At 45.1% G+C, this 71,845-nt stretch overlaps 1 protein-coding gene across 3 annotated transcripts; it reads right to left on the bottom strand.

Moving 5' to 3' along the window:
- Positions 1-14,681: 14,681 nt before the first annotated feature.
- Positions 14,682-66,581, bottom strand: SLCO2B1 (solute carrier organic anion transporter family member 2B1). 3 transcript variants are annotated; one of them, XM_060273993.1, is made up of 16 exons: positions 66,417-66,581; positions 54,474-54,543; positions 53,205-53,297; positions 46,937-47,074; positions 46,664-46,826; positions 44,736-44,945; positions 43,114-43,212; positions 41,694-41,824; positions 31,830-31,938; positions 26,770-26,934; positions 25,634-25,826; positions 22,713-22,872; positions 21,683-21,852; positions 20,191-20,255; positions 17,814-17,934; positions 14,682-17,242 (listed from the first exon to the last, which is right to left on the bottom strand). In XM_060273993.1, the coding sequence occupies exons 3-16, from the start codon at positions 53,271-53,273 to the stop codon at positions 17,098-17,100; spliced, it is 1,938 nt and encodes a 645-aa protein (XP_060129976.1). In that variant the 5' UTR covers positions 53,274-53,297; positions 54,474-54,543; positions 66,417-66,581; the 3' UTR covers positions 14,682-17,097. The 3 variants fall into 3 exon arrangements, with proteins under 3 accessions (XP_060129976.1, XP_060129977.1, XP_060129978.1); XM_060273994.1 differs by lacking the exon at positions 54,474-54,543; XM_060273995.1 differs by lacking the exon at positions 14,682-17,242 and having other exon boundaries at positions 17,253-17,934.
- Positions 66,582-71,845: the final 5,264 nt, after the last annotated feature.

Here is a 71,845-nt window from a genome sequence, read left to right as displayed (position 1 = left end):
GCAAGCAGAAGTTCAGGTGGACACCAGAGGCGCAAGCAGCGTTCGAAAGCCTCAAGAGGGTGTTCGCCTCAGACCAGAACCTGTTCCACGTGGTTCAGGACGCGCCCCTACGCGTGGAGACAGATGCTTCTGATAAAGCTGTGGGCGCCATTTTGTTGCAACTGGACGCCAACAGAGAGTGGAGACCCTGTGCCTTCTTCTCCAGGAAGTTGACCCAGCCAGAGCGAAATTACACAGTGTTTGATCGGGAACTTCTTGCGATCCACGCTGCGTTCCAGCACTGGAGACACTTCCTGGTGGGCGCCAAGCACCCCATCCAGGTGTGCACAGACCACAAGAACCTGGAGTTCTGGAGAACTGCCAGGGTGCTCAACCAGCGGCAGATACGGTGGGCAGAGTTCTTCTCGAACTTCAACTTCTCCATACACTACATCCCGGGAGAGCAGAATGTCAGGGCGGATGCCCTCTCCCGCAAGCCAGAGTACATGGAGGAGGAGGCGCCACCGGCACCCAGGCACATTTTCCCCCCGTCAGCATGGTCCTGCGGAGCAGCAGTGGTGAGCGAGGCAGAACTCACAGCACTGACGGCAGCGGATGAATTTGCCAACCGCATCTTCAGAGAACTGAGAGGGGGGGGGAGCAGGCAAAAGACTTTGCAGAACGCAGGGGGCTGCTTTTCTACAAGGGTGCACTGTACCTGCCCACCACCCAGCTTAGACGTACGGTCCTCAAGCAGATGCACGACAACCCAACGGCGGGTCACTTCGGGAGGGACAAAACCACTCACCTAGTCATGAGACACTTCTGGTGGCCAGGGGTGCGGGAAGATGTTCGAGACTATGTAAGGGGCTGTGACACCTGCCAGCGGGCAAAGGTGGTCAGAGCAGCGCCACCGGGATTGCTGGAGCCCTTAGCCACGCCACACAGGCCGTGGGAAGTGGTGTCCATGGACTTCATCACAGATCTGCCTTCTTCCAGGGGCAAGACCGCAGTGTTGGTGGTGGTGGACCTCATGTCCAAAATGTGCCATTTTATACCGTGTGCCAGGGCGGTCTCTGCAGAAGAGACAGCCAAACTGTTTGTGGATCACGTATTCAGACTGCATGGATTACCCTTAAGGGTTATTTCGGATCGTGGCCGCCAATTTGTTTCCAGGTTCTGGCGGCGGCTCATGAACCTCCTGCAGGTGGAGGTCAGCTTGTCGACGGCTAGACACCCGCAGACCAATGGACAGGCGGAGAGGGTCAACGCCATTCTGCAGCAGTACCTGAGATGTTACGTCAGCCAGAGGCAAACGGACTGGGTGGATCGCCTGCCACTGGCAGAATTTGCCTACAACAATGCGGTGCACGTCTCCACAGGGGTGTCGCCCTTTAAGGCCAATTACGGGCGTGACCTCAGATCTTTCCCTGAGAGGGAGGGGGAGGAGGAGGAGGAGGGCCCACAGGCTGAGGATTGGGCAGAGGAACTGGAGACGGTGCACCAGCAGCTCAGAGAACACTTGGAGAGAGCCAAGGAAGCGTACAAGAGGGGGGCAGATCGCCACAGGCGACCGGGGGAGGTCATTAGGGTGGGGGACAAAGTTTGGTTGTCCTCGGAGGGCCTTCCCATCAGAGGGCGATGCAAAAAGCTGGCGCCCAGAAGGTTGGGCCCCTTCACGGTCACGCAACAGGTCAACCCGGTGGCATACAGGCTGGCACTGCCAGAGGACATGAGGGTGCACCCAGTGTTTCATAGATCGCTGCTGTCGCCGTACAGGGAAAGCAGCAGGCTCCGAGACAGCGAACAAACCCCTGAGGGAGGGGGGGAGAGGGAAGGCAGGGAGCAACTCAATGAGGCCACAGCCATCCTGGATTCAAGGTGGGGGGTGGGGGGACTGGAGTACCTCATGGCATGGGAGGATGCTCCACCGTCCCAGAATGAATGGGTCCCAGCCACTCAGATACAGGAGGAATTCCTGGTAGAAGAATTTCACGCCCTCTTTCCCCATAGACCCAAGCCCTGGCACATGGAAAGGGAGGGGGAGGGGGAGGAAGCACGGGAGAGCAGTTCACCATGGCGCTGGGAAGCGGAGTTTGAGGAACCAGAGGATGAGGTATGGGTGTCACCGAGATCCACCCAGTCAGAGGAAGGAGCAGATTGGCAGAACATTTTTACCCCCACCAGCTCTGACGCCACAGACTTTTTGGGATTCCCGTCCTCCCAGGCGGAAGGGGGGGGGCTTGCAGGACTGGGGGGAGGTGTTCACACCAACGGGCTCGGAAAGCACTGAGTTCTTAGGCTTCCAGTCGTCACCGACACCTGGGGGGGACCTGGGGAGGGGTGAAGGAGAGCTTGGGAGGGGGGTGGATGTGAGGGACAGGGGATATCGCGAAGTCCCTCCCCTCCTGAGTTCAAGCCAATCCCCGAGCACAGGGGGAAGCAGAGAGAGTTCCGATTCCAGTGGGGAAGCAGGAAGTCGTGTCCGAGGCTCAGGCAAGGTAGAGGAGCCAGGGTCCCAGGTGGGACAGGAAGGGGCGAATAAGGGCGGGAGACCCATCCCCCCAACTCCGGAATTACGCAGAAAGAGGAGGGGAAAGAGGATGGGTCTGCCAAAGCTTTTGTGTTGGAGAAAGACGCGCCAAAAGCCATTAGGAGGTTCTGAAACCGACTGACCACATCACTCCGTGTAAATAGCAATGACTTAAGCACTGTAAATACGCAGCACCAATAAAAGAATAAAATGCAGAGCTGCGTAGCGTCGTTACTCTGAAGTAGTCCACTCCGGCCACTGTGACAGTATGTTTTGGAGCCTTACACTGGGGCCAGTGTATGTACGGTAAGCATAGAACCGTATAACTGAGACAATGTATTTTTTTATTGTATTTTGCAACATTTAAACCAAGTAAAGTAAAATGTGTGTGTGTGCTTGCGCAGCATTGATTTCTACACAAGACAGCCCCTTATAGGCTTATAATCTTAAAAACCTCCCACGACACACGAGGGAAAAGGCGCGGGAAGGGAAGAGGAAAGCGAAAATCTAAACTCAGCTACAACTCCCAGCATGGCTGTGCTGCTGCCTCAATTCATATCTGGTGAGGTCGCAATTAGATTCAGGGTGGAATTCTTTCCCGGGCCACACCCCACCTGTGGAGCAGTATCTGGCCATACCTGGCCTAGGTCTTCTCTGCTGGTAGAGGGAAAGGTGCTGCCGATTCCCCTTGCTTTGCCTCCCTGAAGTCCCCGCGCAGCCCCTCCACCATAAAGCAGGGCTTCTTGTTCTGTGCTGTGCAGGTTTCTGGGTTTGTAGGGCGGCCCCTAGGTGCGGGGTATTTAAAATGCAGTCGAACCAACAATTCATGTCTTGCTAGATGGGCACGTGATGGCTGAAGCTGAGAGAGTTTTCCTATAAGTGTGCTAGAGAGAACTCTGTGAGAGACAGTACCAGTGTGTGTCCTAACAGAGCGAGGGAGTAGCTATATATCTTCCTGCCTGCCTGGGTACAGTCTCTTCTTTCCATCTCTCCACCAAGCCCTCTGTACTCTTGCAGCTGACAAGGAACAAGGCTGCTTCCTGCTTTGCAGTCCCTGTTTTCCCCTCATTTGGCACCAAAGGACAGAAAGGGCTGACAAATATATATCCTTTCTCCTTGGCTTTTTGAGTTGAAATGAAAGCTGCAGAGGGAGGCGTGAAGCGCAGAGTTGGGAGGTGGGAGCCCCGCCATGCCCGGTTATCCACCTTTTGCAGGATTCCCTCCTGCAAAATCCCTGCCCGTGAGCTCCAATTTAAATGCAGCTGGGTGGGGAATGTGCTGTTCCCACTGGACCTGCCCCGGTTGCCGCATTGCAGACAGGTAGGCTTAGCGTTGCCAGGTCAGGAGCATCCCAGAACTTGTGCAAGGCCCCCAATCCCTGCTAATGTCACATGAGGAGGCCCCTGGGGATGGAAGTTAATTGGGAGAGGGAAGCCAATGAACACAGACAGACCCCCCTCCCCCCAAAAGGGTATGTGTACTATAATTTGCAACCAGCTCTTGCCAGGCTGATGCACACAAGCTGTAGGCAGTCTTCTTAAATCATCATCATCATTAAAGACCTACCTGCAGATTCAAGCCGTCCACCTGCCCGCCGGAGGAGGCCAGGCAACCTGGAAACCTCAGGTCACACCTGGATGTCTGGCAACCCCAGACATGTTCCCTGCCTACTGGGGAAGGTTAGCTGTGATTCCTGCATTGCGGGAGGTTGGACTAGAGGCAGGGGCATAGCAAGAGGGGTGCGTTGGGGGCGGGCTGCCCTGGGTGCCACCCTGGAGGGGGGTGACACTCAGCGCCCCCCCTGCGACTCCCAAGCCGAGCTCTGCCGCCCAGTAGAAAGCCTTGCTCGGCGCAGCGGCTGGCTTACTCACTCACTCACCTGCTCAACGGGCGCGCGCTTTGCTTCTTCTTTCCTGTTGGGTGGTCCGTACGGGGTGCCACTCGTGCAGCAGCCTATATGGCCGCCGTGCGCAAGCAGCAGCCCATACAGAGTGCACATGCGCGGAATGCCGCACATGCACAGTCCGTACGGGGTGCCACACAGGCACCACACTGGGTACCATCTGGGCTTGCTATGCCACTAACTTTAGGTTACCTTCAACTCTACAAGTCTATGATTCTATGAAGAGGAGAGCCTGCTCTATGTACATAGGCTCCTTCTTCTCAAGCAGGCCAGGCAGGGACATGACGGAGCTGGTGAGGCCAGCAAGAATGGCTCTGCTCTCTCCCTTTGCATATTTTTTCCCTCACGTGGCTGCAGCGCAATTGTAAATGGGCAGCCCCCTCCCCTTGGCAGCATGCAAGGCTCAGACACTTCCATCATTCTGGCGCCAAGTAAAGATGTCTCGCTTTGCCTGGGCAATTTGCAGGTTATTAGAGTCCTCCTGTGCAATTTTAAATAGCTTTAGCACTGCATTTTTAGCATCTCTCACTATGTTTATAGTTTGGATGGCTTTTAAGGATCTGGGCTCATGTGCTATATTAACATGTGTTTTTCACCCCACCCTGTGATCGATGAAGGATGGGCTATAATTATGCCAAATGGGCAAGCAAATGGAGAGCAACCAAATGAGGTTTAAGGGAATTTCTATATCCATTCAAGAATAAATAAGATGTCTGCAGTACACTTGTTTCCCTTTGGTAGGTGTGCTCAGGGATAAAGGAGCACATAAAAGAAGATGTGTTGAGTCTGCAGGGACATCTGCACCAAGGTTTATTTTGTGCAGTTTCTCAACAGATGTACACATGTGAAGCTGTGGAACGCCATGCAAAAAATAATCTTGGTACAGTAACATCCCGTTATCTTGAGATTGCTTTATTTGAAGGATAAATCCAGCCTCATATAACCAACATGCTTAACTCTAGTTAATACATGGAGTTAAGATCATAGAGTAAGGGTTACCAAACTTTTTGTTCTCTCTTTTTCCACCATATTAACACTACTACCAGGGAGGTCTAGGCTGGATGCTCCATGCTTAGACCGCATGGCTTTAGCAAGCCATCTTTGTGTTTCTATGCAAATTATTTTGACATATTTACCATTTTGAAACTAAGTTAAACTTCCTGTCTTTTCTTGCTGTTTTTTAAAAGCAGTTTCCCCCACACATAATGGATTTTTGGATGTGCTTTTCACAAGTATTTTCATTTTTTGCAGGCACACTTTTTTCAGGGATTGCAGATTAGGTAAATTGATCTTTAAATGCAACCTATGTCAAAATCTCCCCTCATCCTTGCCTGGTAGTGAAATGTTTCATGCTGTGGTGTTACAGCAGTGAACAGCCTGGGGTGAAATCTACACACATATAAAAATGTTGTGAAAATGCTTTTTAGACTTTTCAAGGACATCTGAAGGCAGCCCTGTTTAGGGGAGCTTTTAATGTTTAATAAATTATTGTATTTTAATACTTCTGTTAGAAGCCGCCCAGAGTGGCTGGGGAAACCCAGCCAGATGGGCGGGGTATAAAGTATTATTATTATTATTATTATTATTATTATTATTATATTTTTTAAAAAAAGTTTTGAAAAATACATCAAATTTTGCGTAGCTCACTGTCGCCATCTAGTGTCTCATCTGTATATTGCACCTTACAACACATTTAAAATGTTTTATTTGCAGCTGTGTAGATGAGTCCTGACCACAGCAAACTGTGTCGACCACAGCAAACTATGGCAAGTTCTTAAAGAAATGGGAGTGCCTGATCACCTCATCTGTCTCCTGAGAAATCTCTATGTGGGACAAGAAGCTACAGTTAGAACTGGATATGGAACAACTGATTGGTTTAAAATTGGGAAAGGAGTACGACAAGGTTGTATATTGTCTCCCTGCTTATTTAACTTATATGCAGAATTCATCATGCAAAAGGCTGGACTAGATGAATCCCAAGCCGGAATTAAGATTGCCGGAAGAAATATCAACAACCTCAGATATGCAGATGACACAACCTTGATGGCAGAAAGCGAGGAGGAATTAAAGAACCTTTTAATGAGGGTGAAAGAGGAGAGCGCAAAATATGGTCTGAAGCTCAACATCAAAAAAACCAAGATCATGGCCACTGGTCCCATCACCTCCTGGCAAATAGAAGGGGAAGAAATGGAGGCAGTGAGAGATTTCACCTTCTTGGGCTCCTTGATCACTGCAGATGGTGACAGCAGTCACGAAATTAAAAGACGCCTGCTTCTTGGGAGAAAAGCAATGACAAACCTAGACAGCATCTTAAAAAGCAGAGACATCACCTTGCCTACAAAGGTCCGTATAGTTAAAGCTATGGTTTTCCCAGTAGTGATGTATGGAAGTGAGAGCTGGACCATAAAGAAGGCTGATCGCCGAAGAATTGATGCTTTTGAATTATGGTGCTGGAGGAGACTCTTGAGAGTCCCATGGACTGCAAGAAGATCAAACCTATCCATTCTTAAGGAAATCAGCCCTGAGTGCTCACTAGAAGGACAGATCGTGAAGCTGAGGCTCCAATACTTTGGCCACCTCATGAGAAGAGAAGAATCCTTGGAAAAGACCTTGATGTTGGGAAAAATGGAGGGCACTAGGAGAAGGGGACGACAGAGGACGAGATGGTTGGACAGTGTTCTTGAGGCTACGAACATGAGTTTGACCAAACTGCGGGAGGCAGTGGAAGACAGGAGTGCCTGGCGTGCTATGGTCCATGGGGTCACGAAGAGTCGGACACGACTAAACAACAACAAGATGAGTCCTGAAGGGACGAGGGTGGCGCTGTGGTCGAAATCACAGAGCCTAGGGCTTGCTGATCAGAAGGTTGGCGGTTCAAATCCCCGCGATGGGGTGAGCTCCTGTTGTTCAGTCCCAGCTCCTGCCCACCTAGCAGTTCGAAGGCATGTCAAAGTGCGAGTAGATAAATGGGTACCGGTCCAGCGGGAAGCTAAACGCGTTTCCATGCGCTGCTCTGGTTTCGCCAGAAGCGGCTTAGTCCTGCTGACCACATGACCCGGAAGCTGTATGCCGGCTCCCTCAGCCTATAAAGCGAGATGAGAGCACAACCCCAGAGTCGTCTGCCACTGGACCTAATGGTCAGGGGTACCTTTACCATTAGATGAGTCCTGGCAGTCCCCAAAATTCCCTCTTCTGCACTCAGGAAATGAATCCAGCTCCCCTCCCCTCTCCCAAATGCATCTGGTTTTCTCGCTACCTCTTTAATTTTTTTTAAAGAGGTAGCGGGGAAAACTAAAGGCTTGGAGGAAAACACTAAAAGAGTGCAGAAAGAGGTGAAAGAGATAAAGAAAGAAACTGAGGGTTTAAGGGAGGAGATAGCTAAACTAAAGAAGGAAAAAGAAGAAATGTTAGATAATATGGCTCTTATGGAACTTAGACAGAGGCAGCAAAATTTGAAATTTAGAGGCCTTCCTGAGGAGCAAGATGAGAATATAAAGGAAAAACTTTCAAATGGAATAGCGAACTGGTTGGGACGCACCAAAGAGGAGATAGAAGGGGCAATTCTAAATGCATTTAGAATCAAAGTCAAGTCAGTGAAGGCAAAGGCGAGAAAACTCCCGGGGGACTGCTTGGTAATATTTAATTCGATGTTTCTAAGGAATGAAATCCTTAGACAAAGCTTTATAAGTAAACTGGCAATCGATGGGAGGGAAATAACCATATTTAAAGAAGTGCCTACTAGACTGTTACGCAAAAGAGAAAAATTCCGAGAGTTCATTGAAGTATTAAGGAGAAATGATATTGGTTTTAGATGGGAAAACCCGGTTGGACTCACCTTCTATTATAAAGGCATAAGAACTACGGTCAAAAACCAGAACGATATAGGAAAGTTCAGAAGAAAGTACGGACAGGCCTTAGGAATGGAGAAAAGTAGTGAAGAAGGGGCAATAGGAGGGGAGGAAAACGATAATGAAGAAGACATGTTAGGGGAAAGAGAAGAGAAAAGCATTGATGAAGAAGAAAGAAATTCAGACGTAGATATTGATAAAGAGGAACAGTCATAGGACCAAAACCGGTATTTTCATAAACTTAATAAAAATCTATTTAAAGGAATAAACCATGGTATTGAAAATTAAATCTTGGAACGTGAATGGACTAAATAATAAAAGTAAAAGAAACAAATTCGAATATGTCCTGACAAAAGAAAAATTAGATCTAATATGCTTACAGGAGACACACATTTCAAAAAAACACGAAAGGGTCCTGGTGAATAAAAAATTAGGAAGGGAATTTACATCTTTAAGCGAAAAGAAAAAGAGAGGTGTGGTATTATATATCAAAGAGAAATTTAAACCGGAATTGGCTTTTAAGGATGAAGAGGGGAGAGTAATAGCAGCCCGAATCATGGTACAGGGGGAAAAGATTCTGGTAGTGGGAATATATGCTCCAAATCAGAGGAAAGCAATATTTTATAAAAAATTAGAGAAAAGGTTACTAGAGTATATAGAGGAAAAAATGCTCCTAATGGGAGATTTCAATGGGGTGGTGGACCCACTACTAGATAGAACGAAAAGGAAAAAAGTGAGTAAGGATGGTAAATTACCAAGTTCTTTTCTTAAAATGGTGGAAAGGCTGGACCTGATCGATGGCTGGAGACATAAAAATCCCACATCTAATCAATATACGTTCTTTTCCGAACCCAATCAAAGTGCGGGAAGAATAGACTACATTTGGCTATCGAGAGAACTAAGCACTAAAATTTTGAAAATAGATATTCCACCCAGGACACTTTCAGATCATAATCCAGTATATCTAGAAATGTCAGATGAGCAACCTTCCCCCTTTCGGTGGAAAATGAATGAAGGCCTGTTTCAGGACCAAAGAATTGTTGATAAAGCCCGGGAAGCATTCAAGGAATACCTTAAATTTAATCTAAAAGAGGGATCAGAACTTAACTGGGTCTGGGATGCAGGGAAAGCTTTTATGAGGGGTTTCCTAATAAAACAAAATAGTATAAAAAAAAGGGAAAGAGAAAAGAAGAAAGATCAAATAACAAAAGACTTGCTAGAAAATGAAAGACAACTGAGTTTGAACCCAGGGAATAAAGATATAAAACAAAAAATAAAGATGTTGCGGGCCCAATTTTCCACTCTGCTTAGTCAAGAAGTGGAATGGAAATTAAAATGGATTAAACAAAAGAATTTTGAACACGCAAATAAGTGTGGCAAACTTCTAGCCTGGCAACTGAAAAAAAGACAAAGACAAAACTATATTAGTCAAATACAAAAAGATGGTAAGGTGACAGGAAACCCTAAAAGTATAAGGAATGCATTCCAAAAATTTTATAAGGAATTATACCAGAAGGGGAAGGAAAAAGGAGAAGAAATAGACAGCTATTTAGAAATTTGCAGATTAAGGAGAATAACAGAAGAGCAAACTAACTTATTAAATGCCTATATAACAGAAGAAGAAGTACAGGAGGGAATAAAAAAAATGAAAATAGGAAAGGCGCCAGGCCCAGATGGGCTGACGGCCAAGTATTACAAAGAACTGAAAGATGAGGTGACGCCTATCTTGACTAAATTAATGAATGAAATTATGTTAAAAGGAAAGATTCCAAATTCCTGGGAAGAGGCCTATATTACCCTAATTCCGAAAGAAAATTCAGAATTGATGGATGTCAGAAATTATAGGCCGATTTCTCTTCTGAATTCAGATTACAAACTATTCGCCGATATCCTGGGAACTAGACTTAAAAAAGTGCTATCCGAACTTATACACAAAGACCAGACAGGATTTTTACCAGGCCGCCAAATGAAAAACAACGTGAGAACAGTGGTAGATATTATTGAATACCTGGAGTTAAGAATTGATAAAAAGGCAGCTTTGATATTTGTCGACGCCGAAAAGGCGTTTGACAATATATCCTGGGAGTTTATGAAAAAGATATTAGAAAAAAGAGACATGGGAAGGGAATTTAGACAAAGCATTGAAGCAATATACACCAAGCAGAGGGCCAAACTGATAATAAATAATACATTATCAGAGGAGATAAACATCAGGAAAGGAACAAGGCAAGGGTGCCCCTTATCCCCTTTGTTATTCATCTTAGTTTTAGAAGTATTGTTGGATAAAATAAGAGAGAACAAGGGGATAAGTGGGATAAAGATTGGAAAGAGAGAATACAAGCAGAAGGCCTTCGCCGACGACCTGGTGATAATCCTGGAAGATCCCGACGTTGGTCTAGCAGAATTAATGAAGGAAATGGGCGCATTTGGAGCAGTAGCAGGATTTAGACTAAATAAAAATAAAACCAAAATGATAGTTAAAAATCTGATGAAGAAGGAAAGAGAAGATCTGCAAAGGAATTATGGTATTGAAATAGTGAAAAAAGTAAAATACCTAGGAATATGGTTATCGGAAAGAAATATAAATCTGTTTAACGACAATTATATAAAAACTTGGAGTGATATCAAAAAAGACCTAGAAACATGGAAAAAACTATACCTGTCACTGTGGGGTAGGATCGCCACAGTGAAAATGAATATATTACCAAGGCTTTTATTTTTATTTCAAATGATTCCGGTAGTAAAAGGTGTCAGCATCTTTGAGGAATGGAGGAAGGAAATCTCTAGGTACATATGGCAGGGGAAACCCCCACGAATAAAGTATAAGATCTTAACAGATAGAAAAGAGAGGGGGGGGTTCTCATTGCCAGACCTTAAGATTTACTATGAGGCTTCATGCATGATATGGCTAAAAGAATGGGCAACTTTAAGTGATCCCGATCTCTTGGACCTTGAAGGTTTCAACAACAGGTTTACATGGCACAGCTACCTTTGGCATGAAAAAGTAAAATCGCACAGAGGCTTCCTATCACATGTGTTTAGGAGGCCACTGTATGAAGTTTGGAACAGAATTAAAAGCCTAATAGAAAGGAGAACCCCAAGGTGGCTGTCGCCAACAGAAATTTTAACAATCAAAAAAACGAACATGGAAACAAACTGGCTTTGTTATGAAGATCTCCTTATAGAAACTGAAGAGGGATGGAAAATCCTATCTTATGAACAATTGAAAGAAAAGGGTATAGGCTGGCTACAATATCACCAGATATATGATTTGTTCAAAAAAGACAATAAGAACCACGGTTTCGAGAGTAAAAAATCTAAATTTCAACTAGAAATACTGGAAGGTAAAGAAAAATTGTTAACTAAGATGTATGACCTCCTTCTAGACTGGAATACGAAAGATGAAGCTACTAAAGAGTGCATGATTAAATGGGCATTAGATCTAGGTCATAATATCAGTATTGATCAGTGGCAAAACCTTTGGAAGTACCAAATTAAATTTACAGCTTGCACTCTTTTAAAAGAAAACATCATGAAAATGATGTTTAGATGGCATCTTACGCCGGTCAAACTTGCAAAAATTAATAAGTCTAGTAATAAAAAATGTTGGAAGTGTAACATCAAAGAAGGAGACTATTACCACATGTGGTGGCTTTGTGAAAAGGTAAAAATCTATTGGGAACAAATATACAATGAACTTAAAAGACTGTTAAGATACACGTTCCCAAAAAGACCTGAAGAAATGCTACTAGGAATTTTAAGCAGAAGCATAAAGAAAGGAGATCACAAACTTTTCATGTACGCCACCACGGCCGCAAGGGTTATTCTAGCGCAAAAATGGAGAACAATGGAGGTGCCAACAATAGAAGACTGGAGAGAGAAGTTGATAGAATACTCAGAGCTAGCGAGGTTAACGGGGAGAATTAGAGACCAAAAACAACAAAAGTTTCAAAAAGAATGGGAAAAATTTATAATTTATAGGAAAGACTACTGTAAGATTTAGCAAAAGTAAGACCAAGGAGAAAACAAAATGGGGAAGGAAAAAAAAAATCGGTAAATGGCCATTACAAAATGCAACAAGAGGGTATGTAACCAGGACGTAAATATACAGCCAAGAATAAAATGGATAAGGGTATCTGGTAAAGCATATAGGGACGAAAATAATCGGATGGAAATAAAACCATAAGAGAGAGAGGGGGAAGTCAAATGGGGGAAGACGGGGTGAAGAAGGAAATGTGGATCAGGAAAGAAAATATTGCAATGTGAGATATAAACCCAGGTTGACGATTTGTATAAGATGATAACTTTATTTGAGGGATGTAAGCTGTAAAGGGATACCTGTGGATTACTTTTCCTTTTGGGTATGGTATTGCTTTTTCTTCCTTTTTAGGTGATTTGTTATTGTATATAAAATTAATAAAAAATTATATGGAAAAAAAAAAAAAAACAAATGCATCTGGTTTTCTTAATCACATCCATTTCTTCAACCCAACACAGCAGTATTTGAAGTCAGAAAGGCCATGATTGTGACTGGCAAAACACACACACACACACACACACACACACACACACACACACACACATTCCCCTTCACGAGGTCTAGTGAGATTGCCCATTGTTCTGGCTTGAATGGCTAGCAAATTGCTCCAGCCTTTCCTTGTCAGAAATGAGTTTCCCAATTTTAGGGTGGGTAATTGGTCCGGCTTTTTTATCATTGCATCATGCAGACTGCAGCAAAATTATTGCAAAAGACGCCTCTTACTTTTGGGGAGTGGGGTGGGGGCATGGAATCTTTGCAGACAATGCAGGCAGGCTTATTTCCTGCAACCACTAGGACTAAAGAACATCTGTGCCATTCAATACAATATTCAGCCCATGCCTATCCAACTGTCTCCTGCTTGAAGCTTCTTCTTGCTCCCTGATGGATTTGAGCTGCAGCATTTAACCAGGAGTTACCTGGTGGGTTTTTGAGGGAGCCTAAGCTCAGCCCTTGCACCAGAGTCACACAGTCTCTGTTCTGGCCGGGTATTTTCTACTTTATGCATAGTGGTCCTCAGATTCTCAGGGAGAGGGTCTTCCAGATCACTGGCGACAACCTGGACCTTTATAACACGGAGATGGAAAGGACAGATATCGAGACCTTCTGCATGCAAAATGGAGTAATAGAATTGCAGAGTTGGAAGGGACCACAAGGGTCATCCAGCCCACCCCCTGCGATGTAGGAATAAATAGCTTACCTTATTCCAGTGGTTCTCCAAGGCTGTGGCATGTCACACTGGTGTGTGGCAGGAGAGCATGTCAAGGGTGGCAGGAAGATTCAAGGACAGTCAAAGAAACATTTAAACATTTCAGTATACAGTGGAACCTCGGTTTATGAACACCTCGGTTTATGAATTTTCGATTTACGAACGCCGCGGACCCATCTGGAACGGATTAATTCACTTTCCATTACTTTCAATGGGAAAGTTCGCTTCAGTTTATGAACGCTTCAGTTTATGAACAGACTTCCGGAACCAATAACACCCATGCTTCGGGTTAAGTACGCTTCAGGTTGAGTAATCCGCGGACCGTCTGGAACAGATTAATCCACTTTCCATTACTTTCAATGGGAAAGTTCGCTTCAGTTTATGAACGCTTCAGTTTATGAACAGACTTCCGGAACCAATTGTGTTCATAAACCAAGGTACCACTGTAGTATAGTAAATTTGTTTGGATGTTCACCCAGAAACAGTATCCACACCTCTCTTCAAGAGCACTTTTATATTCTTCTACCATTCTCCATTGTTGTGAACAGGGATTTTCAACTCTGACAAATATCCAAGATCAGAAAAGAGCAAGGCTTCTATGCGCTGATGAGGTGGTGAGCATTTGTTTGTCCCGAATTAGACCTAATATACCATACCTTTTCCGTGTACAAGACGAGGTTTTTTTGTTACTCTAAAATTATGTTCAAAAACTTGCCTCGTCTTATACATGGATAGTGAATGGGGTGGACGGGTGATTGGCTGCCGCTGCCGCGATTGGCGTCTGCTGCTCTGGGACGCATACAGTTGCCAGCGGACAGCTTTTCTCGGTCAGGTATGATTTTTTTTTTTGCTGGGGAAGGGTCTGTTTGTGATTGGCTGTCGCTGTGGCAAGTGGCCGATTGTATGCTGCTGGTGATTGTCAGCGCTGATGGTGCATGTGAGCGATTTTTGGCAATTCCCTTCTCCCCCAAAGCTGTAAAACTCTGGACAATCCTCCACAAAAAGAAAAGAAAAGCTCAACAACTCCGAACCATCTTCCCCACCCCCATTTTCTTAAATTTGAGTGCCCCAAAATAGGGGGCATCTTATATATGTAGGTGTCTTATAGATGGAAAAGTTCAGTAAATCCAATTACCTGGCAAAAGTGAGCTCACACCTCTCAGTGACTTTGTATATGTGCAGCTTGAACGTGTGACGCAAGCATGCTCTGCAATGTGCCTGCATGGCTGCCACAGAACTTTGAGGACTCCCAGCCCCTTCACTGAATTTTTTTTGGGGAGGCGTCTGCTCTCTCCCCCCCCCCCCATTTGGCACACCTAACTTAAGGTACATACCGTGTTTCTCATATTATAAGACACGTCTTATATTTATTTTTTCCTCAAAAAAACACACTATGGCTTATTTTCAAGGGATGTCTTATTTTTTTCCTCCTCCTCCTCCTGCCGTGGCCGGCATTGCTGCTGCGCCTATCACTATGTCTTATTTTCGGGGTATGGCTTATATTCCTTGAATGCTTAAAAATCCTGCTATGGCTTATTTTATGGGTATGTCTTAAAATATGAGAAACAGGGTATGTAAGAGGTTCATTTATAATTATATTTCACAGAATCATAGAGTTGGAAGAGACCACAAGGGCCATCCAGTCCAACCCCCTGCCGAGCAGGAAACACCATCAAAGCATTCCTGACAGATGGCGTCAAGCCTCTGCTTAAAGACCTCCAAAGAAGGAGACTGCACCACACTCCTTGGCAGCAAGTTCCACTGCCGAACAGCTCTTACTGTCAGCTCTTACTGTTCTTATGTAGCTGCCCCATGATCACATTATAAAGTCGTGTCCTGTGTTATAAACTGAGCGCTGCAAGTTCTTCCTTATTGTTTTCCAGTGTATTTCTTATCAATACAAAATTCAGGCTAAGTTGAAGGTGCTGGTTTTGGTGTGCATAAAACCCTATACAGCTGGGGACTAGGAGATCTGAAAGATTGGATACTATCTTATCAGGAGGTCCAGTCCCTATGAGAGAGGAATCAGGTCTTTAGTGTGGTGGCACCGACCCTTTGTAATTTCATCCCCCTGAATATTAGTCAGGCACAGACTCTGTAGTCTTTTCAGCACCTGCTGAAGACTTTCCTCTTCCAGCAAGCTGTTGAAGTCAAGATCTTTTCTAGGTTGCATCTGTACTGTAATTGTTTTAATATGTTTGTATCCCTTGTTGTTCGCTGCTCTGAGGTCCTCTGGGAGGAAGGGCCGCCGGACAGAACTTAAAGAAAACAACGTTTTCATCAAGATAAGCGTTTTCACACACCTTATGGTTGGAGAACTGTGCCTCCAAATTTGGAGAAGTTTGAACTTTGAAGGTTAGGTGTTTCAGTTCGCTTATTGGTTTGGGAGATATGAATTGGGTAGGTTTGCCTACTAGCACATCTCTCTCCCATCCTTACCTGGGGAGGTGATGGCTCACTCACAAGAGCACCAGTTTTGCACTCAGAATTCCCCAGGTTTTTGACTCAAAAGGATTACAGGATTGAGATACCCTGATCAGCGACTACAAGATAGCTTCATATGCCTACCCCCAAACCTCAGCTTCTGGCCATCCCTCGACCCACACACTTCCGAGGCTTGCTTTTATTTTTTTGAAAGGACAGTTGGGATTCTCCAGAAGTTGAAGGAAGCACCCCGTACCCATTCCTGCACTTTCCTGACCCAAACGTGGACCAAGTGTGATGACTTCTGTAGACTCCCCATAACATGACATGTTCCAAACAACACTTCCCCTGGAGTCAGACTAACTTGCCCCAGCGTAACTGACACAAACCTTTAATAAATTCACAATGCCACAGGATATATTATTGCCAATATAAGCTTTCTTTTTATACAAAAGCGATTACTCCTGGAAGGAATTATTCCAGCCCTTACTGGTTCTCTTCTTTGAGAGTCCATGTAATCCAGTAGTGACAGCCTCGGGCTTTAGAACAGCCAGTCCACCCGACTCTCTTGGACGAGGTCATTATGTCAGTTCTCTGTCCGTAAAATGGGCACGTTACGGCGCCACTTCCCTGTGCTGTTACTATATGTAAAGGGGATATTGTGACGGGATTGTAGGGAGTCGCTGCTTCCTCCATGAGGATAAGAAGGGTTCAACCACAAGGATTCTCCTTCTCTCTGTAGCAGACAAAGGCAGCCTCCTCTTGCTGGTGCCGTTGCCCAATTTCCCACTGCTCTTCACCTTGAGCCACCAAAATGGAACCACAGGCCTCTCTCCAGGAAGGAAATATAAGACGTTGCACCCAAGGTGGTATGCAGCGTCTAATGATCAGCTTGGGGGTCCTGTTATGACTGACAGGTGGGGTTATATGTTTATGTAAAATATTTATATCTTGCCCTTTGCCAAATGGCACTTGGGCAGCTAACACCAAGTTGTATGTACAAAAGAAGGAACGGATAAAAGTGCCAGAATTGAACACGGCACGAGGAAGTCTGCTCTGTCTTCAGTCTCGTTCTGTTCGCATCGCAGCCGGGACACGTGCTTAACCTCTGCAGCTTGGCCTCTTCTTTTGGCAGAATAGAAATTGGAGGTCCTGGTGGGTTGGTCAAGCAGCTGTCTCCTGGGCCGGTGGCGGGGAGCTGGCGATGGATTCTCTGCGGGCCTCACTCTCCTTATTTTTTAACATGAAGTATATAATGCAAAGCAACAAAAAGCAGCTTGCTTCCAATAAAATCTGAAGGCCAACAAACCTGAGGGCCCAAAAAATTTAAAGGAGGAAATCAGTAAGGTCAAAGGGACCACAGTGCAGCATCTACCAGCCTGCCTAGCCATCCATCCATCTAAAAATGGATGCCAAGCCTCCTTCTCCACTCCCCAGGGAATCCAAATTCTGCCACATGCCCTGCCTTGGGCTTGAAAGGAGAACTGTGGTTAAAATCAAGATTCATACAACTAACCCTATCTTCTGACCTAGAGGAAACTTCTGAAAGTCATAGTTATCTGAAAAACAGTTGAAGGGCAAGTGTTATGCACCTGGCCACCTGAACAGATGGCCCGTCTTGTGGGACTTTACATCTGTTTTGCTTTGTCTTGTTTTCACATCGCCGTATTTTAAAATGGCTGTGCCATGAGATCACTTGCAATAAATTAAGCAAACTCCATCTTTTGCTGTTGCCTTTCAACCTGACCCTTATCTGTAAATAGTATTGATGCCACAAACACACACACACACACTCGCACACACACACACACACACACACACACACACCAAATTAGTGGCCTGTTATGAGGACAAAGAGAGGGGCTTGGTAGGAGACTTACCTGTGCCGGAATAAGACATTGTTATAGTATCTGCAGGCTGTTCTCTTTTGGCACTTGTATTGCCACAGGACACAGGAGGTGTCGATGAGGCTACCGTACACCACTGGGGCAGGCAACCAGGCTAGGAAAGCAAGCAAGAGGTTCATGCTAAATAAGAGTTGGCCTCCCCCAAACCTTTCCAACAGCAGCCCTGATATTGCCAGATTTCAGCCTGGACCACTTGGGCCATTTTGCAGGTTTTTGGAGAATTGAAAGGGGTTAAAGAAGCACTGCGTTGAAGTCACCCAAGCAGCTTGAAAAGTGCTCGCTGGCCTCGCAGTAAGAAATAGGGAATTAGCCAGGCAGTTTCATTGCAGGGCAGATGTCCCCATTGCACGGTCCCCCATGGTGCATGGGGCCCCAATAACTGGCATCCTCTTTTGGAGCAGCCTGAATAGGGAAGGCATTTCATTATTACCTACGTATGCCTGCAACTAACAGAAAGAGCAGCTTCAGCTCAGTTTGTTGCTGGCTGATCTAGATAAGAGAGACAGATTCCCCACCCCCACCCCTCATCTATGCATACTGCATACTTACTGTATTCCATTGTAGTAAGAGCAATGATTGTATTTCAGGTCCCCTGTCCCTCCGTGTGTGTCTTTTTTTAAAAAAAAATTATTTGGTTGCATGTGTCTTTAATTTGAGGGGCTCAGTAAAGGGTACTGGGGTAAGTTAAATTGCAATGGAAATGTATGTGCAGCAGGGGGGCCAGGGCCGGCTCTAAGGCAAGGCTGGGTGGCACAGGGCGCCAGGGTGCCGGGCTGCTGTGCGGCTGCGCCTGCCCGCCAGCCGCAGTGGGAAATGGGGCGATGGGGGCGCCAGAGCGATCTTCGCACCACGGCGCCCGGTATGCTTAAGACGGCCCTGAGGGGGACAACCACCTATCCAAGGCACTGGTGGGAGCGAAATGATACCAGCATGGTTAACACTTCCCTTTAACAGTGCAATAGCTACATTTCCACATTTGGGGATGAGGTGCAACCAGAAGTGATTCTAGACAAAGTTGGTGGAACTGCCCTGAAGCTAAAAGAAACAACAACCAATACAAGGTCAATTTTGAAACACCAGGTTCAGAAAAGACTTCTGAATATTTCTGTTTATGTAGTTGAAAAGTGCAACACCCAATGAAGAGGGAAATTTGTTATTTCCGGTGATAGTGGTAGCACCAATCCATATGCAAAATATTGCTGGAGAAAGGAAATTCTCCCGTTCGACGGAATGTCACATCAAATTGTGGGCAATGGCTGTTTTGAGTAAAATTACTTGTTTTTATTTCAGTTCCACAAGCAGAAAAAGAGGGTAAACAGATCTGAACAGAACTGGACACAACTTAGATAACTTTAGGGTAGTAAGCAGGTGGAGGTTATTATAATTCTCAATTTTATGAGATGTGATTATGATTGCTTTTAAGGCTTACATTTTCTCTTTCTACTCATTTGTTAATTTTACCACCTATTTCCCCCCTCTTTTTGTCTTTTTTATATTTAAGAGCTAGATGGACATTTCTATATTATTATTGATTACATACAGTATATTATAATCTCATAAAGTGTGTGTGTGTGTGTGTTACTATTTACTATGATTTATTTGTCATTAAGGAAACTGATGATAGCATATGTTTGATTTTAAAACAAAACAACAACACCTACTTTATGTTGATGTGGCAGATAAAAGAAGGCAGTGTTAGCTATTTCATATATTTTGGTTATTTTTCTCAAGGAGGGTTTGAGTTGAAGAAAAAACATTGCATTAGTAAGCAGGGGTCTGCCAGGCACAATGGGAATGACTGTATTTTTCTGTGTATAAGACTAGGTTTTTCTCCTAAAAAATAATGTCCAAAATTTGGGGGCATCTTATACACGGGTGCCACCCCCCCTAGTTTCTTAAACCGGAGTCCCCCAAAATAGGGGTCATCTTATACACAGGGGCATCTTATAGATGGAAAAATATGGTAATATTTTTTGGGGGATCATTACATTATCACCCCTGCATAATTGCACATCTGCACTATAAAAAGCTTATGTATCTTAAATTTGGAATAATTATTCAGCATAGTGTGTGTGTGTGTGTGTGTATGTATGTGTGTGTGTGCTGTGACTATGAATTTATTGGGGCCTATTGGACCCCAGTCAAATCTGTAAATGCTTCTTGCATGTGTTCCCAAGTTAAAATGCACAGAAAGCAACGATTGCTCTGGCTTCTGAGATTTCACCTGCACACTCAACAAATGTTCAGATTTTCTGTACAACCACCAAGGCTGGAAATTTCCTTTTCAGGATGCGAAATTCACCACCAAACAGCAAACTGACTGTGCTCCAAACACTTGCCTCTGACTTACCTAGAACTCTCTGCATGAGGAACTGTAGCCCTATGGCAAAAGACTTATCTTCAGGGTCAACGTTTCTGAAAGAGAAAGCCAAAAGGGATTGGTGGGAGCCAAAGGGGCGTGTCTGCAGAAGGCAGGAGCCCTTAGGGTGATCTGCTGCTACACTAGAAAACAACCGTTTGCAAAAATGTGCACATTTGTTGAAACTGCATGCAAAAATGTGCTCATTGGGAGAAATCCACAACAGAATGTGGGTAAATTTTCGTTACAGGTAGGTAGCCGTGTTGGTCTGACGTAGTTGAAACAAAATAAAAAAATTCCTTCCAGCAGCACCATAAAGACCAACTAAGTTTTTATTTTATTTTTATTTTATTTATTTATTTTCTATTTTTTTAAAAAAAGACCAACTAAGTTTTTATTTTGGTATGAGCTTTCGTGTGCAAAGAAGTGTGCATGCACACGAAAGCTCATAGCAAAATAAAAACTTAGTTGGTCTTTAAGGTGCTGCTGGAAGGAATTTTTTTTATTGGGTAAATTTTCATGAGCGTTTAATAACCATATATATGCAAATTGCTGCAGAAATCTGGAAAACTGAATTTAAGATTGGAAGTGGGGGGAAATCAACTAAGAGAATTGAAATGGACACATCCTTCCAGTTCCTAGTTCCAGCTTTCTGCACATGAGGAAAAGCAAGGTGTATTTTTCAGAAGAGATTCTGCTCTCTTTCCCTTGCTGCTCCTAATGCCTGGAACTTCTTTTCGAAACATTTTGTGGTGGCACTTCCTTCTTGCTCTCTCCCTTAAAATCCTTCCTGAAACTCACTTTTCACAGGAGGCTTATGCCCTTATTCCTCACCCTCACTGAACTACCGGTAAGCTCAAGAGCAGGGGTAGGCAACCTAAGGCCTGGGGGGCCGGATGCGGCCCAATCGCCTTCTAAATGTGGCCCGCGGACGGTCCGGTAATCAGCGTGTTTTTACATGAGAAGAATGTGTCCTTTTATTTAAAATGCGTCTCTGGGTTATTTGTGGGGCATAGGAATTCGTTCATTATTTTTTTTCAAAATATAGTCCGGCCCCCCACAAGGTCTGAGGGATGGTGGACCGGCCCACGGCTGAAAAAGGTTGCTGACCTCTGCTCAAGAGAGAGCATTTAGCTGCATTTGTTCATATTCATATTTTTGCTTCCTTTGCCTCTCCCATTCCTGCCCTATAGCTGGCGTTTCTTCCACTGTCAAAGTTGAGACTCTGGGCTCTTTGGGGGCTAGGAGTCTGTCGGTGAAGTGCCATGTAATGCCCAGTGAACACTAATCAATAAATAACATGGCATAAACTGTTGGGTTTTTTTGTTTGTTTTTTAAACGAACCACCTCTTCCCTCTCCTTTGTGAAGGACAGGCATTCAAATACAGCAGAGCCCACAAACACATCTGATCTAGATTCCTTGACAGAGAAAGGCCACTGCTCGAATGTTCCCAGGAAGTTCTTTTTAAATGTCACAAAGTACCTGAGAACAAGCACGAAGCCTGGCGTGTGTGTGAGGCTCCCCAGGAACGTGGACAAGGAGGCGACAGTCACAAAAGGCATCAGGAATTTGCTACAATGAAAGCTGCAGCTCCCGGGGGAAGCAGATCCATAGCCGCCATCGACAACAACGCAGTTGCAACTGGTGTAGTTCTGAGGGAACGGGCAGGAAGTCAGGGAAGGAACAACAGCAACAGTACCAGGGGAAGGTGGGAGGAAAGGTTAAGGCTGATCTCCTCCTTCCCTTCTCCCCATTGCCATTCCCCCATCTTGATGAAGGAGCATCCATTAATCTAAAAGTGTGAATCACAGAACTGGAGTTGGAAGGGACCCAGCTCAACCCTCTGCAAGGAAGGAATCTTTTGCCCAGCGTGGGGCTCATGTGTATTTCACATTAAAGGTAAACTCTGACAGTAAGAGCTGTTCGGCAGTGGAATTTGCTACCAAGGAGTGTGGTGGAGTCTCCTTCTTTGGAGGTCTTTAAGCAGAGGCTTGACAGGCATATGTCAAGAATGCTTTGATGGTGTTTCCTGCTTCGCAGGGGGTTGGACTGGATGGCCCTTGTGGTCTCTTCCAACTCTAGGATTCTATGATTCTAAAGGACCCCTGACAGTTAAGTCCAGTCACAAACGACTCTAGGGTTGCGGCGCTCATCTCGCTTTACTGGCCAAGGGAGCCAGCGTTTGTCCGCAGACAGCTTTTTCCGGGTCATGTGGCCAGCATGACTAAGCCGCTTCTGGGGCAATGGAACACCAAAACCAGAGCAGCGCACGGAAATGCCATTTACCTTCCTGCTGTCACAGTCCCTATTTATCTACTTGCACTTTTGGGTGTGCTTTCAAACTGCTAGGTTGGCAGGAGCTGGGACTGAGCAATGGGAGCTCACCCTGTTGCAGGGATTCAAACTGCCAACATCTGGTCAGCAAGCCCAAGACAAGAGGCTCAGTGGTTTAGACTACAGTGCCACCCGCGTCCCTGTATTTCACATTAGCAGTGCCCATTTTCAAGCTCACCAGAACTCTCTGTGTTTCGGAATCGACATCTAGCCCTGTGCAGCCAGCGTAGCAAGGGGAGATGTATTCAATACCATTCACACCGCACACAGGGTTAAAGGCTGACGGGGAGCATTTGCACATTTGGTTACAATCGAAAACATGTTCCTCAATTCCAGAACTGCAGAAGGAAGAGCACAGAATTAGGTCAGCAAGAGCATCATGGCCTGGGACATTTTTGTGTGCGCTTGGACAAAGGCTTATGCAAGTATTTATTGGGGCTGTCATTCAGTGCAAGACACCATAGTCAACTGACTGTATGAGTTTTACTTGATTAAATCCGCTTGCATTTGCACATGAATTACAAAAAGCTTTCCTTCCTTCCTTCCTTCCTTCCTTCCTTCCTTCCTTCCTTCCTTCCTTCCTTCCTTCCTTCCTTCCTTCCAGAATCAGAGAGTTGGAAGGGACCTCAAGGGTCATCTAGCCCAGCCCCCTGCAATGCTGGAATCTCAACTAAAGCATCCATGATGCTTTGTACATGATGCTTACACATGTCACAGCAGGTGGCATCCCAGTGCCAGAAACTGCTGAGCACTGCAACATGTGTTGAGAGGCGTAACTGCAGCCCCTCAGGCTAGAACCTTCCTGATCTGGCCTGACTCCATATTCCTAGCTTCCTTTATGAGCCGACCTTGTTGCTTGAGCAACAAGGCTGACCTGTGGCGCTAGAGCAGGCATCCCCAAACTGCGGCCCTCCAGATGTTTTGGCCTACAACTCCCATGATCCCTAGCTAACAGGACCAGTGGTCGGGGAAGATGGGAATTGTAGTCCAAAACATCTGGAGGGCCGAAGTTTGGGGATGCCTGTTCTAGAGGACCTTTTCATTTCCAGTCTTCTTCCTCAGTCCTGACTTTCTCCATACTGCAGACACCCTTTAATTCCTAAATTTGCTGCTCTGGTGGCCTTGAATCTCTGCTAAGCTTGGTTCCTGGTTCTCTCTCTTCCCCCACTCTCCTTCCCTTCACTACCTCTGTGACAACAACTGATCATTTTAATTAATCATAGTATCTATAGAGCAATGTTGGGGAACCCTTTTCAGTCCAAATGCCACAGCCCCTCAGGGGCAACCCCTCCTTGGGGGCTTCCTATCTGTGGTGGGAGTGGCTAGAAGCAGAAGAGGGGTGTGCAAAAGATGTGACTCTTAACTTGTACAGAAGGCTGAGAAAAGCCTGTGCATTCAGCCCCACAGGCCCCGTGCCTGTTATAGAGCATCTTGGGACTAGATCCCATACATTTTTTAAACAACCACAACTCCCAAACCCACATAAACTTAGGAATGGGTCAGTGCTGAGAAAAGCAATAGGGGTTGATGAGAAACAGCAGAGATCAGAGGTAGTATGCAGAAGCATGAGAGGAATTTTGAGAAAGGTTGCAGGAGGGTGCCCCTCCAGCAGACCCCCCACTACCAAAATAAACACAATCATGCCTGCAAATATTCCCACAAAACACTTCATCACACAGTTCCCTCCCCCCATCTCTACTCAAAGGGGCCTCTGCTGCACATTACCAAATGTACCAAATATAATAGTTCACTGATAAATGTATCTATGTACCGGCTCAATGGGAAAACTTTAGGAAGTCATATAAAATCACTCCAATATCGGATTTGTGCCATTCCAACTTTGTTCTGTTCAGGAAATGAATGGCTACCAAGGGGGGAGTCTGGGAAGTGGGCAGCCATAGTCCCTGAAGCCTGAGATCACATACCCAGCAACCTCTTGCATGGGAGATATGTTGGTTAGGATCTTGGTCAAGACAAAAGAGGTGTGATTAACTTGGCCAGGAGAACAGGAACATGTACATACTCGCCTTTGTTTTACAGTGGTGCCTTGGTTCTCAAACGCCTTGGTACTCAAACAACTTGGAACCCAAACACTGCAAACCTGGAAATAAGTGTTCCGGTTTGCGAACTTTTTTCAGAAGTCGAACGTGCTCAGATTTGAGTGCCACACTTCCGTTTTGAGTGCCACACTTACATTCTGAGTGTTACGCTGAGGTCTGTCTGTTTTTGCTATTTATTTTGTGGTTTCGTTTTTGTGGCTCTTTTTGTTTTGTTTTTTGTGATTGTGTGGAACCCAGTTCAGCTACTGATTGATTGATTGATTGATTGTGTGACTGCAGTATACTGTTTATTGCTTTCATTTTATGGATCAATGGTCTCGTTAAGATAGTAAAATTCATGTTAAATTGCTGTTTTAGGGGTTGTTATTAAAAGTCTGGAACAGATTAATCTATTTTGCATTACTTTCTATGGGAAGCTGCCTTGGTTTTGGAATGCTTTGGTTTCGGAACGGACTTCCGGAATGGATTAAATTTGAGAACCAAGGTACCACTGTACTTAATGGGTGTGAAGTGGAGGTCAAGGTAGGGATGGGGGCAAACCTGATGCTCAGTATTCTGCCAGAAGACCCCTCCCAGGTTATGACACAGCTGTGATGTATATATGATGTATGTACGTATGATGCTTCACTAAGGATGTTGTGGGTAAAAAACTTATAAAAAAGGGGGCCATCCTTTGTTCGGGGCTTCTTCTTGCTTGTTCCATGTGGTGGCTGGAAGTCCTGTTGCTGCAACAGTCTTCTAAATAAAGAGCAGGCCTACAGGCTGCTATTTTGCTCCTATATTCCTGGCTGTTGTCTTTGTTTGGCAATGCAAGTGAGCCCAAGGATTTTCCTATAACAAGGTGTAGACAGAAAACGGGCAAAGAGGGGGAGCGCCGAAGAAAAAAGGAAGACTAAAGGGAAGGGGCCAGGAATCGAGGCATGTCAACTGAAAATCCCTACAGTTAAAGCCTTTCCTTTTTCTTCTAACCTACACTTTTATGGCCTTAAACTGGACAACTTCCCCACAGTTCTTCCTCAAAACAGGCACGCTTGTGTACCTTCCAGAAAGGTCAAGGCCCGCCACCTCCTGCGTCTGGCAGCCCAAGAAGAAGAGCGGCACGTCACAGATGGTACAGAGACCCATGCTGATTACACACATCAGGGCGATCTGGGTGAGGGAGAGGCGGCAGTTCTTTATTATGGCACCTCCAAGGGCGATTCCGAACATGCCACTCGGGATGTTGATAGCTCCTGTGGGAAGGTGGTGGCGATTTGTTAAATTTGTATACCAACCTTCATACGAAGGGCAGTTCGCAACATAAAAACTACAAAATCAGAAATACAAAATGCATTTTAAAAAAGCAGCGATAACTCTGTCTGTTCCTTCTTTAAACTGCAGGGGTTTTGTTACAGTCAAGTGGTATGTGGATTTTGTTAGATAAATACACAATGCAGAGATCCACCAGCAGAACAACCTTTCCCTGCCCACAGCCTGCTTCTTTTAAAGTAGCTTCTTTTAAAAAAGGGGTGGAACTGGGTGTTTGCAGTCTTTCCCAATGGTGCTTCAAATATACATGATTTCACCAATGCGCACGGTGCCTTGGGACGTAACCCCCTCGTAAATGGGGGCTTGGCCTGTACAGCGGCATCCACATTCCTGCACTTCTCTTGGGCACGCATTTGTCATTTTAGAGCAGGCATTCCACATACAACCAACAGCAGAAACACGTGACAGATTGACAAGGGTTTCTGATTCCCAGTTGTTTAAGAATAGCGACTGAAAGAAATCTGGGTGGGAGGAAACCAGGAGTTCTTTTTGTGTCAAAAGCTCAGGCCTGGTACTGAAAAGCAAATTCCTGGGCTGAGTAGACACTCAGACTCGGATGCCCACCCCTACTTTCCTCTGGGCTCTTGGGAATCTAATGAACTGAGACAAAGTACGCCCTACAACAAAGGCCTAAAGACTGCTCACCGCCTGATGCAGAGTGCAATCCCTTCCCATCTCTTGACAAAGTGCTCCATTGATTTTCAATGGGTTTACCCTGAGTAAAACTTAGCTGAATACCACTCATGATTTTTGCCCTGAAGAAAACTAAACACTGCCAAAATTTGGCGCAACACTGCCCCTTACTAAACGCGACAGGAATGGGATCTATATGACCTTGAGATCTGGAAACAAGGAAGTAGCACACACCTAGGATCATGTTGGCAACAGATGCTGTCAGGGAGAACTGCCTCTCCAACAGTTTGGCCATGAAAGTTGCTATGCCAGCAATCATGCCAGAGAGATTGACCATAGCCAAGATGACCACAACCAAGATTGGGTTCTTCATCAGCCTCATGAAAACCACAGGAAACACTGCAACAGAAGAAAGAGTAGCAAATTATAAATAATAATAATAATAGGCATTCTGTTGCTGTTTCTTGCTGCTACAGACTAAGTCAGCGGTTCTCAAAGTGGGTACTTCTGCTCCTGGGGGGCAGTGGAATACCTATGGGGGTGCTAAGCGGCAAGGGGACACCGGAGGTATAAATAAGTGTCAGAATTTGAAAAACTGGTGTCACTGGATCAAGTTAATTGGTTAAACTAAACAGTTTTATATGCCTGTTGTCTTTGTCCATGGAGTTTTCTTGGCAGGGATACTGGAGTGGCTTGCCAGTTCCTTCTCCAGGTGGATCACGTTTAGTCAGAACTCTCCACTATGACCTGTCCATCTTGGGTGGCCCTGTATGGCATAGCTCATAGCTTCTCTTCCCTTCGCCACGACAAGGCATTGATCCATGAAGGGACGAGATGGTTGGACAGTGTTCTCGAAGCTACGAACACGAGTTTGACCAAACTGCGGGAGACAGTGGAAGACAGAGGTGCCTGGCGTGCTATGGTCCATGGGGTCACGAAGAGTCGGACACGACTAAACGACTAAACAACAACAAAAATAGTTTTAATTGGCTTTTAAATAAATTTGCAATTACTGTTTTGAATTCTGAATTTTGTTCTGTTATTATATTCTTTGTGGGTTGTGCACACCATTTTTGTGAATAATGTTTTTTATCTGGTAGGGTAGAGGGAACTGGGTATGGGTTTATGGAACCAAGTGGGCAGTGGTGTGAAAAAATTTGGGAGCCACTCGGCTAACTGTTTTTTTGTCTTGAACAGCAAGTATGGTAGTTTCGGGCAGCCAACACAGGGCGGCAACGTAATGCATATGTGGGAAGGAATGGCAGCTTAGCCTGTCCAACAAAATCTGTTGCTCAGACTGAAAAACTAGCTGGGGCTCAAAAGGACCTAACAGGGTATGTTTAGCATGGAAAAGAGGAGACTGAGAGGAGCTATGAGAGCCACCTTCAAATATCTTAAGGGCTGTCACATGGAGGGTGGGGCAAGCTTGTTTTCTGCTGACCAGAGGGGAGGGCCAAAACCAATGGATTTAACTAACAAGGAGTTTCTGACCAAATATTAGGAAGAAATTTCTGACAATAAGAGCTGTTTGGCAGTGAAACGGTCTCCCTTGGGAGGTGACAGACTCTCCTTCCTTGGACATTTTGAAGCAGAAGTTGGCTTTAGCTGAGATTCCTGCATTGCAGGGGGTTGGTCTAGATGACCCCTGGGGAGCCCTTCCACCGCTACAATTCTATGATTCTATGACCAGTGGAGCTGACTGAGTGCTAAGTGAGGTGTTTGAGGCTTGTATGGCAGTGGACACCGTGCCCTTGAGGAACTTGCATTTTAGAGGACATGCGGTAAGTTACGCTGTCAGGTGACTAAGAAAAGGGTGGGGGGATCTGCAAGGCTTGCAGCAGAAGCACTTCCCTGGTGGTTGGGCCAGGAAGGCTCTGAAACCTAGCAGGTGGAAGCCCAGGTCACACAGAGAGACACATGCCCCCACTTCCCTACATGGAAAAGTTGCAATGGCAAAATAGTAGTGCCAGTACTTCTGGGCAGCTTATTTCTGCTTGAGACTCTTGATCCACAGAGGATGATGACATGGCCCAACGAGTCAGGCCACCCCGCACATGAGCAGACTTTGCAGTCAACAACATCCCCCCCCCAACAACATCCCCCCCCAAGACTTCTGCCATGTACAAGATGTTGTTCCTTGGCAGTTCATCAGACATCATTTTATTTGTATGTGGCCTTTCCACAACTCAAACAATGCTCAAGGCGGCCTACAACATGAAAAAACACACACACATAACTTCAACAAAAGTAGTCATAAACCGTAAGCAAAACATTAAAAATATATATAACCAAACTGAACAATTTCCACATGAATCATAACAGGATCTAAAACGAAGATACAGTGGTACCTTGGCTTAGTTTATGAACAACTTGGATTAAGAATGCTGCAAACCCGCAAGTAGATGTTTTGGTTTGCGGACTTTGCCTTGGAAGCGGAACATGTTCTGCTTCCTGCGGAGTGTGTTGAATTTGTAAATTGAGTCCCCCACTGCTACGGGAAAGCACACCTTGGTTTAAGAACGCTTTGGTTTAAGAATGGACTTCCGGAACGGATTAAGTTCGTAAACCAAGGTACCACTGTATAAAAAACCAACAACAACTCCCCAGCCCAAGAGTCTTTTGCAGTTCAGCTGATAAAGCATTCCTCTATTGCAGTAGAAAGCTTTGCACAGTGATCTCTCTCTCTCTCTCTCTCTCTCTCTCTCTCTCTCTCTCTCTCTCTCTCTCTCTCTCTCTCTCTCTCTCTCTGGAATTTGTCCTCCCTGGCTGATTAACAACGGTGGCAGATTGGAAGCATATTGTTATCTGATGGAAATAAAACTTGCTAGGCTAAAAGTAGGAACAGGGCATTTAGCTTAATCCGGAGGAGAAAGAGAGTGCTTTATTGGACCGGACAGTGAATGTTCCCCATTACTCTGCCTGATAACAGATCCCTAAATCAATCTTAAGTATGCTGCATCCCAACAGAGCTTTAAAGCTGCAGTTTTACAGAGTGTCTGGAATCCCGCTCCCCCTCCTGCAATTGTGGCGAAAGTTATAGGCTCATCTTTGGCCCTTTATCGCTTTATCATGATGCAGATTAGTAGTCTGGTGGCTGGTTAAAATCTGCCCGGTATTACCGAGGAGATCCGTTCAGTTGGAATTCTCCACAAGCCTATTTTGCCCTGAGCGAATGGACCCAGCGCCATTACGAAGGAACTGGAAGAAGCCATAGTGATTTCAGCCAAACCTCCTTCCACAGCAGCAGTGTAAGTCTGAATGTTCACATTGTCTACCACATGCTGGCCTAATTAGAAAATTTACTGTATCTATTGTTTGCAGATCCAGTTATTAATTCTGAAAAAAGCAACTTCAGTAGTGATGGCATCAAGCCTCAATATACATTTCGCGGGAAATTTCTCTACCTTCTCCCATATGGGATCTTGGTAACCTGGATAGGTTTTCTGATTCTTATCTAACTAGATCCAGAATGTAGCCATCATTTCTCTTGGAGACGCCCCCCCCCCCCCCAAGAATAGGGATGGAGGAGAAATTCAATTCTATTTGGATCAGAAAGAACCTTCTGACAGTGAGAGTGGAATCATCTCCCTTGGGAGGTGGTGGACTCTCCTTCCTTGGAGGTTTTTAAGTTGAGGTTGTATGGCCATCTGTCGTGGATGCTTTAGCTGAGATTCCTGCATTGCAGGGGGTTGGACTCTATGATACTATGATTTCAATGAGAAACTATGTAATTCCCAGTTCTCAGACCAATATGTGAACCAAACCACAGCCATCCTTAGAAATTTACAATTTTTTTTTTTAAAAATGCGATTCAATTGCCCAACCAAATAATATGTATGTACAATAATGCATATGTTGGGTGAAATGTGCATAAAATGCATACATTAGTAAAAATAACATGGAGATGCATTATTATAGCATGGGGAAATGCTTGCAGAAAAGTGCATATTAGCCAAAACACAGACAAAATGTGTTTATTAGCAGAAATCTGCCCTTAATTTTTTTCTACACTAAAATGTTTTCAAAGGGATTTAAAAACAACAACAACAACAACAACAAAAAATCTGCAGGCTGCTGCAGAAATTAGAACTGAACTTCAGACTGGAAAAATGAGAACGTGAGAACTGAAACTGCCATTCAGCCATTCCTGCTCAAGAAGCCCTGCAAAAGTCTGTTCTCTGCATTCTCACTAGTGGTGGCGTCCCTTCAGATGTCAAGGAGATAAAGAATTACACAACTTTTGGAAGACATCTGAAGGCAGCTCTGTATCAGAAGGTTTTTAATGTTTGATGTTTTAATTATGTTTTTAGATATGCTGGGGAAACCCAGACAGATGGGCGGGGGATTAACAACAACAACAACAACAACAACAACAACAACAACAACGCCACCTTCTTGGATGCCCACGTGAGTGAACCTCCTCAGCTCTCATAGTCCTCCCTTCACCTTACTGCCTCTTCCCATCACTCTGCCTCTTCTCTATGTTATAGCAGTTTAATCATGAAACTTAAAGGAACATTAGCGTGCTCCCTGGAAAACCTATCTTTTATACAAATATAAATGGATTTCAATTGAAATTTTCCTGGACAAATAAGAATACATAATAGCAAACACAACATACATAACTAAACAACACAACAGTGAACTTAGTCTCGGTACTGATTGTTGATGTGCAAGAACAAACAAACAGACAAATAAATGCTGCAACCAGAAGACACAATAACAGGTAAGGTATAGAAACAGCAACCTGGAAGGCCGAAGGAAGAAATTCATTCATTTTTAAACTGAAGGCCAAAAGTGTTTGGGTATTATATCAGTCCATAATGGGCAATGAAGATCTGTGGGGAGCACTGCTCCCTGCAGTCGCGAAACAAATTAAACAAACAGAAACCAAGTAATTGAGCATGAAGTTTTGGATCTTTGATTCAACTTGGATGGGTTCTAAAGCTGCTTACTTGAGACGGCAGGAAACCAACCCCCCTTTCTCTCCATTATCTGGAACAGTTAATTACTGCCATTGCTTTTCTCTCTCCATCATCTTCATTTCCTAGATCTCGCTATCTCTCTGTCCTCGTGTGGTCCAAACCCAAAATACTTAATCTCAAGTAATTAAGTGAGTGCAGCAACCTCTGTGGTGTGCAACAAAATCTGGAGCAAATAGCCCAAACATTCATGCCTACATGGGGAAACATGGGTGCCTGTGTAATGTGTGAACCAAGACATGTGTAGGCTTCATAACTTGGGTAAGCAGAGCAGAGTAGGGCTTCTAGATGGGCAAATAAACACAAGCTTACTTTTGAGGAACTCTTTCAGAGTGTAGTCTTTCAGTTCTTTTTGGTTACTTTTTGCAGGTAGCAAGTCGTTGTTTTGAGGTTCCGAAGGGCTGTTCTGGGGCAACTCTTCCTAGAAATGGGCAAGTGACATTGCATTAGACATAAACACGAGTCAGTATGGTATAGTAGTCAGAGGGTCAGACTAGAACCTGGGAGAGCAGCTTTCAAATCCCCGCTTGAAATTATGTTTTTTTCTCTCGAAGTGACACACCACCCGAGTTATGCTAGGTTTTTTGGCGAATTTTGACACACCAAGCTCAAAAAGGTTGCCCATCACTGGCTTTGGCCATTCTATATGATGACCACCGTTGGGAGGGAGACATGGGAAATGTGTCTTTGTTAATTCTCCTTGACCTCTCAGCAACTTTTGATACCACCAGCCATGATATCCTTCTGGAGTAGCTGTCTTGAGTTGAGGTGGCGGTGGCACTGCTTTGTGGTTCCAGTCCTACTTGGGTGATGCTTGGGGAGTGCTCTTCAGCTCCACGGAGCCTTCAGTGTTGAGTTCTTCAAGGCTCGATTTTATCCCCTAGGACAGGGGTGGCCAACTCCAAAGAGACTGCGATCTACTCACAGAGTTAAAAACTGGCAGTGATCTCCCCCCTTTTGGGAGGTTCAGGTCAGAGTTGTTTACATTTTTTTAGGAAAGAGGAAGGCCCATTTTTAGGGGTTCAGGACAGAGTTGTTGAGATTTTTTAGGAAGGAGGAAGGCCAATTTTTTTAGGGGTTCAGGACAGAGTTGTTGAGGTTGTATATTGTCTCCCTGCTTATTTAACTTATATGCAGAATTCATCATGCGAAAGGCTGGACTAGATGAATCTCAAGCCGGAATTAAGATTGCCGGAAGAAATATCAACAACCTCAGATATGCAGATGACACAACCTTGATGGCAGAAAGCGAGGAGGAATTAAAGAACCTTTTAATGAGGGTGAAAGAGGAGAGCGCAAAATATGGTCTGAAGCTCAACATCAAAAAAACCAAGATCATGGCCACTGGTCCCATCACCTCCTGGCAAATAGAAGGGGAAGAAATGGAGGCAGTGAGAGATTTTACTTTCTTGGGCTCCTTGATCACTGCAGATGGTGACAGCAGTCACGAAATTAAAAGACGCCTGCTTCTTGGGAGAAAAGCAATGACAAACCTAGACAGCATCTTAAAAAGCAGAGACATCACTTTGCCGACAAAGGTCCGTATAGTTAAAGCTATGGTTTTCCCAGTAGTGATGTATGGAAGTGAGAGCTGGACCATAAAGAAGGCTGATCGTCGAAGAATTGATGCTTTTGAATTATGGTGCTGGAGGAGACTCTTGAGAGTCCCATGGACTGCTAGAAGATCAAACCTATCCATTCTTAAGGAAATCAGCCCTGAGTGCTCCCTGGAAGGACAGATCGTGAAGCTGAGGCTCCAATACTTTGGCCACCTCATGAGAAGAGAAGAATCCTTGGAAAAGACCCTGATGTTGGGAAAGATTGAGGGCACTAGGAGAAGGGGACGACAGAGGACAAGATGGTTGGACAGTGTTCTCGAAGCTATGAACATGAGTTTGACCAAACTGCGGGAGGCAGTGCAAGACAGGAGTGCCTGGCGTGCTATGGTCCATGGGGTCACAAAGAGTCGGACACGACTAAACGACTAAACAACAACAACATAGTTTAAATAACAAAAATTTATAATTGTAATATATAACTGTATTTAATAAACCAAAAACTAATTATTTTACCAAACCAAACCAAAAAACCCTTATTTATTTATCACAAAGTGCCCAGAGTTGTTGAGCTTTTGGAGGGGAGCTGCTGACCAAAGTTTTGGAGGTTTTTTGGGGGTGCAAAAGTTGCTTTGCTTTTGGGGGGGGTGCCCCAAAGCTGCTGCGCTTTTTAGGGGGGAAAGAGAACAGAAATAAATGACGAATAATATCTTCGCTGGAACTAACACGCAGCACCGACATAGTCTGCCAAAGCGCCCAAAAACCAGCACAGAATGAGTTAAAAAACAAACGTTGTTACACCCAATCATAGTCTGCCAAAGCGCCAGGAAAAACAGCACAGAAAGGGTTAAAAAACCAATCTCTGGCTACCAGCAACAACAACAAAAGGACCCGGGTTTTAACAGCGGAGACAAGCTGTAGCGTGAGGAGGAGCGGGAGAACAAATTGGGGGGGGGACAACAATAGCGCGAATGGGCCGATGGGGCGCGTGCCAGCAGTGAGGGCTCTGCGTGTCACGTCTGACATGTGTGTTATAGGTTCGCCATCACTGGCCAAAGCAGTTTCTGTGCTAAAACTGGGCCTAAACCCCAATTGAAATGGATCCAAAAAATAAGTTTCCTCCAAGAACACCCTGGTCCATAACCGCCTGCTTAATAACCTGGCCCAAGAAAGGGAGATTGAAATCCGAAGACTCAGTGAGGTCACTCACACAAAACATCCTTTTATCACTCTGCTGCTTTTGTAATCTTGTTCTCCTCAAATCCGCTATTTTGCCAAGGAAAAGGCTAGAAGAGAGTTTTTGTCCTTCTCTTTGTTAAGGCTATTGGATCTCCTCTGTGGACTTTGATAAAATGGACGGGCCCTGTCCCCAAGATTCCCTAGGGGCAAATCAATTTGACTATGCGCAAATAGCATGGCATAAAATCAAATGGATGCAGCAAAGTCAGCACTCCACTTAAATGCAGAAAAGCGCCATTTAAATATCCTTCTGTGGAGAGGTTAATGCTTGCTTTGTCTTTCTGGTGAGGTGACATTTAGCTAGCCTGGCTCTCAGCTTCATGGCACTTAGTAGCTGAATGCTGAAACTGGCCGGTACAAGTACAGTTGGTTTACTATCAGGGCAGTCTCGAGCAGGTCGCGCGCCCTGGTGCTGAGGGGTGGAGATCGCTCCGGCGCCCCCGCCCTCGCAGGGCGCAGCATGGTTTCCGTGCGGCGCCCTGCCTACCGGCCCGGCGCACCACACCACCGGGGGTCTACCTAGAGCCGGCCCTGTTTACTATGAGAGCTAAAACACTCATTACATAGAAGTTTCTGTATATGTATAAACCCTCACAATGGCTTGTTCTGGGAAGCAGCATCAGGAGGAAGAGACTTGGAGAAGCAGCAGGTGAGAATGCTTAACCCCCTCTCCACCTGCTGCCTCTCTCCTGAAATCACTTCTTTCCTCTACTGCTGCTCACCCCGACCCCTACAATATGGTTACCAGACGTCCCCGTTTCCCGGGGACAGTCCCCGTATTTACAAATCTGTCCCTGGACAAAATCTGTCCCCGGAATGTCCCCGGATTTCATTTAATATCCCTGGATTTATATTTTAAGTGTTGTAGATTTATTACCGTAGTAGGAAATGAATGTTACGTGATTGGTTCAACGGCACAAGACACATCATATGGGGACTTCCGGCAAGGCAAAATGGCAGGCGCCACGACTACCGAGCAGCTCCGGAAGCCAGCCAGAGCCGACTGCACTACCAAGCTGGCTCCAGGCTACCGAGACTGCTGCTGCTGCCACTGCTGAGGGGGAACCACTGACAGCCCCCCCCCCACGACCCGAATCAAGCCGGGTGCGAGAGCGCCCAGCCACCCGGCCGACAGCCCAGCGGCGCTCCAGGGCTAGGAAAACCCTGGAGCCGATGCAGGGAGAAGGAGGAGAGGAGAAGGAAGAGAGAGAAAGAGGAAGGAGAAAAAAAGAGGGGAGCCCCAACCTTGCAGAGGTAGGAGAGCACCAGGAGGGCAAGGATACGTGGCCGAGCCCAGGCCCGACCCAAGCCTACTCCATGGTGGCTAGCGCCCAAGAGAGCAAGCCGGGGCTCAGAGCAAGGCCGTGCGACAGAGGAGACCACAGAAGAGATTACTACTTTTTTAAATAACATTTTTTCCCTCTCTCTCTTAAAGTGTCCCTGGATTCTTTAGGGGGGGTGGGGAATCTGGTAACTTTACCCTACAAGGGCTTGTGAGGGTAAACATGTCTGGAATGCAGTTGGAGGAAGCAGTTGCATCAGAAAACCAGAGGGGCAGGGAAGGGTTAAGCATCTGTCTCCCCCTACCACTGCCTCAGCTTCAGTTTGACCCCTCCTCACGAAGAGGAAACCATGACTGTCACACAGGACATTCCTTTGGGGCTTCTTGCATCGTGATGAAACTTTGCAGGCCACTTGGGCTGAGGCTTCTACTGAGAAATGCAGGTGGAGCGGAGGCAGGAAAAAAGCAATTACCCAGCTTGGGAAGTGGCCAGGACATCAAAACTTATCACTGGTGCTCTTACAGCGCATGCCAAGGGATTGTTAACAATCAGGCGCGACCAGGGTCTTGGCTTTATGTCTCACTGGAAAAGAGCAATTCATTTCAAAACGCTGCTTCTCCTCCACGCTTCTTGCAGTGAACTGTTTGCCAGCGATCACTCCGCAGAGCTCGCAAAAGCAAGCATTTCCGCCTCAGCAGAAGATTGTGTTTGCCTGATCTGATCTTTTGGAGAAACTGCTCATAACGAAGGGGGAAGCAACTTAGCAAACAAATTATGAGACTTCCCCTACCGCCACCCTTCACAGCCAACCTTCACCTTCTCCAAGAATGCCTCTGGATTAGATATATATCTGTGACTCATCACCTTTCTTTCTTTGCTTCAGTGTTCCTCTTCCTGGTGTTCTCTCACCAGGGCTGGCCCTAAAAAAAGTTAAAGGACCCCTGACAGTTAAGTCCAGTTGCAGACGGCTCTGGGGTTGCAGTGCTCATCTCGCTTTACAGGCTGAGGGAGCCAGCGTTTGTTCACAGACAGTTTTTCCGGGTCTTGTGGCCAGCATGACTAAGCCGCTTCTGGCACAACAGAACACCGAAAACAGAGCAGCGCACAGAAATACCGTTTACCTTCCCGCCGGAGCGGTGCCTATTAATCTACTTGCAGTCTTTGGTGTGCTTTTGAACCGCTAGGTTGGCAGGAGCTGGGAGAGAGCAACGAGAGCTCACCCCGCCATGGGGATTCAAACCGCCGACCTTCTGATTGACAAGCCCAAGAGGCTCAGTGGTTTAGACCACAGCGCCACCCACCTCCCTAGGGCTGGCCCTACCATTAGCCAAAGTGGGGTGGCCACCTCAGGTGGCAGATTCTGAAGGCCAGGAGGTGAACAGAACTGATGTGCCTGCTCTGTGTTCCCTAAGCTAGTCTGCTGCCCTCAAGTGTAGAGGAGGACACTATTTGCCAGTGATGAAGTAATATTCAATGACTGGTCTTCTGTACGTGGTTTGTGGAGGCACCATTTTCTCCTCCACTTTAAGCAGCAAAACGGTTTGGGCCTTCCTTGTCTCTCACACAGGACACAAAGATAAACTCAGCCATCCTTCTGCCACATGGCAAACACACTTTGTCGTGAGACTCGCACCTGCCTCCACCTTCATGACTTGAATTTTGACGGTGTACCTACTCATGAATGGCTTGTCTGGGCTTCCTGTTTCCTGTGTGCCAGGGGATGGGCGCCTCTACCAACACCCTGGGCCGAGACAGACGGAGATAATCAGAAAATGATGGGGGAATTGCATTTTCTGCATTCCTCTTTGATAAGAATAGGGACCTTGCTCTCACCCACAGTTTGCCTGGCGGTCTGGCACTCTCTTCTTCATGGAATGCGAGGGCAGGCAAAGGCACTGGGTGCATGGAGTACTCTGGCTGCCACGACCGCCCGCCCCCACCCAATCCCTTTCTTGGAAGCACAGGTTATCCTGCTAATTAGGTTTGTTTAACTGGAATAAACTACAGGCGCCTTCTAGAGATGATGAGATAAGAAACTGTGAAAATGAGCCCAGCTACAAGGATTTAAAAGGTTTAGATTGAGAGGGGATTTAATTTGGTGAAAGAGATGGTGCGGGGAGAGGAGCCCACAGTTTGCTTATTTCAAAGTTTTTATCTACATTTATGATATGGCAACCCTCCCCTGAAAGCAGGTATTTCTTTTTTTTTAAAAAAAGAAATCTGTACAAGTGCGGAAGGAAGAAATTGGAATGTAAATATGGAATTTAACAAAACTGGAACTGCACATGCGTGAGAGAAAGGAACTGAGAGGGAAGGGAGGGGGAAACGCTATGCTTTGAAAATATGGAGCACAGTCCTCTCTAACCTCCTTTATCCACAAAGGAATGTGTTTGAGATAAGGGTTGTTGTTGTTTAGTCGTTTAGTCGTGTCCGACTCTTCGTGACCCCATGGACCATAGCACGCCAGGCACTCCTGTATTGCACTGCCTCCCGCAGTTTGGTCAAACTCATGTTCGTAGCTTCGAGAACACTGTCCAACCATCTTGTCTTCTGACGTCCCCTTCTCCTAGTGCCCTCAATCTTTCCCAACATCAGGGTCTTTTCCAGGGAGTCTTCTCTTCTCATGAGGTGGCCAAAGTATTGGAGCCTCAGCTTCACGATCTGTCCTTCCAGTGAGCACTCGGGGCTGATTTCCTTCAGAATGGATAGGTTTGATCTTCTTGCAGTCCATGGGACTCTCAAGAGCCTCCTCCAGCACCATAATTCAAAAGCATCAATTCTTCGGCGATCAGCCTTCTTTATGGTCCAGCTCTCACTTCCATACATCACTACTGGGAAAACCATAGCTTTAACTATACGGACCTTTGTCGGCAAGGTGATGTCTCTGCTTTTAAAGATGCTGTCTAGGTTTGTCATTGCTTTTCTCCCAAGAAGCAGGCGTCTTTTAATTTCGTGACTGCTGTCACCATCTGCAGTGATCAAGGAGCCCAAGAAGGTGAAATCTCTCACTGCCTCCATTTCTTCCCCTTCTATTTGCCAGGAGGTGATGGGACCAGTGGCCATGATCTTGGTTTTTTTGATGTTGAGCTTCAGACCATATTTTGCGCTCTCCTCTTTCACCCTCATTAAAAGGTTCTTTAATTCTTCCTCGTTTTCTGCCATCAAGGTTGTGTCATCTGCATATCTGAGGTTGTTGATATTTCTTCCGGCAATCTTAATTCCGGCTTGGGGTTCATCTAGTCCAGCCTTTCGCATGATGAATTCTGCATATAAGTTAAATAAGCAGGGAGACAATATACAACCTTGTCGTACTCCTTTCCCAATTTTGAACCACTCAGTTGTTCCATATCCAGTTCTAACTGTAGCTTCTTGTCCCACATAGAGATTTCTCAGGAGACAGATGAGGTGATCAGGCACTCCCATTTCTTTAAGAACTTGCCATAGTTTGCTGTGGTCGACACAGTCAAAGGCTTTTGCATAGTCAATGAAGCAGAAGTAGACGTTTTTCTGGAACTCTCTAGCTTTCTCCATAATCCAGCGCATGTTTGCTATTTGGTCTCTGGTTCCTCTGCCCTTTCGAAATCCAGCTTGCACTTCTGGGAGTTCTCGGTCCACATACTGCTTAAGCCTGCCTTGTAGAATTTTAAGCATAACCTTGCTAGCGTGTGAAATGAGCGCAATTGTGCGGTAGTTGGAGCATTCTTTGGCACTGCCCTTCTTTGGAATTGGGATGTAGACTGATCTTCTCCAATCCTCTGGCCATTGCTGAGTTTTCCAAACTTGCTGGCATATTGGGTGTAGCACCTTAACAGCATCATCTTTTAAAATTTTAAATAGTTCAGCTGGAATATCATCAGGGTAATTGGGTAATTGGCCAATAAGGGTAATTGGCCATAAATCAGCAGCAGGGAGGAAAGGAGTCTACCAGCTGCGGGAATAGAAGCTTTTGGATTAACTATTTGCAGTCTGAATTCAGACCGTTCTTCCTAGGCTGGAAAAATGGTGACGACAGCTTGACAAAGTGATGCAGTGACTTTTGGAAACTGTGAGATAACCGCTTCTCCCGAGACATAATGGGAACCATCAACAGTTGTAGTAATGCAGGATATAACACCATATATGGTCGGGAAAACATAATGGGGGGTGGGGGTGGAAACTGTCACACGCAAGAAAGAATAAGGATTACAGGTAGAGTTCTTCACTTGGAACTTTATAAATTACCTAACATACCAACATGAATGAAATCACAAGATTGTAGGTCTTATATAAGGGATTATTATACTGTATCTAAATGGAAAATAATGGAAATTATTAAGATTTTGGAATGCAGGAAAAATGTTGAGGAATGAAGTAATCAAATCTAGCATGTTGGGATGCCAGTTTGATTAAATTGTATATTTTGACATCGGAATAATTGGCATTAATAACTGTATTAGTTGAATAAAATTGGTATTGTTATAATGAGGCTGCTATTGGAAAATCAATAAAAAGATATTTTTAAAAAACAACAACAAATGGCTTGTCTGAATGCTTGAATGCTTGTCCATGTCTTGATTCTTCAATCTGCCTGCTTCCCAAACCTGCACAAGTCCACTCACCCAACCCACTTTTGTGAAACATGGTCATTGCGTTAAAAATGTAGACAAGATGTAAATGTGCAAAGTCATCATTTATGAGTGTGCTGCTTTCCTTTCCGCTTCTGCTTCTTCGCTGAACGCCCAGATGCGAGCGTTACCATCGAAGGGCTACCATCGAAGGGCTCTGCCTTCGTGCCTTGCCTGGCCAGTTCTTCAGTTCCTGCTCACATTATTCCTGGGAGTTGGTAACAGTTCATGCCCAGTCTATCCTGCTGTCAGTCCCAGCCAGGGCCTGACACGACCTTCACTGTGTGCTCCAACTGTGACGAGTTCTGTCTCCCGTTTGATGCTCAAGTAGCACCTTGACGGTAAAAGGTCTGGCTGGGTATCAAGAGGTCTAGGGAAGGCTGCCTGACAGATGGACACTGTCAGGGATTGGCGGGATGAGGAAGAGTGTTGGGTGCTGCCTGCCCAAGAGCCACCAAGGAATGACACAGAGGAAGGAGGACAGTGGTGGTAGGACCTGGAGGACCAGTCTGTGGAAGGGACAAGCTGGGAGGTCATAGAAGCAGGAGGTTTGAGTGAACATGGGGGGGCAGGGGTCAGAAGAAGAAAGCCATTTCAGGACAGGGCTGGGCGCCAGGAGTCTTAGTGTGAGCGCAGGCTCTGAGAGAGAGGAGCCAGATGCTACTTCAGTTGCTCAGCAGCTGGGCAGTCCTGCTCCAGCTAGCTCTCCTCCTCCACTGACACCCAAATCACAGAGAGTCCTGCATGTGGTTGAGCAACGGGCCAGACAGGCCCCAAAAGGAATCCTTCCTCCTCGTCACAGTCCACTGCTGCTTTGGAGGAGTCTAGAGTGAGGGGGCTAGAGAGAGAAGGAGAGGCCAGATGCCAGTTCCAGCAGCAACATCTTCAACAAGAGAAGACCAGCCTAGATGAACTCTGTTGTGTTTTTACTTTTGTGAATAAAAAGTTAATTGCACTTTGCATCTCAAGTGCTTTTCCTGACCTGCCTTCTCCTGACAGCCTCTTGACAGACACTCACTTGTCCACTCGGAGGTGTGATCTGCTTGGGATCTGCTCTGTCCCAGGAACCAATAATGTTCCTGAACATTCACTGCCACATTGGGCCTGTTCAGCCAGACATGCCAGCTGTAAACCCAAGATGGAGAGCACACCACACAAGTAAACAGAGCAAAACATCCTGATGTGTACTGCCCCATATCTAACTTTGCCCTTTCTCCAAGGTACTCAGATGGCATACACAGGGTTCCCCTCTCTCTTTATGTCCACAACCCTGTGGGATAGAAAGGTTAGACTGAGACAGGGCTTGGCCCTAGAGCACCAAGGTTGTTTTACAGGAGGGCATGAAACTGGATTCAGATCTCTCTGGTCCAAGCCCAGCACCCTACCCACTAAGCCACAGTGGCTCATGCGCCAGTGCTTTGAATTGCCTTACTTTCCATTTCAAGAGGAAAGAGATCGTGCCTTGAGAATAGCTCTTCTCAAGCATGTCCTTACCTCTCTAGGCAGCTCTTTTGGAAAGAAGAAATAAGGTATTGAAGCGATGGCGACCACGCTGGCGGAGATTATGAAACCGAGCCACCAGGCTCCAACCCATCGTGGATCTTTGTTATTAATGTGAATGTCCGCTGAAACACAAAGTACATGGAAGGGCTCAAAGATACGCCGGTGCTTTGGTGGCTCATAGCACAACTCTCAGAGGCCTCAACAGCTGCCTACCCCTTTTGCCAGGAACATAGACCCAGGCTCATCCAGATTTGCTTTTATACCACTTTTTAAGGCATAAAAAGGCTGAAATAGATCTGTGGCTTCTGACTGCGTCGCAGGTGGAAGCTGCAGATCCATTCTGACCTTTTTCTTCTGCCTGCATCTCTCTCTGTTGCATGGCTCTGTCTCCATCAAAGCGCCACTCACCACATTTTGCTTACACCTGGTGAGTGACATCTCATTCTCTAGAACAGGAAGATGAAGAAAATTTAATCTGTTTTGCTCAATTTGGGGGGGGGGGGGGTTAGCTCATTATCTGGTTAAAGATAAAGAACATGAAAACTGACTGTATCACTACAGCAACACCTGATATCACTACAGCAAAATAATATTTTGTTGTCCCATTTTAAAGTTGGTATTTTTCAGGGAAAGTTTAGTTGTTAATTTAATTTAAAAACCAGTGCTTAGCTAAGTTTTAGTTTCTTTTGTTTGTTTGGTGAATAAAAATAATATATTTTATGATTATGAGTTCAATTAAAGTTTGCCTTTTAGAGGGAAAAAAAATCCCTGGGTGAACTCCCTAGTGAAATGTGCTATGCATGTCTATGGGGTCAGGACACAAATATCTTCATTTTAAACTGTGGTTGGCATCCTATAATCCTGCACATTTTGTAGTGGCTTCCTGTGAAGGACATCATTCGCTCAGTGAGCCATGGTTCTTTTAAACCAGGCATCCCCAAACTGCGGCCCTCCAGATGATCCCTAGCTTACAGGACCAGTGGTCGGGGAAGATGGGAATTGTAGTCCAAAACATCTGGAGGGCCGAAGTTTGGGGATGCCTGTTTTAAACCCAGCTCCTACACTAGCAGATTCCATTTGCTTGCCTGTCTTTGTGTATGTTGTTCTATGAAATCTGAACCCTGGTGGCTTAGGACTGAAGTCATAAACCTCCACTCTGAGACACAGGAAGGTCAGTAGTGCTGACTTAAGCTAAGTACACATTCACTTGCAGACTCATTGTTAAAACCGTGTTTATGGAAGACAATCTTACTCGGCTACGAGGGATCGCCAAAGAAGAACAACACAATTACCAGACATAGTGATAGACATTAGAGCAGAAGCACAAATTCTGGCCCACACTTCCTTCCCTCTGTGTCTGCGAGATTTACTCACTCACAAAGATGCTCACACAGAACATTTATTAACTCACCTGAGGACATTTTATCAATGTCAACAAAATAGCGCAATGTAGCTGCCCCCACTATGAATGCTAATGCAGGACCCATTGTAGTTGCAGCAAAGAGGATTCCTGTAAAAAAGAAAACAGAACTTCTGCTCAAGTAGCAAGCCCACTAAGCATCTTTCAAAATTTGTCCCAACGAGTTTATTTAACATTTACTGCATATACCGCCCTGATTGTGGCAAAATCTTTAAGCAGTTTACCCTCTAAGGGGGGTTGGAATAATGAGGTGGATTCACACAACTCGCTCTTGTCCAGGGGATTTTCAACCCTGGTTGATATTCGGTTTGGGTATGTATGCATCATCATCCCAGTCTTAGAAATGGCTCCGTGTATGTGCAGATGCATATCCAGGTCAGTGGCAAGCCCGTGCCACGTTTTACATTTTCTAGACAGAGGCTGCTGTACCCCCACCCAACCAAATGGTGGCAAATTCCTGTCCAGGCTGGCTAAAAATGTAAATTTAGTATGGTGGTGGTAGTAGGAAGCTTCCTGTTAAGTAAAGACCTGGTAGTAAAAAGGAAAAAAAAATCACAAACACAGTCAGCAACTACTCAAGGGAAGGAGAGCACCTAGAAAAAGCCACACACACACACCACCACCACCACCACCATTGCCTGGGGATAAGGGTCCCTTTCAACCCCAAAAGTAAAGTAAACTGCAAAGCCAACCTCCTGACAGGCCTCTTGCAGCCTCATGTTCAACCGTAGCACCCACTCCAAGGTTCATATACTGCCAGCTGTTTTATTTCATGATTATATTTATTTTATGTTTTGATTTTATGCTTAGACTGCTGGTTTTGTAAATCATTTTGCAGGGGCTGTGACAGGGGAGCAATTTTTGTTGGGGCTGCAGCAGAGAAGAAAAGGTTTAACTCCTTACTCACTGCAGGCCTGATGAAAATCCCTCCTCCTGGCTATTAACATTAACTTCAGCAACACCTCTAGTTTGGCCTTTGGGCTTGTCCCCACTTCCAGTTGTTCCATGCTTTCAGTCTCTTCCCCCTTGCTCCACTCCTTTCGCAGGGAAAACCAGCTCTTTAGCGCTCAATCGGAACAAACATCCATCTGGGGAAAACTCGAATTGCCATTTGTTCTGAGTGAGTGCTGAAAAGCGGTTTTCCCCAGGGAAAAACAGCAGAACAAGAGGATTAGTGGATAAGCCTCTCATTTGAGGTCCAACCAGACAATCTGTTTCAGAACCACTGCTTTATTTCTTCTTTCCTTGGCTCAAGGCTCTCCTTCACCCATTTTCAGGTGCATTGCAGGTCACAACTCAAGACAATATGCCTATATGGTATAAGGCACTAGCTCCAATACTTTGGCCACCTCATGAGAAGAGAAGACTCCCTGGAAAAGACCCTGATGTTGGGAAAGATGGGAGGCACAAGGAGAAGGGGACGACAGAGGACGAGATGGTTGGATAGTGTTCTCAAAGCTACGAACATGAGTTTGACCAAACTGCGGGAGGCAGTGGAAGACAGGAGTGCCTGGTGTGCTCTGGTCCATGGGGTCACAAAGAGTCGGACACGACTAAACAGCTAAACAACAACAACTAGCCTGGGCAGCTAGCCTTTGTTTCTAGCATCTTACCTATATAGAGAGGGGAGTTGCTCTTACTGGCAAAATCATCAATGTATGAGATGCCAAAGGGCTGGATGGGAACCCCGCCAATCCCCAGCAGAGTCTGCCCAAGTAAGAGCAGCATCACAACCACTCGGGTTTCTTTCCTTTGGGATTCAGTGCATACTTCTGTCTCATTCCGGGTTGGGAGGCATATGTCTGAAGTGGTACTTGCCGAACCTGTCGAGGCAAAAGGAGACGCTATCAAGCCGCCATACTTCTTCACCCATCTATTGTTTTACTGCTGGGTGAAACTCCCTTTGGAACTGGGCACAGCAAGCAGAGCTATTGAGCAGCAGCAGCAACACAAAGCTGGTTTCTGTTCTCTTACCATCTTCCCTTACCCCTCCCTACCCAGCCTCTATATGGAAGGATGCCACAGCAGCACACAGTCGTGCTAGGAGGAGCATTCTGACAGGTGGCTTATGACCAGGTTACTTCAGAAACTGCCAAGTCTTTGAGACTGGCCCTGAAGGCCCCACAGTGGCAGACCTTTGGGTCTCAAATTCAGTGGCACCAAAATTCTGCCTAGAGCTGTGTCTCATTCGGCTGCAGTCTCCACATCCAGTTCTGGTACAGCAGGCTTGTTGAAGGTTTGGTGGAGGCAGTGATGGCCACCAACTTGGATGACTTGAAAAGAGGGTTAGACAGATTCATGGAGGAGGGAGTTATCAACGACTACTAGCCTTTATGGCTGTGCTCCACATGCACCAGTTTCTTCGAAACGATAGGAGGGGAGAGGGCTCTTGTGTTTGAATCCTGCTTGCGGGTTTCCGATAATGGGCATCTGGGTGGCCACTGTGAGAACAGGATGCTGGATTAGATGGGCACTGGCCTGATCCAGCAGATTCTTCTCATGTTCTTATGAATCATGGACCGGGAGAGAAGGGAAAACCCAATCTCATCACTGTCTCATGCTATTCGTTTAATGGAATGTGCAGTGAGAGCCTCACTATTGCCCCCCCCCCCAAGACTAGCTGAAATTGGCAATAGAGTCTAACATAGCTTCCTGCATTGCTTTGGAAGAAAATTTATTGTCAAAATGTTTTTTGTGTGTGTTTTTAAATGTATTAGTTTATTGGTAACAATGAATTTAAGTTTATGTTGTACAGGTGTAAGTAAGTATAATAAAACATAATAATGGAAAAACCAATAAAATAAAATAAAAATGAACTTGGGTGTGTGTCAATGTCCAACTCTTGGCTTGATCATCTGTGGTTTTCTAATGCAAAATGAGAGTGGGAACCAATAGTTTCCCCCTCAATTCCAAATGTGAACCTCCATACTGAAAAGCTACCCTAGGAGATATGGGTAGAGACTGTGAGGAGATATGATAGCCATCTTCAAATATCTCAAGGGCTGTCTTAAGGATGGCAGAACAAGCTTGTTTTCTCCTGCTCTGAAGAATAGGACTTGAACCAATGGCTTAAAGTTACAAGAAATGAGATTGCAACAAAACATCAGGAAGATCTATCTGACAAAATATAGAGACCAACTAAGTTTGTTCTGGGTATAAGCTTTCAAGCGCATGCACACTTCTTCAGATGCATGCACACAAAAGCTTATACCCAGAACAAACTTAGTTGGTCTCTAAGGTGCTACTGGACAATTTTTTAATTTATTTTGACTGCGTCAGACCAACACAGCTACCTAACTCAACTATCTGACAGTAAGAGCTGTTCGACAAGGGAATGGTCTCCCTCAGGAGGTGGTGATTTTAGGCAGAGGCTGGATGGCCATCTGCCATGGATGCTTTAGTTCAGATTCTTGCATCACAGGGGGTTGGACTAGATGACCCTTGGGGTCCCTTCCAACGCTACGTTTCTATGATTCTATGAATCAACAGTTCCCCCAATTCCAACTGCAAACCAAGGATATCATACACAGAAAGTCCTTACCAGTAACGGAGCGATCATATTCGTAGGGTCCCGAGATAAAGTGAGGAAGCGACATGACCAGACCAGCCATGGAGACGAGGACAGCCCCATAGCCAATGAAGCGGGGCCTGTGGACTCTGCAGCCCAAGTAACTCACAAAGGCGATCAGCAGCGTGCTTCCCACCTGGGTAGTGAGAAGAGAGGTTGAGAGGCCTCTTAGGACGCTGGGGAAGCCACATCCTTATGAAAGATAAAAGCAGGGGAGGAAAGATGCACAAGCAGCTAAGGTGGTACCTCGTTGAAGGAGACCACCATGCCGGCCATCTGGCTGGACAGTCCAAAGCGCTTCTCGATTGTGGAAATGGAGCTTTTCACAAGGCCAGACGTCATCAGCTGAGAGAGCTGCAGAAATCCCTGGCAAAAAACGAAGAACTGCAGAAGGAGAGAAAAAGAATGAACAAAAATCAAAATGGAACCTGAGGAACCTGAGGCTGTTCTGACGCACTGGGAGTAACGAGTCCTGCCTCGCTCCTTGCTGGATAGTCTGTGCAGGGCACACAGCAGCTGCTTTCCAGCCCACCTGCCAAGTCTCTGCCTCCTTTCCCTTCCCTGTCACAAATACCTGTGGTCCCAAACCCCAGTTCTAACTATCAGGTTTTGTGACGTATCTATGCATGTGCAGAGTTAAAACTGTAGGATAAAAGGTAAAGGGACCCTGACCATTATGACTCTGGGGTTGCGCGCTCATCTCGCATTATTGGCCGAGGGAGCCGGCGTACAGCTTCTGGGTCATGTGGCCAGCATGACAAAGCCGCTTCTGGCAAACCAGAGCAGCACATGGAAATGCCGTTTACCTTCCCGCTGTAGCGGTACCTATTTACCTACTTGCATTTTGACGTGCTTTCGAACTGCTGGGTTGGTAGGAGCTGGGACCAAGCAACGGGAGCTCACCCCGTCACAGGGATTCGAACCACCGACCTTTTGATCAGCAAGCCCTAGGCTCAGTGGTTTAACCCACAGCGCCACCTGGGTCCCGATGGTGGGATAACCAGTCTCAAATAACCAACATGCTTAAGTCTGGATAGTGACAAGCTGGATAGTGACAAGCTGGAACGTGTCCAGAAGAGGGCAACCAAAATGGTCAAAGGCCTGGAAACAATGCCTTATGAGGAAGGGCTTAGGGAGCTGGGTATGTTTAGCCTGGAGAAGAGAAGGTTGAGAGGTGATATGATTTGTTGTTGTTGTTTAGTCGTTTAGTCGTGTCCGACTCTTCGTGACCCCATGGACCATAGCACGCCAGGCACTCCTGTCTTGCACTGCCTCCCGCAGTTTGGTTAAACTCATGTTCGTAGCTTCGAGAACACTGTCCAACCACCTCGTCCTCTGTCGTCCCCTTCTCCTAGTGCCCTCCATCTTTCCCAACATCAAGGTCTTTTCCAAGGATTCTTCTCTTCTCATGAGGTGGCCAAAGTATTGGAGCCTCAGCTTCACGATCTGTCCTTCCAGGGAGCACTCAGGGCTGATTTCCTTAAGAATGGATAGGTTTGATCTTCTTGCAGTCCATGGGACTCTCAAGAGTCTCCTCAAGCACCATAATTCAAAAGCATCAATTCTTCGGCGATCAGCCTTCTTTATGGTCCAGCTCTCACTTCCATACATCACTACTGGGAAAACCATAGCTTTAACTATACGGACCTTTGTCGGCAAGGTGATGTCTCTGCTTTTTAAGATGCTGTCTAGGTTTGTCATTGCTTTTCTCCCAAGAAGCAGGCGTCTTTTAATTTCGTGACTGCTGTCACCATCTGCAGTGATCAAGGAGCCCAAGAAAGTAAAATCTCTCACTGCCTCCATTTCTTCCCCTTCTATTTGCCAGGAGGTGATGGGACCAGTGGCCATGATCTTGGTTTTTTTGATGTTGAGCTTCAGACCATATTTTGCACTCTCCTCTTTCACCCTCATTAAAAGGTTCTTTAATTCCTCCTCACTTTCTGCCATCAAGGTTGTGTCATCTGCATATCTGAGGTTGTTGATATTTCTTCCGGCAATCTTAATTCCGGCTTGGGATTCATCTAGTCCAGCCTTTCGCATGATGAATTCTGCATATAAGTTAAATAAGCAGGGAGACAATATACAACCTTGTCGTACTCCTTTCCCAATTTTGAACCAATCAGTTGTTCCATATCCAGTTCTAACTGTAGCTTCTTGTCCCACATAGAGATTTCTCAGGAGACAGATGAGGTGATCAGGCACTCCCATTTCTTTAAGAACTTGCCATAGTTTGCTGTGGTCGACACAGTCAAAGGCTTTTGCATAGTCAATGAAGCAGAAGTAGACATTTTTCAGGAACTCTCTAGCTTTCTCCATAATCCAGCGCATGTTTGCTATTTGGTCTCTGGTTCCTCTGCCCCTTCGAAATCCAGCTTGTACTTCTGGGAGTTCTCGGTCCACATACTGCCTAAGCCTGCCTTGTAGAATTTTAAGCATAACCTTGCTAGCGTGTGAAATGAGCGCAATTGTGCGGTAGTTGGAGCATTCTTTGGCACTGCCCTTCTTTGGAATCGGGATGTAGACTGATCTTCTCCAATCCTCTGGCCATTGCTGAGTTTTCCAAACTTGCTGGCATATTGGGTGTAGCACCTTAACAGCATCATCTTTTAAAATGATATGATAGCCATGTTCAAATATATAAAAGGATGTCATATAGAGGAGGGAGAAAGGTTGTTTTCTGCTGCTCCAGAGAAGCTGACACGGAGCAATGGATTCAAACTATGGAGGCGCAGGTCAATTCTGTGTCCAGGGCAGCTGTCTATCAGCTCCATCTGGTACACAGGCTGAGACCCTACCTGCCTGCGGACTGCCTCGCCAGAGTGGTGCATGCTCTGGTTATCTCCCACTTGGATTACTGCAATGCACTCTATGTGGGGCTACCTTTGAAGGTGACCCGGAAACTACAACTAATCCAGAATGCGGCAGCTAGACTGGTGACTGGGAGCAGCTGCCGAAACCACATAACACCGGTCTTGAAAGACCTACATTGGCTGACCCTTAAAGCCTTAAACGGCCTCGGTCCAGTATACCTGAAGGAGCAGGTATACCCCCATCGTTCTGCCCAGACACTGAGGTCCAGCGCCGAGGGCCTTCTGGCGGTTCCCTCACTGCGAGAAGCAAAGCTACAGGGAACCAGGCAGAGGGCCTTCTCGGTAGTGGCACCCGCCCTGTGGAACACCCTCCCATCAGAGGTCAGAGAGATAAACAACTACCTAACATTTAGAAAACACCTAAAGGCAGCCTTGTTTAGGGAAGTTTTTAATCTGTGATATTTGATGTATTTTAATGTTTGTTGGAAGCCGGCCAGAGTGGCAGGGGAAGCCCAGCCAGATGGGCGGGGTATAAATTATTATTATTGTTGTTGTTGTTGTTATTATTATTATTATTATTATTATTATTATTATTATTATTATTATTATCATTATAAACTACAAAGAAGATTCCACTTAAACATTAGGAAGAACTTCCTGACAGTAAGAGCTGTTCAACAGTGGAATTTGCTGCCAAGGAGTGTGGTGGAGTCTCCTTCTTTGGAGGTCTTTAAGCAGAGGCTTGACAGGCATATGTCAAGAATGCTTTGATGGTGTTTCCTGCTTGGCAGGGGGTTGGACTGGATGGCCCTTGTGGTCTTTTCCAACTCTATGATTCTATGATTAATGCATGACAGGGTTAATACTGTAAGCTGTCCTGCCTGGCTTAGCTATATCCACTCCCTTCACCTTGGGATGAAATGATTAATCAGAGAAGCTCAATATGTGAGGAGGTCTGAGCTAGTTGCTGCAGCTTAGACTGCATGGCTCTTACAAGCCACTCTTGAGTTCCTGTGCCAATAATTTAGGAACATTCACCACTTTGGAAATATGCCAAGTTTTACTGCCTGTGCAACTTTTTCTGAATGCTTTATGGAAAAGCACAAGAATATGACCTTCGGAGAGTTTGTACAGTGAGGTACAGTTTGTACTCGTGGAGTTGCAATGATCAGGAGAACGGCGATGAAGCAGCCCAGAACTACACGGGGGGAACTTGTCAGTGATCTCAGGGCAGCTGGGACCATAGTCACCATGAAAACAGTTAGTAACACACTACGCTATGAAGGACTGAGATCTTGCAGAGCCCGCAAGGTCCCCTTGTTCAAGACAGCACATGTACAGGCCCGTCTGCAGTTTGCCAATGCACATCTGAATGACGCAGAGGAGAACTGGGTGAAAGTGTTGTGGTCAGATGAGACCAAAATCGAGCTCTTTGGCATCAAATCAATTCACTGTGTTTGGAGTAGGAGGAATGCTGCCTACGACCCCCAGAACACCACCCCCACCATCAAACGTGGAGGGGGATATATTATGCTTTGGGGCTGTTTTTCTGCTAAGGGGACAGGACACCTTCACCACATTGAAGGGACGATGGACAGGACCATGTATCGTCAAATCTTGGGTGAGCACCTCCTTCCAAGAAACATGGGCCCCTTTCTTTAACTATATTAATGACCAAAATCAAGACCTTCTTATACCAAACGCTGCATATTCTCAGCGGAGAGGTGATGTTAAGTAATATGTTTGAATGTTGAATGTGCAAGTGTATTAGAGACAAGGGATAAAACAAATAGCATTAGCTGGATGAGTGTTTAATGGTTATTGTATTGTTTAAAAACCAATAAAATTTGTTTAAAAAGAAAATGGTGGCCATGTTTAACCCATTCCTTATCTCAGTGCGTTCATTGCTCACTCGCTGCACATGGGGCAAAATGTGGAAAGTTTTGAATACCAAGTGGAAACTAATGATAATCGCTGCAAACTGGATAACTTTTTCTCCGCAGTTCGCCCCCACTCCCCAGTTTAAAGAAAAGGGGAAGCGGGGAGCCAACCCCGGGGTGTTTTACATTTTTACGCATTCAACGAACATCTATTTTTAAAGTCCACTATCTTAGAAGGGGCAGCTTCCAACCTCCTTGGAATGTTTTTGCTCACAAAGGCAAAGATAAGAGTTCCTGGGGTTGCAACCAGCTTGCCGGAACAGCCAAGCTTCCTCTCCGGCACAGGAAAGGGTCAGGTGGGCAGATGGCTTTGAAGTGCCTAGAAGCAAGTTCTGGATTCAAGTGCAAGAGAGGCACTGAAGGTCAAGTGAGCCAGCAGGTAACAGATGTGCTCTGAGAGCTCAGGCACAAAAAGGCCACAGCAGGAGCTGCTTATTCTCATTTTCAGCTCTTCTGGAAGTTTGAGAAGAAACTTAAAACATGTCACGTGAAGCTGCCTTATGCTGCATTGGACTGATGTTTTGCCTAGCCTTCCCCCAAGCTGGTGCCCTCCAGATGTTCTGTACTTACAACTGCCATCAGTCATAGCCATAGCTGCCAAGTTTTCCCTTTTCTCACGAGGAAGCCTATTCAGCATAAGGGAAAATCCCTTTAAAAAAGGGATAACTTGGCAGCTATGGTCATAGCATTGTGCAGATGTACCAGTTGAAGTACGTTTCCGAGCACAATTCAAAGTGTTGGTACTGACCTTTAAAGCCCTAAATGGCCTCAGTCCTGTATATCTGAAGGAGCGTCTCCACCCCCACCATTCAGCCCGGACACTGAGATCCAGCACTGAGGGCCTTCTGGCGGTTCCCTCATTGCAAGAAGTGAGGTTACAGGGAACCAGACAGAGGGCCTTCTTGGTAGTGGCACCCGTCCTGTGGAACGCCCTCCCAGCAGATGTCAAGGCAATAAGTAATTATTTTACTTTTAGAAGACAACTGAAGGCGGCCCTGTTTAGGGAAGTTTTTAATGTTTAATGCTGTACTGTTTTAATATTCGGTTGGAAGCCGCCCAGAGTGGCTGGGGTATAAATAATAAATTATTATTATTGTTATTATTGACAGATATAGTGCAAAACCTCTGGAGGCCACCTGCTTGGGGAAGGCTGACTAAACTGAATATTGCTTTCTCTGTCTGAAAGCAGCTTTCCAGGGATTCCAACAGGAATCCTTTCCAGCCCTGCCTCCTGAAATCCTTTCAAGTCTGCAATTCTGGGGACTGATCACCAAGCCAGTCATGAAGTTAAGTGTGCTGTTTGAAAGTGTGTGCATCGTTTAAAAATGTTTTAAAAAACACAAAACTATAACTAGCAGGCATCCTACAGGAGAGGGGGGGTAACCTTGCCCTGGCATGCTATGGTTCTAATGAAAATCACATTATTATTATTATTATTATTATTATTATTATTATTATTATTAAAATTAAATTAAATGTTACATAACGTATTTCCATTTAAACATATCCATCACCTTTATATTTAGGATTCTCAGAATCCCTTGACTTCCCTTCGCCCTTTTCTGGTTTCCATTGTCCATCCCTTTTGTTTCAGCTTATCCTTTCTAAAAACTTTGGCAGGATTAGAATAATACTTGTAAAAGAAAACTTCAAAGCTGCCATTTGGAAGCACCCACTGGCAGGAAGGAAACTGCACTTTGGTATACTTTTCTTCCTTGGCGCTCTAGTCAGGCAGAAGGGGTTAATCTGGCTCCTGGTACTTACTCTGATAGTGAAAATTGAGCCTGCATGAGATAGTCGTTTGAAGAAACCATCGCTCCTTTCGTCTGGCATTTTTTAAATGTGTGCTTTGTGTCTCTGCAAAAGAGAAACCAAGGCTGTTAAACGTCCCACCTAAGTTTCTCCACCTGGTTGAGCGCAGCATGACATTGTTCAGAGGGAGACTGTAAGCATCAACAGGGCTCATGGGCAATTATAAAAAAAACACCTATTTGTCAATAAGAACGAGCCCATTAATTGCTAAAGCTATGGTTTTCCCAGTAGTGATGTATGGAAGTGAGAGTTGGACCATAAAGAAGGCTGATCGCCGAAGAATTGATGCTTTTGAATTATGGTGCTGGAGGAGACTCTTGAGAGTCCCATGGACTGCAAGAAGATCAAACCTATCCATTCTTAAGGAAATCAGCCCTGAGTGCTCCCTGGAAGGACAGATCGTGAAGCTGAGGCTCCAATACTTTGGCCACCTCATGAGAAGAGAAGAATCCTTGGAAAAGACCCTGATGTTGGGAAAGATTGAGGGCACTAGGAGAAGGGGACGACAGAGGACAAGATGGTTGGACAGTGTTCTCGAAGCTACCAACATGAGTTTGACCAAACTGCGGGAGGCAGTGCAAGACAGGAGTGCCTGGCGTGCTCTGGTCCATGGGGTCACGAAGAGTCGGACACGACTAAACGACTAAACAACAACAATGGGGTGCTTTACAAAGCCATGTTCCTCAGTAAGAAACTTGTTGGCGAGATCAAGCCAGGCCATTCTTTGATTCTTCCTTCATCCTTCCAGGAGTAAAATAAAAAAATTCCTTCAGTAGCACCTTAAAGACCAACTAAGTTTTTATTTTGGTATGAGCTTCTGTGTGCATGCACACTTCTTCAGATACACTTGAAACAGAAGAGTCAGACCCTTATGTAAGACCCTTCCAGGAGTGTTGAACTTGGGAGGTGGGGATGGATAGAACAATGAACAGGAACCATTTTGAATGGAAAAACAGTTATTAGGGGAAGAGTTCAGCAAACCACCTCCCTTTGTTACCAGGCTCAAAGTCATATGTTTCCCAAGTGGCTTTTAAGGGCTCACCCACACTCCCCTTTGTCCCACTAGGAATACTCACTGTTTACTGCTGAATCAGAAAAATATATATTTAAAAATCATGAATTAGTTTTTCTGCGGATTGATGTTTGTTCCAATTCAGCAGTATACAGTGGGTTTTCCCTGGGAAAGTGGCAGGACAAACACAAAACCGCTCAGAGACGTACCTAGAAAGCAAAGGAGAAATGGAAGACCTCTTGGACCCGTGCATGGGACAAGCAGAAGTGTGGCCAAGCCCTAAGTTAAAAGAAAAATGATAGTGGGCTTTGGTTAAACATGCTAGCATGTAACATGCACTTTGCCCCTAAGCACATCAAACTCCACCATGCAGAGAGAACCTGGAAAGAGACAAATCACCTTTCTATAAAAGCATTCAGCAACAGAGTACTTGAATCTCAATAGTTTCTATTCATTACCATTGAGTAATAGCTCTAGTACCGGAACTGCCTTACCTCTGAGTGCCAAATGTCGGGGAACATGAGTATGGAAAGGGCTGTTGTGCTCATGCCCTGTTTGCAGAGTTGCTATAGGTATCTGGTTTGTCCATGGAGTTTTCTTGGCAGGGATACTGGAGTGGCTTGCCAGTTCCTTCTCTAGGTGGATCACGTTTAGTCAAAACTCTCCACTATGACCTGTCCATCTTGGGTGGCCCTGCATGGCATAGCTCATAGCTTCTCTGAGTTATTCAAGCCCCTTCGCCACGACAAGGCATTGATTCATGAAGGGACAGTGCAAGACAGGAGTGCCTGGCGTGCTATGGTCCATGGGGTCACGAAGAGTCGGACACGACTAAACGACTAAACAACAACAACAACAACTGGTTTGTGACGATGAAAGACGTGCCTGGACCAGCTACACTACGAGTGGGTGGAGACTAGTCTTACGCTTGTCCAAGAGACATTGAAGACTCTCAGATCCCTGAGCAACTGGCTCTCATCGCATCTCTCAGGCCTCAGGGATGAATTACAGACCCTCCAAGTGCCCCAATTTTCCAGGGACAGTCCCGGATTTACAGAAGCCGTCCTGGTTTCTGATTTGATCCCAAAATGTCCCACTTTTCCTTGGAAGGGACATCTCTATTTTCATCCGAGAAATGTTGGAGGGTATGAAATTAAATTCCCACTTAAATGAGGACAGAGGAATTTGTTCCAGCACTTGTGGGTCAGGCCACACACACACCCCACCCAGTTGTGGAACGACAGTGGCAATTTCCTCATCCACCAAAACTGACTCACACGGGTTACGGTGTCATGGTAAAATCAATGCTGTTGATAATCACAATTGCAAGAACTCTGAAGCATGCTGTTGTATTCTATAAGGACATCATCTGAAGCACTAATGTGAATGTGGAAGGAGGAATATTTGGTATATTATACTTCATTATTTCTCTATAATTCTCTTTGCCCCTTAAGAATGAGGGAAATTGAGAGGCTAATGCAATTTGATCACATTTCTGCTGTCAGGCTTGATCTTGTCAAGACAAGCAGAGCTGGATGCTTCTGTAACTCTTAGGAGAGAGAAAATGAGCACAAGGCATCAATCCAAGAACACACGCTGTATGGCATCAGCTGACACTTGTAAACAGTTTTCATCAACTCCTGAAACCTATTCAATTATAGGAGAAATCCAGAAGAGGGACTGAAATGGAAATGGCTTTAACTAATCACTCCACTTCCCCACAAACTATTGTCTGCAGTCATACGAGCCTATGAAGCTGCCCTATTACACTGAGTCAGTCCATCAGCCTTCTTTTAGTGTTATTCGCTAAATTTGCATCCCCTCTTTTCTACCAAAAGATGAAAAGCAGCATGCATAATTCTTCTCTTATCCTGACAACAAGCATGTGAGGTGGGTTGGTCTAAGACTACCCCAAAGTCACCTATGAACTTCACGACTGAGTGGGAATTTGAACTCGGGCCTACCCAGTTCCAGCCCAACACTCTAACCGCTCACTATACAATGCTATGTCCTCACTTGGAGTGCTTTGTACAGTTCTGGCTACTGCACCCCACAATGGATAACACAGAGGCTGAGTCTACCTAGCCCAATGTTGACCAGCTTTGTCACCATTCAGTCATCAGAGCTACCAAAAATGACAGACCTTTTCTCTGACAGTAGGTCTGCATGTATATAATACTTTGCCACTGAGAGAAAGTTCCCCAAGGACTGCCCTGCAGTGTCAAAACAGCAAGCAACTCCGACTTGTTAATGTAATTAAATTGACTGTGCAAGTATCAACAAATTACTCACATGAAGCTAATTAAAAAGGGAGAGAATGTTCACATTGAAGCTTAATTACCTAGATGTTTGTACATAAATCGCTTTGCAACGCTCAGATGGCGAATGCTCTACACCGCACTGCAAATTTATCTTGCCTGTAATTTCTGGCTTCTCCTCAAGAACTGAACATAAATCTTGAGAGATTGTTCAGATCCTTTCAAAGAAGCAAGAACCGTAGCTTCGCTCTGAGCGCAGCGTCCCACTATCCCCTTTCCTGCAGCAACTGCATGACAACAGCTCAGCTGTAATGGCAGAGAGGAAGTAGGAGCTGGGCTGTCTATTCCTATAAAGCTTTGAAGGATTTGGGAGCAAAATAATGCCTTATTCTTCATACGTTTGCTATCCCACAGTGTTCTTCCCTGGCAGTCTTGCTCCATATCCCACTGCCATTCAAAGACCAGTTTCCTGGGATGCAGGAAAGGACATTTTCAGCCACATCACCCAGATTGTGGAAGTCACTTGGTCCCTTCCCTGTTGGATTTTCTCTGTTTTGTAATGCATCCCTAGTAGATGGCTCCATAGCCTACGTCAACACCTGCAGTTTTACAGACAGCCCACCTCCATCTCCCTAGGTCACTGGTTTCCACAGTCAGACTGCTCTTGCATCAAGAGCTTTCTCCTAATGTTCAGCTGAAATCTCTCTTCCTATAACTTAGTCTTATACTCTGTGGACAACAGAAAACAAGTCTTTGCCCTCTTCTATGCAACAGCCCTGCTTTTGTGGCCCTCTCAGTCTTCTCCTCTCCAGCCTAAACATACCCAGTTCTTTCAACCTTTCCTCAAAGAATCATATAATTGTAGATCTGTGACCATGAGGGTCATCTAGTCCAACCCACCTGCAATGCAGGAATCTTTTGCCCAACAGGGGGCTCAAATCCATGACCCTGAGATTAAGGCTGGCGATATACTCTCTCTCTCTCTCTCTCTCTCTCTCTCTCTCTCTCTCTCTCTCTCTCTCTCTCTCTCTCTCTGTGTGTGTGTGTGTGTGTATGTGTGTGTGTGTATCGCTATTTAAAACTCTATATGAAGAAAAGAAGTTTCCAAGGCAATCTGTCATTGACTTTGGATTCTCCTCTACAGCACCATCTGGTGTCACATTTTTGAACACGTTTTTAATGTTATAAATTGACCTGTGTAGCTGAGTCCTAAGAGTCCCATGCTCTACTGACTGAGTTATCCCTGCTCTTTGGACTTGTTTCCCACATCCATTGCCATCTTAGTTCCCCTCATCTGAATTCACTCCAACTTTTCTATACTCCTTTTAGGGTGACACCCAGAACTGGACACGACCTCTGGATGAGGTTTTAAAATGGAATATAGTAGAGCTGATACTTCGAAACAGTGGTTCTGTGATTGAATCCTAAAACCACTTTCACCTCTCTCTTTCTCTTCATCACAATGCTGACACATGTTCAGCTGAAACTGACTACGACCCCAACAACCTTTTCACATATGCTACTCCCCAGTCAGGTACCTTGCTTGCTTGCTATGCCTGTGCACCTGCTTTTGCGGGTTTGACTTAAATGCAGAACTTTGCACTTGTCTGTGTTGCCCACTTGCTGTGTCTTGAACTGATCATCTTGAAAGACCCCCTGAGCCCACTAGTTCATTTCTGAAGCCTATTTCTGCAGAATTGCTTTTACTGGAGCAGTATTTGGATAGCAAAATGTTTATTTTATTGTAGTACAGAGTTCACATAGCCCTGGATAAAGGACTAAATACTGCAATGCTCAAAAGGACTTGCCTCACCTTGCCTCACTTTGGAAATGTAATCAGGAAGAAACTCTCGCAGTGAGAGACATCAAAATGGCAGCAACGGCTGGGTCAAGCCTTTCAAATGAAGACATTGACCCTATTACAGAGACCTTTCAAGCTGACAAAGTTTCTAAGAGACATTAAAAAAAACTGTTTACTTATCACACGCTTTGAAGTCAACTGGAGCTCCAGGAAATAAAGTTCAACTGCCATAAAAGTTAGCGGGACTTTCCACATTTTTGATAGGGGTTACAGTAGCAAAGAAAGTTACATTAAAAAAAACATGAAAGGGCAATCAAATTTAACTTCTCAAAAGTGTTCTATGGAACAATGTTTCCTTGTTTAAGGACAAAAGCGAGTGGTTTCCTTTTTGCAATCAATGAAGCTAACGACTCTGTGATAATCAAAGCACCCATTGTTTGTTCTTTATGGGAAGAACGTAACTTGCATCTCAGTCACGCAACATATACTTCAACACATAATTAACAAAGTTACAGAGTTTCAATTATTTGTTTGGCCATGGAGCATAACAGTGACAAATCTGCAGTTTAAATTATTTGTTTGGCCACGGAGTGTAACAGCAATTAACAATCAAAGTCAAAATGACAAATAAATAATGAAGTTTCAAGGATGTAAAATTCCAGTATTTCAGACGTGGGCTTCACACTCCACCTCAGTCACCATTTCATTTATTCAGATAGCAAAAATACATTTTATAGAATGCATGTAAATTTCATTTATCTGCAAATATCAAAATGCACTGGATGCTTGTTTACTATTGCCAGAGCAAAGGTAGCTACAGTAGTTGCTTGCTGTATTACCTACTTGTCACTAGGGAACAGGAATTTGTGTCGTCCCCCCCGGCAAATTAGACTGATATTCACGACCTTTGCAGAGATGAGAAATTTTGCATATACACTGTCAAAAACTGGACAATCAAATAAAGAGTGTGGAACATCCTCAGGGACTCCCTGTGTGAATTATATGGGATTTGTCAGCACTTCCCATATCAGAATCCTGAAGGCATTCATAATTCATTCATAGATTTCATTGCCACAGTTGAACATAACTGGTAGATGCAGGTGGGTATATGGATGTGTGCATGGGTGTGAGGGGTTTAGGGAAGGGGTAGTGTAGCACCTCTGGTGAGGGGCACATTGTGCTGGGGTAGTTAGTCCACCTTTGGTGCCCACCCTGCACTCAGCTCTCACCTGTGGCTCCTAGAAGCTGTCCGCATGTGACAGCGGCCACACCCCAGGAGCAGCTTCAATTGGCCAGCTAAACCAGGTGAGAGTAACTGATGGCTCTCAAAACCTCAGTGAGTTAGGGACTTCCCCTGCATGCGAAGACAGGTTCTGGCAGATTGAGTGGGTGAGACCAAGAGTGGGCCAAACTGTCAAGAAGGCAGTTTCTGCACATGGTCTAGTGTAGAGGAAAATGATGGGCAGAGGGGGCTCGTCAACCTAGGAAGGTAGCCCATCTAGGAGAAGAAATACTCTGGTCCTAAACCAGGGGTTGGCAACCTAAGGCCCATGGGGTGGAAGCGGCCCATGGAGGCCGTTTAACCGGCCCACAAGCCGCCCCTGAACCAAGCCGCCCGTTTGGCGAGTCCCCATGCACTGTGCAAAACCGGCACAACACGGGGACTCTCTTCTGCAGCTCCGGAAATCGCTTCTGCGCATGCCCAGATACCGAAAATCGCTTCTGCACAGGCACAGTTTTCAGCGTCTGGGCATGCACAGAAGTGATTTCCGGTGCCGCGGACACGATTTCCAGCATCGCGCTGCACTGGTCCAGCCCACGGAGGATCTCCACGGGAGTGATCCGGCCCCTGCCTGGTAAGCCTTGCTGACCCCTGTCCTAAACATTTGCTAGCTTGTGGCTATACTTATTTGTGAGAAAGGCTTTGGAAGTAAACCCCAAGGAAAAATCCACACCCACTGCCTTGTGGGACATGTGCTGATGTGCTCTGAGGAAATCAGTTTTAGGTGCCAAGTGTTTAGGATGCAACTCCCCCCACCGCCCCTGTGAGATGCTTGAGACTTCCTTCTAGCCAAAGGTTACCCGATTTTTTTCAATGAATCCGGGGACACTTTAATTAATTAATTAATTAATAGTATAGTATAGTACAACTTGCTCTTGGGTGCTGCTATTAACTGGGGTAAGGAGAAATCACTCCTTTTAAGAACTCTGGATAAATTACATTGTGAAAAAATATCATCTCAATAGCACAATGGCTCAAGTGCAGACAACAGCAGCGAATATCTACACTTCAAATCAGGGGGAAAGTTACGGTACCTTCTACATTTAACCTTTTACTGGCATAGGAAAGAAAAGTTTTAACTGTTTTAACTCAGTTAATGCACCTTGAATCCAGGATCCTTTAACCACACAACCCAAGAAGCAACTGGGTCGATTCACCATAACACAGCTTCAACCTCAGAAGTGGTGATTTCTGAAGTGGAGGTAGTTGTGCTTATTCCATGACTGAGAGATGAGTCTGGGTCTGAACTCCGGTCCCCATGGGTCCCAATCCAAAACTTTTTTACACTAAACCACAATATTGCACAACAAGCCCTGGAGAAATGCAAAGAACTAATTGCCAGGGACCGTGATCCTCAAGCCACTTCCTCCACAGGCAGACCCATTCACCACTATCCGGACTGCTGCAGGAGCTGCAAACTGTGGTGCAATTTTCAGAAGCTGCCAGCTTTATCTACGACGTTTGCTCTGCCATGTGATTTCAGCGACATCTGGATGAATGATAGCGCAGGCACTCTGTATTGTTTGTGGCAGAAATATTGTGCAGCTCCTGCAAAACAAATTGTCCGTCTGCTGGTGCCATAATTAATTCATGTCACAAGTGGGTGCCCTCCTAGCATTATTTAATAGGATGCAGAAAATGCTAATTAATTATGTATAGATGCTGTTTTACACACACACACACACACACTTTTCTTGACAGTGGAACTTTAGTCTCAGTGTGAACAGTGAAAGCAAGTAACGCCGAGTCAGGAGCTTGGTGGTATGTTTCATGTTATGGAATAAGCACATTTTGATCTTAACCACAGATCACAGTCCACTTGTTTCAGCATTTTAAGAAATATCACAGAAGAAGAAATCTAGGCCATCCCCTTTCATTTGAGGGCACAGCTCCTACCTGAGAAAATTTCAGACTCCAGGAATGTGGTTGCGGGCATACTCAGACCTTATTGGCCAATCCTATGTATATTTGGTCTGCTTTCAAAAGAGCTTACTTTCAAAATCTGCACATTTACTCCCTCCTACCATTCACAGCGGGTGGCACTGTGGGTTAAACCACTGAGCCTAGGGCTTGCTGATCAGAAGATTGGCGGTCCTAGCTCCTATTGCTCGGTCCTAGCTCCTGCCAACCTAGCAGTTCGAAAGCACGTCAAAGTGGAAGTAGATAAATAGAGGTACCGCTACAGCGGGAAGGTAAACAGTGTTTCCATGTGTTGCTCTGGTTCGCCAGAAGCGGCTTAGTCATGCTGGCCATATGACCCGGAAGCTGTATGCCGGCTCCCTCGGCCAATAATGCGAGATGAGTGCTGCAACCCCAGAGTTGGTCACAACTGGACCGAATGGTCAGGGGTTCCTTTACCTTTACAATTCGCAGATGAATCTAGGGACATGCTTGTGTAGGACCTGAATTTCAATACCATGAATTGCTGCCCAAGACACATATGCTATTATACACATTAGGGAAGGGTTTTGCTGAGTGGGAGAGCATTTCATTTGCATGCTGAAGAGAAGCCAGGCTCGATATCTTGCAACTCTTGTTATGGATTGGGAAAAACTCCTGTATGAAACCCTGGAGAGCCATTGCCAGTTAGCGCAGGTAATGCTAAGTTTGGAGGGCTAAAGGCAGATTTGATCGACCACTCAAAATATTCCTCAGCAGCTGCAGAATGCAAAACAGCACGCTAGACCATTTCACGTACCGAAGCTGCTGAAGAATATTTTGAACTGTTGATTACATATTGTAGAGTAACTCTATCTTCCAAGCATATCTCGTAACAACAATAAAGAATAAACAAATGCAGCAGGTGAGAAGGAACATAGGAAGCTGCCTTACATCCATGCTAAACCCTGCATGGTGCTTTGCAGTGCAATCTTATAAATGTCTAGACTACTGCAATGCACTCTCTGCGGGGCTGCCCTTGAAGATGGTCCAGAAACTGCACTAGTGCAGAATACTAAGTCTAATGGGACTACTGTATGTGTCACTGATACTCACAGCACTACACTGGCTGCCAGTGAGCTACTGGGTCCAATTCAAGATACTAGGACCAGCACACAAAGCCCTATACACTAGTATTCAGATTAAAATTCAGTGGGGCTTACTCTCAGGTAAGCATGTCTAGGATTGCAGCGTTAGGGTTCATGCACATTTTAAAATTTTATTTAACTTTTTAAAAATCCCTCTAAGTAGTTTATATAAAATAGTATAAAATGTTCATTAAAAATAGCATCAAAAAGAAGCTTTAAAACAGATTCACTATAGATGCATCCACCCCCCATGCGGAGAATTAACTTCTAGAGACTCTGCAGGGATACTAAACCCTGAAGAATGACAATGTTAGCAAATTACTGCTAGTTGAATTTTAACATGGCCTTTCCTTGGAGACAGAAATAGGAGCAGTGATTGTGATTTACCGGAGTTGGGTATCAGAAAACAAGGGCTGCCCTTCGCAAAGAGAGACAGCAGAGTGGCAGCCAAACATAAGACTGTAGCCAAATAAAATAATAATCGTTTTTCAATTAAATTGTGTTATCTGGCACTTTGTATGCTTTTGGAATCAGCCCAAATATTTCATGCTCCAGGGAGACCAACAGAGCAAATTTGACATTTGTGAAAATTTCAAAATAATTGAAGGTGATACTGATGGTGGTGGACAGGCTGCCTTTCAGGGAAGCTTGTCTGCCATTAGTGATCTTCTCAATTGAAGAGCTCTTGGTAACCAGAATTTGATTAAACCACAGTCCTAGTTGCTGTTTGTCTCTAATGAGGAACATTCCTAGTTTTGCAAAATTGACTATGGTTGCGCTCCCTGCTCCACAGACCACCATTATCTCCCTATTCCTTAAATCATCATCTCTCCTTATGAGGACAATAATTTCCTTTAGAAGTTGACAGTTTCTGGAATATTGGATGAAAGGTAGCTAAGGACCAGGAAGAATGATTTCCCACAAACTCCAAGGGCTCATTGCCCACTGCATAAAAACAAACTATATGTATCTTTGTAATCAAACGGTGCTAAAAACTGATTTTGCCATTCAGCTATTGCAAAGAACATTACTGAATCTTCTGGCAAAACAACAAGCAGCCTTTACGAATATGTGTCTAGGTTAACATCAAATATAGATTGCCAGTGAGTGATAACGGCGACCAGAAATAGGAAACATAAATAATAAAAGAAGAAAAATGTGCATTATATATGGAATATCAAATCAATTATAATTAGGCATGTGCAGCAAGGAAAAATAAAAATAAAAAGAAGTCACTTGTCTGTCTAGTCTAGCATCCTGTTCTCTCAGTAGCCATCCAGGCACCCCCCAAATAAATCTGAAAGCAGGAACTAAGTGTAGCAGCAACTGCTCTTCAGGGCCGTACTTCCTCCAGCACTGAAGGAAGAAATCATTCATGTTCTTAATAGAACAGGAAACTTCCCTAATACAAACTGGAGTTCCTGTTACAAAAGGAAGTATTTTCAGGAACATTCAGGAACAGAATAATTATCCATTTCACAAGCTCCTGGGATAATTGGCTACAAACCAGGGCTACCTTTGTGGGATCACTGAAGCGGGAGAAAATGTCTACAGTATAGTGTTGTTATTTTCTAAAAGTAGAGGAAACTGTATAGACAGCTGCCCTCTAACTGCTGACACAGCTGTTGTTATCACCACAGCCTGAGTTTAGCAAAATCAGTGCTGGAGGTTTTGCTGTAATTGCTAATTTGTGCTTCCTCTGAGATGAAATCACTTTGCCCTCCTCTGGGGGCTGGTGGTCATTTTGCTGAGGCCATTGTACAAATGTTTGAGGGCACAGGATTACATAAATATCTGCTATTCTCAGCTCTACCCAAAGCCCTTTGCATTTCCCTTTTCGCTTGTTTTCCTTAAGTGGCTCGAGAAGTTATTTGGGGAAAGGTAAGGGTGCACACAGAGCAGCAGCCTGAGAAGCGCCAGAGAAAAGAGAAACAACATTTGTGTTGGACATGAGTGCCACAGCAGTCTGGTTCCCAGCATCTGGTATTCAGAGTAGGAACAGGTGAACCTGTCAATTTGGGATTCTCTTAGTTTCTAAGATTTTCAACCTTAGGTTTAGTTCTCCACAACAGTTTCTGGATATATATTTGTAAAAGTCCTCATGAAAATTAATCAACATTTTGGTGCTAATTTCTAATATACACACTTTTGCGTGAAATTTTACCTTTTTTTAAAAAAAAAAACACATATTTGCAAAGCAACTTACTCCAATAAAATGCTTTTGGTATGTTATGTTCACCAATATGTGCATTTCTATGCACACTTTATTTGGGTATATGCATTTCTGTATACATTATTCAGCTGGAGAACAGCACTGCAAAATTCAGAACAATTTAGAAGAATAGCTGTGCCATTCACATATTGTTCTGAAAAGTGAAAATTAGGTAGGCTCACCTTTAAATGCACAAAACTTCACCAGCTCTTGGGTACATTGGTGTCTCTGTCATTTGCCAGACCTATCATCTAGCCTATGGGTAGGCAAACTAAGGCCTGGGGGCCAGATCTGGCCCAATCGCCTTCTCAATCTGGCCCACGGACGGTCCGGGAATCAGCATGTTTTTACATGAGTAGAATGTGTCCTTTTATTTAAAATGCACCTCTGGGTTATTTGTGGGGCCTGTCTGGTGTTTTTACATGAGTAGAATGTGTGCTTTTATTTAAAATGCATCTTTGGGTTTTTTGGGGGGGGCATAGGAATTCGTTTATTTTCCCCAAAAAAATATAGTCCGCCCCCCCCAAAGTCTGAGGACAGTGGATCAAGCCCCCTGCTGAAAAAGTTTGCTGACCTTTGCTGAGTCCGGGCCAAAGACTGTTGGCAGTTCTAAATGCATTTCCAGGCAAAGCAGGTCAGAACACATGTGCTTTTTAATAAAGATCAATAAAGATCTTAATCAAGATTAATAAAAGTTATGGAAGAGAGGCCTGTGAATGGATATCAGCCATAACAATCCTTAAAAAGTCTCCAATACTGGAGGCAAGGTGAATCAATAACCCAGCTCAGTAGAAGGTAGATTCAGTAGAAGGTTATGCCTTTCGGAAACTTGATGGAACTTCTGAAAGCAAAGACTAGAGAAGGGAAGGGCCATATAATGCAATGGTAGAGCATCTGCTTTGCAGGCAGAAGGCCCCAGGTTCAGTACCCCAAGGTAGGACTGGGAAAGACTCCTTGCTGAAAACCTGGAGAGCCTCTGCTAGTCAGTGTAGACAATACTGAACTAGATGGACCAATGGTCTGACTCAGCATAAGGCTGCTAGCTATGTTCCTTCCTATGTAGGTTTTAGACCAATAGTTACCAAATGGGAAAAGGGGGGGGGTTATCCTATTTGACTATATGCTTTTCACTCCAGGTCAGTTCTGTAAGGTAGAACAAATGGGAATGTTGAAAACAGATCTCTTAATGTTTTGGGGGTGTCGGACTGGATAGAATAGGACAGAGCACTTGTAGAAACATTCCCTGAAAGTCTACACAGACTGAAAAGATATGCTTGCTCTCTTGCATGCGGGCAGCAAAGAAACCCAAGCCCCAAACAGCTCAAAAAGTGCTATAAAGAAAAGCCAGTTAGATTTACTAATTTTACCAGTTAGTTTAATTTGGTTTAGTTTTCACTGTATCTTATGTTGAAAACTTTCAATAAAATTAATAAAAAATAATAATAATGAAAATCCAGTTAAGGCAGATTAGAGACCTAGAAAGACTTCCAAAGATGGGCTTGTTTTCAGCTTGAGAAGTGGGGCTCTTCAGTTAAGAACCAGGAAATTGAATAGCATTCTGTCTGATACTTACAATTGCTTTTCACCGTCTTACAGCTGCCTCAGCCAGCAGTTTATGGCTGGATAAAAAAGTTAGAACAGGAACTCCGCACTGCCTTTCCTCGCCTTAAAAGTACGCAGAGCCAGCTCCCTCCCATTTACCAGCAACATTTTGGAATCGAACTCAGAGAGGTGGAGTTAGTAGGCTATGCTAGTTTATTTGGTTGTAAACCGCAGCACTGAAGCGACCACTGTGAACTCTGTAGGGCTGTCCTTTAGCAGCAGCTTGGTGAGAAGAAAGCACTCCTCAAACTCAGGCTTATTGAGCCAGCCATAATTTGTGGCCACCACTGTCCCATTCCCCGCACCCTACCCCACAAGTCCTCTGGTTTGCTGGACAATTTGGCAGAGGGGAGGGAGCATCCTGCGCTTTAAAACAGGTAGAAGCAGCACAAATCTCAGTGCAAGAATCTTCTGCCTGCTCCAAAGCCTGGCACAATTTGAGAGGGCCCCCTCCAGAGCCCGGGGAGGGGAAAGGATCCCCTCATTGCACTGAGCGGGCAGCAAGGGCACTTGGTCCCTGGCAATTTGGCAAATGGATACATGGGCACATCTAAGTACAGTCAGAAGACATTAGCAGGTGATGCTATTGATCTCTATGCTGAGAAATTGGTTTTAGTGCACATCAAGAAGCTGTTAAAGGCAGGAGAGCAGGCAAAGCAGCCTTCCCTGATCAGTTCTGGATCTGTGCCCACACTCCAAGACTCCTCATTCTCCTCACAGCCTTTATGTTTAAAGGCTTTTCTTGCCTTGTCACTCTGTTGCAAGGGCTCAAGACAGACCTTGGCACCTTTTATTTCTCACACCACGAGCGTGTGAAGCAGATTAGGACAAGTCGAAACATCATGCCCAAGGTCACCTGGCAAGCTTCACTGCAAAGCTCAGATCAAACCAGGGCCTCCACTGTCACAGCCAGTGGCTCCTCCATCCACTATCATCGCTCAGCAATCTTGCAAAAGAAGCAGGAGCTGGTCTTTGCAGTTAGTCATTCCAGGAGGAAGAAATGAATAAACTACGCTATCTTGGTTTGCTTGTGGCTCCATCCCATAATTCACTCCCACAGTGAATTTTATGGTTCTAAATTTTGTCAGCAGCTTCCACATCTAGCAATGTTGGGTTTGAACTTACAATATGCTGATGACACCCAGTTCTGTCTTGTGTGTGTGTGTGTTTACACTAAAAGATATGCAGAAATACAAACCCATTACAAAGTATCTTTTTATAATATGCTGAAATAAAACAGCTATTTAATCTGAAAAAGAACAAGGGCAGAAAGAATTTTTAAAAAAGGGAAAAGACAGACGTAAAGGGAGAGAAAGCAAAAGAAGAGAAAGAGAGAGGAAAGATAAAAGGAAGATAAAATGACTTCTGGGTCCTGCAGCTAACTAAGATCCAACCATTCTATTTTCTGTAAACCAGTATTTTTTTCAATCTTTCAATGCAGATATTACAAGTTCATTTTCTCTCTCACACAAAAAGTCCATAAGAAATTCCCAGCATTTTATTGCAAAAGTCTCCTAATAAATGTATTTTTGTTTGCAGTTTTGACTGACTTACAATTATTAAACAGCAATTTCTCCTAATACAATGCATTCTATGTTATTTTCACTATCTCCATTTTATCCACACTGTCCCCTAATATATATGGTTTCATACACTGTGTTTGGTTGGGGAACTGCCTGCAAAATTCAGACATATGCAGATATTGAGGGATAGCTGTGTTTCAGTTCTCATATTGTTCCTGAAAGTGCATACAGTATTTTATATATGTGACTTTAAATGAGAACTGAAATGAATTGCAGCAGCTGCTGCCGCCATCCCTAGTCAAGACAAGAGCTGGGAGCATCCAACATGGAATGGGATAGCATCTTAATAGAGCAACAGCAGTGGGGAAGGTTCGATACCAACCAACGATGGCACAAAATGGAGAATGAGGGACAGGAGAGGCACGAGGTTGACACACAACAGCAAAGGAAGGGCATGACTTGATTAGCTGTCAATGAATGTGGACTCTGGTCATTGAACCTTCAATAGCAACCAGCCACTTTTGCCATTATAGTTGTAAAGTTGTAAAGTGGTGTTTACAACTGCATGCATATGTCGCCTGCATAAATATGGAGAACTGAATTTAAGATTGGAAAATTGGAAAAAATGAGAGAGACAACCAAAATGGACAGATCTTTCCATCCCTAGACTTGGCCTAGCTTTGGCCCTCAATCCAAATCTCTCATTCCTCCACTCAAGCACTCTCAGCTGTTAGCACCTGTTTACCTGAGAGATCCTGCAAGGATTTTAGCCTCTGCAGCCATAGTTATTATGAGATCAACAGACTGGAAGCCTTAGGTTAGATTCTGGAAAAGAGACAAAATGACAATCTTGAATTGCACAACTCCGAGGTTCAATGAAGTGGATCTAAACAAGCCATGGTTTGGTTCCTGCAAAAGTCAAGCCCATCACCTCGCCTTCCTTTTTCAGGTCAAAAGCACTCAAGACACGTTCAATTCTTCTTCCTTAGCAGTGCTTCACTAGACTCCTGCTGACTCCCTAGCTTCTTGTTTCCGAGCATTAACACACCTACTAGCAGCAGATTCTTCCCCTTCCCTTCTTAAGGAGTCTGCAGGGTAGAGGAGTGGATGGCTGCCCTGTTGCTTTCTGCTGGAACATGCCGTTCTTGATTCACAGCCTCTGGAGGAGGCTTTCTGAGCTTCCCAAGATTAGAAATGCCTAATCAGGGGAGAAATAGCAAACGAGCAAAAAAGCAACAGCAGCAGCTTTTTATATCCTAGCAACAACTGGAGTTTCCTCCTAAAACTTTGGAGAGTTGAATAATTTGGATCTTATTGTGAATATAAGACATTTTTAAACATTACCTGTATCTGGGAGATTTATTTATCAGATGGAAAGCCTCACACAGCTACATCTGAAAGCAGACAATTTTGCCTAAAATGGTCTGTGCCATTCTAGAAAGAGAGCAAAGGTAGAATCTTCCATGTAACAGCCCTTAGGATATTTGAAGATGGCTGTCATATCTCCTCTCAGTCTCTTTTCCAGGCTAAACATACCCAGCTCCTTCAACTGTTCCTCATAAGGCTTGGTTTCCAGATTGTCATTCCTCATTGATTGTCTTGGCCCCCCTCCTCTGCATACATTCCAGCTTGTCAATATTCTTCTTAAATTGTAGCACCCAGAACTGGACACAGTATTCCAGGTGTAGTCTGACAAAGGCGGAATAGAGTGGTACTATTACTTCCCTGGATAAGGACACAATACAGCCTAGAATAGTCTTAGCTTTCTTCTTCCTCCTCCTCTTCCTCCTCTTCTTCTTCTTTTATGCTGTGTCACACTGTTGACTCATGTTAAGCCTGTGGTCTACTAAGACCACTAGCTCCTTTTCACATGTACTGACACCAGGTGCCCCCCCCCAGCTTATATTTGTGCATCTGGTTATTCCTGCCTAAATGCAGAACCTTACATTTGACCCTATTTTTTCAGCTTTAAACATATTTTTTATTAAAGATTTCTTGGTTTACAAAAGTATGTGCAATGTCTCTTTTTTCAAGTTACATTTTCTACAGATCAGTTTCATTTCTTGAGACATTAGTGTTACATTAGGAAGAAAAGGGGGAAAGAGGTGGAGGGGGGATAGGTGAGGTTGGGTGGCAAAGCTTCTATTCTACTCAGGGCTGTCTTTAGCATATGCGTCGCCAGGGTGCAAAGATCTGCCCAACGCCCCCATTTGGGGGGGGGGCAGGTCAAAGTTGCTGAGTCTAAGTTGTTCAGCTTTTAAGGAGGAGAACAGCGAAAACTGCTAACATGAAAAAATAAAAAGGGGCAGCGATAGCTCCCTCTTCCGTTTTTGCGATCATGTGAAAATGGAAGACACCAGAAGGGGACTCGCCAGATACATTGATTCTGCAGCTCTTCCGCAAAAGAGAATGGAAATGACCCAGCGAATCTTGGCTAAGAGCTTAGGCGGCTTCAGTGGCAGGTGCCTGGCGCCCCCCCAGAATTCAGCACCAGGGTGGCCTGCACCCCTTGCACGCCCGGGTAGAGACGGCCCTGATTCTACTTAATGTATGTGTAGGGTTTTGTGTCAGCGTTGTTTGTGTGCAGGTTCTCTTTACTATTCGCTTGTGTTCCTTTGGTGGTAAGAGAGGTTAGGGTTGGCCTAGGCCGGTATGATTCTTTGTTTGTGATTGGCTATGGTGAACTTTGTTTACATGTGTGAGTGGGGTGGGTGGGTGTTTTTGTATCAGGTTAGCCATTGTGCTGGTCCAAGGGTAGTCCGAGAGGCGAGGTCCAGGGTTGGTCCGAAGTCTAAGGAATCAATGAGGGGTCAGTCTGATGAAGCTGAGGCAGGGTGCAGGGCAGGAAACCAGGGCAGGGCAGGAACAGGAACACAGGCAGGATCTGGCAAACAGCAATATTGCTCCTGCAACCTAGGGCGGGGTCTGACCGCGTTTTATCTCTGACGGGGTAATGGCCAGTCCCAATCCCACGATGACTCACCACCCTGTCTTGCCTGAAGGCGAGCACGCCTCCTGTGAGTACTCAGGTCTCTCCTTCTCTCAGACCTGAGTCTCTGCAGCTCGGGAGACACTGGTGGGTTACTAGACCCAGGAGCTGACTCAGCCTCTCTTGACTCAGCCGGTAGTGGGTCAGCTGTCGGTGATGACCCTAGCTGATGGCAATGAGGTATTCTCCGCATCTGGAGCCAGGACAGGCTCAGGCCCCTGACTCGGCCCAGCTGGTGCTTATTGCAGGGGAATCTGTGCAGACTGAGGCTCCTCAGAATCAGGCCCCAGACTTGGTTCAGCCGATGCCCGAGGCAGAGGATCCGGTGCAGACTGAGACTCCTCTGGTTCCGAGTCCGAGCCCAAGTCCCAGGCCATCACAACCATATTGATTCATATGCTGTTGGCAGATTCTTGCTGTCTTGTTGGGCTGTGTATGTGATATAAGGGAGCCAGAACAGGGTGAAGGCGTCTTCTTCTATTTGTCTTCGTGTCAGATTCAGTTTATTGGTTAGTTTTTCCTAATAAGGCTGTTTCCTATACTATTTGATCCATGCTTACTCCTGACAGGTCTCTCCAGTGTCTGGCTATGATGTTTCTGTCCCTATTGAAATTCATTTTGTTAGTTTAGGCCCAACTCTCCAATTTGTTCAGGTCATCTTGGATCCCAATTCTGTCTTCTTTCCATGTGCTCTGGCACTTGCCACGGTCCTCTGTGCGCCAATAGCGGTTTAGTCATGCTGGCCGCATGACGCAGAAAGCTGTCTGTGGACAAACGCCGGGTCCCTTGGCCTAAAAGCGAGATGAGCGTCACACCCCATAGTCGCCTTTAACTGGACTTAACTGTCCAGGGGTCCTTTACCTTTGTACCTTTTTTACCATCCACAGA

Source organism: Zootoca vivipara, chromosome 4 (genome assembly GCF_963506605.1).
Source record: "Zootoca vivipara chromosome 4, rZooViv1.1, whole genome shotgun sequence".
Lineage (NCBI taxonomy): Eukaryota > Metazoa > Chordata > Lepidosauria > Squamata > Lacertidae > Zootoca > Zootoca vivipara.
This window is presented reverse-complemented; position numbering and strand designations above follow the sequence as displayed.

Excerpts from the sequence above, each read along its gene's own strand:
- SLCO2B1 (XM_060273993.1), bottom strand. The coding sequence starts at position 53,273 with ATGCCAGACGAAAGGAGCGATGGTTTCTTCAAACGACTATCTCATGCA. Across the intron at positions 46,827-46,936 it reads TGGTGGTCTCCTTCAACGAG|GTGGGAAGCACGCTGCTGAT; the intron begins GTACCACCTTAG and ends CTCACTACCCAG. Across the intron at positions 21,853-22,712 it reads CCGAAACACAGAGAGTTCTG|AACTACACCAGTTGCAACTG; the intron begins GTGAGCTTGAAA and ends CCGTTCCCTCAG.